This window comes from Cricetulus griseus, chromosome 2 (genome assembly GCF_003668045.3).
Source record: "Cricetulus griseus strain 17A/GY chromosome 2, alternate assembly CriGri-PICRH-1.0, whole genome shotgun sequence".
Lineage (NCBI taxonomy): Eukaryota > Metazoa > Chordata > Mammalia > Rodentia > Cricetidae > Cricetulus > Cricetulus griseus.
The window spans coordinates 236542586-236614674 of NC_048595.1; the positions used below are offsets into that span (position 1 = coordinate 236542586).

Consider the following 72089-nt stretch of genomic DNA (forward strand, 5'->3'; position numbering starts at 1 on the left):
TAGACAGATAGATAGATATAGATGATAAATAGGTGGATAGGGAGATAGATAGATAGATAGATAGATAGATAGATAGATAGATAGATGAAGTGATTTATTCTTCAAATTGGATCATGGGATTATGAAGGTGAAGAAATCCCACAATGAGCTGTATTGAAGCTAGTAGTCCAGGAAAATGTGGTTTACCTGGAATCCAAAATGTATGCACATATACCATATGAATCGTGGTAGAAGCCAGAAAATGGCATCAGATCCCCTCAAACTGAAGTTATACTCAATTGTGACCTGCCCTGTAGATACTAGGAATGAAACTCTGGTATTCTGCAAGATAAGCAAGTTATCTTAACTGCTGAGCCATTTGTCCAGTCATAAGCAATCGAATTTATAATGTGTTCAGGAGTAGGCCAAGTAATTCTGAAATCAGAAGTGAAACAAGCAAACAACAAAAGAACAAAACAAAATAAAAACAACTGAAGATTGGTTGAAAATTTAATTCTAGTGTTTCCTTCTCCAGAAAAGTGACTGACTATTGCATATACCAATCACTTCATCCCTCATGCATAACAGAAAAACACAGGAATACTTTTGGAGAAATGATCCTCTGAGTAATGAATTCATGTTGTGACAAAATAAAAGTGTACAATTGAATAATGAGACACACTCCACTAGTTCCTATATCACCAACCCTCTAATCCAGCTTGTGTTTATCACAGTCGATTTCCTGAAGTTTGAATAATAGTGTTGTCCACACAAGATTTTTGAAGGCTTGCTTATGGCAGAGTTTTCTAGCTGTTTCCAACTATCCATTCTTTCTTCTTTTATCACAATAGTTGTATTATGTATATGACTACATGTGCACTATGTTTTTAAAAAAATAACATTTATCAACCTCCATTATAGCTGTTGGGATTATTTTAAGTGTGAGATTTAAATCTCTTCCAATTGACCAGAATTTAGACAGGGTTGAAACACTCTGTGGATGTTAGACCAACAAGAGAAAGAATATGTGGGTCCTAGTGCTCCAGAGAACAGCACAAATTTACATTTGCATTAAATAAAAATCAACATTTTCTTTCCTTTTTAAAAGGATGTTATTTATTTTACATGTCCCTCCATCCTCTCCTCCAAGTCCCTCTCCCAATAGACCTCCCTATGGAGAGCAACAAACATGGCATGCTAAATTGCAGTAAGACTAAGCACCTCCCTTGTATTAAGAGTGGGAAAGGCAACCCAATATGAGGAAAAGGGTTCCAAAAGCCAGCAAAATAGTCAGAGTCAGTCCCTACTCCCACTGTTAGGAGTTCCACAAGAACAAGCTACACGAGTGTCACATATATGCAAAGGGCCTAAGTCAGTCCCTAGCAGACAAGCTCCCTAGTTGTATGTCCATTATCTGTGAGCCCCTATGAAGCCATAGATAGATGGATGAAGTGATTTATTGTTGAAATTGGATCACAATGAGCTGTACATGGTTTACCTAGAATCCAAAATGTATGCATATATACCATATGAATTGTGGTAGAAGCCAGAAAAGGGCATCAGATCCCCTCAAACTGAAGTTACGCTCAATTGTGACCTGTCCTGTAGATATTAGGAATGAAACTCTGGTATTCTGCAAGATAAGCAAGTTCTCTTAACTGCTGAGCCATCTTGTGACTTGGATGGAAGACCCATCTGACTCTTACGATCCTTCCTCCCTCTATTCAGCAGGATTCCCCATGCTTGGCCTAATGTTTGGCTCTTAGTCTTTGCATCTGTTTCCACCTGGATGATTCCATTCTGATGACTGTTGGGGTAGCCATTAATCTAAGAGTATAGCTGAATATCATTACTCATCATTACACTGACATTCTTTTCAGTCGAGAGTGGTTATATGCCACAAAAGTGACCCCTGACACTGCCTGGAACACCAGGACTCAGAGGCTGGATTACAAACAGAAATAGGATAGAAATAAACATTTTCTTTATATAAGCTCTTCTTTAATCGTTATATTATATAACTTTCCATACACAGTTACTCAAAATTTGAGATATGTAGGGAGCCGTCCCTGCATTCTCCATTACAATGATGGTGCCTGCAGGCACTGAATGTAAATTATTTCGCAGGCGCTGGGTAATTTTCCATTTCTTTGATCTCTGCCTATCCCGTGGCTCATATGGCCTGAGGAGCTGAAGCCATTCATAGGGTGACACGTCCCAGGCGGGGCTGCCAGCCTTTATTAGGGGACGGGATTCTTGGCTTGGGGTCTCCGCTCTGGTAAGCTTATGCTCTCCTCTCTCAAGACGCATTAAAGCTTTCCTGCAGAAGGATCCGAATGTCCTGTATGATTCTTGCCGGCGAGAATATCGCGCGGGACAGAGATATGTATGTCCCTAAATGCAGTGAAAAACATTGTTGAAAGCCCATGTCTAAGAACACATTTAGATTTCCACTCTTAGAATCCATGAAGTCGCTAAAAATTGCTCATTTCTAAGGTATTAGAAAAGACAAAGTCAACAATAATGATAAAACAGCAGTGTAGAGGCAATTAAAAATCTTAATTTTTTCACGTAGTTTTTAAATCTAATAATTGTTAGATCATTGGATAAATAAAAATATCATCTATAGAACATTGAAATGAATCCATAAGAATGTAACAAAGACTGGGGCTAGAGTAATGATTCAGTGGTTAAAAGCACTGCTGGCTCTTCCAGAGTATCAAGGTTCAATTCCCTGTACCCACAATCGTCTGTGACTCCAGTTCCAGGGGATCTGTGACCATCACACAGATATATATGATGACAAAAAACATCAATGCATATAAAATAAAGTACTTGTGAAAATAAATGAAGCATTATTAGAACAAAGACAACTATGGATTTTTAAAGCTAAAACTATAATTACAAGTTTTAACTAAAATTTCAGTGAGGACTAGAAGATAAAATTGAAACAAATTTCACAGAAAACAAAGAAAAAGTCAAAGCTTAAACACATGAAATATTTTTATTTCAAAAATTCCAACATGCAAATGACACAAGTTACAGAAAGAGAATGGGCACAAACAAGTGAGTAAAGCCTCATAAATCAGTGGGAAAAAGCCCTCTAGGGTTGGTACATAAATTGTCAGCTTGTAAAAGAGCATTGTATGTTCAACAGAAGTAATAAAAACAAACAATAATCGATACCACTGAGAAGATGTAGAACATAAAAGAAAGAACAATATTATAAAACCTAGTGAGGGGATTGAAATGATAGATAAGTTTCAGAAAAGTATCACTGAAAGCAGAGGTAATACAGTTCTGTCTCTGTTATGATGTTCCTGCCTGGTTCCGCAGCTGCCTCAGAGCCCCCAAATAACACAGGAGACAATATATTAATTATAATGCTGTTGGCCAATGTCTAGGGTTTCTTATTGGCTAGCTCTGACTTAATTTCTAACCCATTTCTATTAAGGTAAGTATTTCCATGTGACATTATCTTACCAGAGAAAAGGTCGGGGCCTCTTACTCCATTGTGGTTTACATCACATCTCTCTCTGCCTACATTTCCCAGAATCCTCCTCAACTCCTAGACCCACCTTTCATGATGCCCTATTGGCCACACTGTTTTTCATCAACCAATAAGATAAAAATATGGAGAAGACCATACCTCATCATGTCTTTAAAGTTTTCATGCAAAAATATAATCAATATAGAATTCTGTACCAGAAAGGACTATTAACAACATGTAAAAATAGGAAAATATTTAACCATTTAAGAACTAAAAAATTATCTTGCCTGAAATTATAGAAAGATCTCTTATTAAAGAAAATAGACCATGATGGAGAACCATACACTCCAGAAGACAGCTAGTTGACTTGAGAGAAGATGAGAAGAAAATCCTTACAAGAGTGGGTATCTTGGATCAGGTTCTTTAGGATCAGAACCTAAAGCAAGATTCCAAGAGTTTCTTAATTATTGAATGAATTTTCAACAGAGAGTGAGAAACATGTAGATAAGGGAAAGGTAATGAAAAATATATTGGGTTTTCAGCATTATCACAGTGTTATATTCTAGGGCATAAACTTTCCTAAGAAATGATCCCATGTAGAGACAAGGAGATTAGCATTCTATATTGTGTGGCAATCCAAATTGACAGAGGAGAAGTTTTCATGGGAAAGTTGTATCTTTCTGGTTGACCCATTTGACTGAGGGTGATGTGAAGAAGAAGAAGGAGGAGAAATAGGAGGAGGAGAAGGAGGAGGGGGAGGAGAAGAAGAAGAAGAAGAAGAAGAAGAAGAAGAAGAAGAAGAAGAAGAAGAAAAGAAAGAATGAAAGAGAGAGAGAGAGAGAGAGAGAGAGAGAGAGAAAGTAATTGGTAAGCATTAACTTTCATAGTAGCCAGAATAAGTGTACTAGTCTTATGAGGATATCTGGGATGGGTACCAACAGTGACCATTATATTGATGAGAAGTCTTAAAGAAGATAAAAATCATATAACACTCAAGGTGATTGAAAAGATTGACAGGAGGCCTACACAAATTGGAGGTCACAGATGAATTAGTGATAGGTACATAGAGAACTTTGCAAACATCAAGAAGATGTACAGAATTTTAAAATGTACAGAATAAAAAATTAATGAAATTTCATTGATGAAAACATTTCAGATTGTCATAATAAATGAACAACTGAATGCTGATTTAATAAAAAATACAAAAAAATCTAGCATTATATTGAGGGATGACAGATAAAAGGCAACAGATAAAAGGTTAATAAGATTGGCCATTAGGGAACCCAGCAATGAACAAACTGGGAACAGCTCTACCCCACCCCAGAATTTACCAAAGACCCACTTGTTCATGTATTCAGGAATCTCATAAAATCACTAATCTAGAATCTATAATACATGCACAGATGATCTGGTACAGACCAAAAATAGAAAACTTGTAAAGACAGAATGCTGTACACAGCATTTACCAAACTTGTCTATAGCATTTTTGTGAGTACACACTTGTGTATGTGCTGAATGAATATTTATGAGCATGCATGTATATTGTGCATGCATATATTTATGTACATGTGTGTATTGCGTGTGCTCAAAGATGATACATAGTCCATAAGCCTAAGATTTCTTTATTCAGATAAACACCAGCCCAAACGCAAGCCAGAGCGTGCCCAGAGGCGGCAAGCTAACATGGCCAGATAGAAGGGGCATCCACGTGTGTGTGGCCTCTTAAGAATTCTCTCCATGTCATCTACGACCTCCCCTGACCACGCCTTCACGGGCGTGGCCAGGCACACCTGTAGGGGCTACTAGGAGGTGGTGCTACAGTGTGTGTTATGAGTGTATATTTGTATATTGCATATGTATGATTGATTGTTGTTTCTCTGCCTTGATTGCTATCTGCTTTATATGTTAATACAGAGTCTCTGGCTTAACTAACAAACTAGATTGTATGAGCATTCCCTATCTCTACTTCCCACATGCTAGGGTTACATATGGGCTGCCAAGTCCAGTTGCTCATACATGGGTGCTTGTCCTGTCCCACAGGACAATAATCTGGGGCAAGAGAGTCAGGCATAGGGAATGGGGACAAGAGACACAGAAAGAACAACCACAAGACAAGATTCTGATCAAGTGGCAAACTTTGTTTTTCTCAGGCTAGTTTATATAGTCAGTAGAGCAGGATACAGGGAGGGGTAGAAAGAGTTGTTTGTGTACCAGGTATTAGGAAACCACAAAGAGGATGTTTGGCAGGGTAAAGAGTTCATGAGTAAGAGGTCCAGGAAGGGTTGCCTAGGTGACTGAGTCTATGGGTGGAAGACTGGGTCAAGTTGTTTCTTTTCTTGAGCTGAGGTTCTAAGGAGCTGCTATGTAAAGGTTAATATGCAACTATGTGGCCAGCCAAGAAAGGCCTAGGATCTCATGCCAAGCTCCCAACAAGTGCTGAGGATCCAAACCCTGGTGTTCATTCTTGGATGCTAAGTCCTTTACCCCTGAGACACCTCCACAGAATTCTCAACATCTTCCTAAATTTTAGCATTTCTAAAGAGTGGGTTTTCTGCATCTACAGTGCATAACAGTGAGAATATGAAATGTAGCAAGGTCTACAAAGCAGACATTTTTCTGCTTCTTAGTGAATGATTGTTCTGATATTGGGTTTGTTTGGGGTTTTTTTGGTTTTTGTTTTGAATTGTTTATGATTTACTTGGATTCTCTTCTATGCCACACAACACATTCATTTAAGAATTCAGTGGATGTCTACCAACTACTTCTGAGAGAAAGCATAAGAGATTCATATGGCCCATCTCTGATCTCATTGGGAATGATTTCACAGTACTCAAGTAAAAAAGAAGTGGGTAAACGTCTCCAATCCCATGTCACGAATCACTTTGCATCTCTTTTCTGAAGCCTGTTTCTTCTATTTGTTAACAAGCGCTTAACCCTGGATTGTCAGCTGCTGTGTGGTTTGCTACCACTATGCTCAGCTACACTAGATTAGAGCCAAGCCCCATTCTCTTAATTCAAGAGTGTACCTTCATGGAGGGAAAGCTTAGGGGATAAAAGCACTAGCTGCTCTTCCAGAAAATCCAGGTTCATTTGCCAGTACTCATATGGTACACAGGACATACATGTAGGCAATATACCTATATACACAATACACATAGAATAAAAATTAAAGTAAAAACTTTAAAAGAATATCAATTCATATTGCTGTCCAAGGATGCAGATGGGAGGGGCACCTCTGCATCTTAATCTAGCTTCTCCTGTTTAGGCCTCTGAAGCATAATCCACACTAGCAAAACTACTTTCCAACAAAGAGAAACAAACATCATAAATTAAATGCTCAAGGATTGGTCAAATTCACTCTTGACCAAATTCACCCTTTACTTCTTGAATACTGAAAAATCTCCCGAGTAGGATCAGGGACGAGCCATAGAGCTCTGGTACAGAACTCACACAGGTAGGAAGATAGCTGAACTTCAGCTTTTCAAACAGACCTGGGAGTCAACTATCTGAAAAATGCTGTGTCCAGGTGTTGTTTTCCTCAAATTTTGGATATAGCACAATAAAAGCTCAAGACATAAATTCTTATTGTACACTGAAGCCATAAATATAAGAACCTCAAAACATTTTCTTTTATAAAGTTTAATCACATATTTTTATGTACAAATTATATTTGTATATTTTATAACATGTTTAAATTCTAGTGGTTACTAATTTTGAAAATATAGCCATAGTTCTTTATGCCCCCAAAACCATACTGGTGCATTTTCTTATCAGATTTAAAAAAAAACTTTTCTCATACGTTTTCCTTAATTTCTAAAAAGCAAATAGAAAAGTGACCTGCTGGGACATATTTGGGCTGCTTTTCCAGTGTTTCAGAGCACAGTGGTGCTCCTCACACAGAACATCACTCTTAGGAGGTGCTGACACTTTGAGCACAACTTTAGGAATCTTCCTTTAGGAACTGAGTAGTCTCAGAGGGAAGATCAAAGCAGATATGAGGTCTGATGCTCAACCACAGAAGACATATACTGTTCTCAAATGGTGTACCTCAGCTGTTTGCTTTGCTGCACAAACATTAAAGGCAGACGTGCTCAGGGTACCAGCTGCCTACATGATGGGGGATGGGAGTAGAGCTATATAGATTTCTCAGCTAGGGGGCACTAGGCACCCTTCCTATTCTTCAAGAAAAGGACATTTATCAAGGAAACATGCTGAGAATCATGCCTTACAGTATAGTTCTTTGGATTTTCTCCTTTGTTTTAGGCTCCTAACATGCTTTTCACTGTATTGATTTTTCAGTTTTATCATTCTTATTAGTCAATATACAGATTAAGAATATTTATTACTTGAGTTAATTTTGTTTAGTTGGCTATAAATAGCTAAGCAATTTTTTAAATTAAATAAGAGTGATGTTTTGAGAATTCTTTTTTCTGCATTACACATTTGAAATCATTATAAGTCATTTTTGAGGAATTGTGCAGTAGACCTGCAAACGAATGCCTCTGTGTAATAAAATTTAGTACTATGGTCATCAAAGTACATCCTAAATTACATAAAGCCTACAGACATATAATCCAACTAATGCTGCTAGATTACAATGCAGCCACAATTTGAATATTCACATTAGCACCATGCTTAAATATAAGAGTGACTTCCATCAATAGAATATAAAACAATTGATAGATACCTTTGCATTACAGGCCAAGTTCCTAAATAGGTGTCTACATTCCATATATCTATTTGGCTCCACAGATTGGGGAGCCCAGATGGCTGTGTCTCCAGTGAAGCCAGAGACAATATAGCAATCAGTTAAACAATGCCACTATTGCAACTACAGAGATCCCCAGCAGACTTCTGCTTTTCTGCCATCCTGGTAAGTAGGCTCTTTCCACAGGTGTGCTGGAAAAGAACCATGGTTGAACTGAGAACATTTCTAAGGAGAGTTTCCAGATAAAGTATAAGTTATCACAATATCTTAGGGAACAATTATATACTAAAAATTTATTATTGCTTATCTGAAATCTAAATGTAACTATGTGTCCTGCATTTTCCTTTGCTAATTCTGACACTTTTATTTCTGTGAAAGAAAATATTTTTTTGTGGATACAAACCCCTCTACTTTATTTTTTGCTAATTTTGGGAAAACATGAAGGAATACAAAAAAATGTGCTCCTGTGTTTTAGATGTTTGCATTGTTTGAATTGAAATCTATTTGAAATCCCTTTTATGTAGAAATATTTTCTCTCAACATGCTGCAGTACTTAAAAGATCACTACCTAGTTTGGGGAGGTGCTTTGCCAGCATGAGTGACCAAAGCCTGATCCTCAGGACCCACTTAATAAGTTGTCTACAGGTGGTCCACACCTGTAATCCCAGCCCAGACCACGTGTAGCCAGGTGGATTCTTCAGGCTTGCTGGTCAGCCAGCCTGCCTACTTGGCAGTTTCCTGGTTGGTGAGAGAGACTCTGTCTTGAAATAACAATGTGGACAACTTCTGAGTATCTGAGGAATACCTAAGGTTGTCCTTAGCCTTCACATGCATGCGCACACATATGAGAGACAGACAGACAGACAGACAGACAGACAGACAGACAGACAGACAGAGGTACGACACAAGATGTGGTAGCAAAAAATAATAAAATATCGATAGGAAGTAAAAATTGTACCCAAGGGGGCTGGAAACTTGGCTCAGCAGTTAAGAGTACGTACTGCTCTTTTAGATGAGCTGAGTGCAGTTCCCTGCATTAATGTCATGTTGCACACACCCACTTATAATTCCAGCCCTATAGAGATCTGACACTTAATAGCCTCAGAGTACCTGTACTCATGTGCACATAATCCTCCCCAACATATAACTAAAAACAATAATAATAAATTTAAAAAATCATAGCCAAGAGAAATGTATGCCCAGTATGTCCCTGACTCATGTTATACTTCTTACTTTCAAATGTGTCCCATGATAAGTTATCCATTTTTATTCAACTTCTCTTGTTCTTGCCTAGTAGGATCCATTCACTCCTGGCAGGACTGTGGCCCAAGGTAAATTGCCAAACTAGTTCAAGTAGAATTGTAGGTTTCAAGAATTTTTCTAATTTGTCATTGATTCTTCTGGGTGACCTTGAGCAAACCATTTAATTTCTCTAGACCACAGGTTCAGAATTGTAAAATTCCAGAATGCCATTAGCTGATCAGTCTTAATAAAAAAGGCGAGAAGAAATTTTGAAATCTTGTCATTTATTATATGAAACATATATTTTCCCCATCATGGCTCTGATCCTTAATAGTTATATGTTCTTGGGCATATGTTCTGTAAGCAAGAAAATAAAACAGGCTAATGGAATATGATGTGATAATCAAGAGAGTCAAAACATAAAATGTATATCATAGAAGAACTTAGTAAGGTGTTTGGCACACAATAAATGCTGGATGCATTTTAGTTATTATCATAGCAACTGTTATTCCTTATACAAATCACATACTCTTATAATGAAAACTATATCTCTGTCCACATTCCTGATGTATTACAACTCTGGAGTTAATTATGGCTAGTGTTTAATGAAGCCAGTTATGAGTTACATTTATTTCCAATTAGGAGTATTCTTTAGAAACTTAGGAAAATAAAACAAAGATATTATCAACACCAAATGCACAGAATTCAAAATGAATGAAGAGTTTCTTTACATATAATGAATTTAAGAAACCAGAAAAAATGTTTTGACTTAATTCTCCTTCCAAATGATCCTGTGTTTTGATCCTAGCCATAAAATAGTTCTGTAAAATATTAAGCAAATAACCTGTCTTCACAGAATTTGTTCTTAAACTAAGTATTTTAATTGTTGCATCAAAATTTTTATCTTCTTAAACTGACTTTTGATTCAAACAAAACATGCAATTTCTACCAAAGTGAATTATAGCAATCTATAATCTAGAATATTTCAACCAATCTTCTGTCTCTTTTTTAATCCATAAATTCCTCCTTCCCTCCCTCCCTCCTTCCTGCATATCTGCCTTCTGTTTTCTTCTAATGTTATTCTGCTACATTATTCCTAGTATAGTTCCTGAATTTAAATAATTTCTATTATCCAAAGTTTGTCCACAAGTATAAGAACTACTCTTTTTTTTAATTTAAATTACTAATAAGCTTGTTCTATATATCAATCCCAATTCCCTCTTCCTCCCCTCCTCTCTCCCCTACCACTCCCTCAACTAAAACTCTACCTATCACGTACCCTTTCTGTGCCCCAGGGAGGTGAGGACTTCCATGGGGGATCTTCCAATGATCTGTCACATCATTTGGAGCAGGGCCTAGGCCCTTCCCCCATGTGTCTAGTCTGAGAGTATCCCTCTATGTGGAGTGGGCTCCTAAAGTCCATTAGTATACTAGGGATAAATACTAATCTGCTACCAGAGGCCCCATGGGTTGCCCAGGCCTCCTAACTGACACCCACATTCAGGGGGTCTGGGATGGTCCTATACTGGTTTTCCAACTGTAAGAGATGTTCTTATAGGAACTTATGAGACAAATGCAGTAACTCAGCTGCATGTTCTCATTTTTGTTGTATTCACATGTTTTGCTATCTTTTTTTCTTTTCTTTTCGACTGTAGAAAATATTAGTTCTGGAAATTATTAAGATAATTAAAGTGCACTAGGAAGACAACCCACCACAATTCAACAGTATTCACAGAGTGACTGCTAACACACACAAGATGTAGGCCAGGTCTCTGGATCAGGACTTTAGAATACTAACCAGCAATGAATGGATAAAATAAATCAAATGGGATAATAATGAAAATGCTTCACGCTTACCATTGAGCAAGCCAGCTTTTAAAATTATTTTTAAAAAAATGGCCTGACTGCCCTCAACTACCATTTTTTAGTTACAACAACTTTCTAAAAATGTAAACATAAAAGGGGACAATGCTGGATGAAAGAAAGTAGGCTGCCTCCTCTGTTTGAGTCTCCGAGACCGGTTATTAGGAAGTCAAGCTGCTGTGTGTCATCTGCTTCATGCTGGAGGGCTGAGATCAACGAGAATCAGTGTACACCTGCGCTTATTTGTAAAGACTTAACAGTAAGTTTTTAATGATTAATTTATCTGTCACATAACACTTAATAGATCATGGAATCATCAAGGGAGGAATGTGGTTCTGCATCTCTAAAGCAGAATGATATTAGGCATAGAAAGCATCATTAGTCTTGTTAGGGGCTGGTTCCTAGAGCAATCTCTTTGCATTACCTTTTATAGGGAAGGTCAAGGAAGCCACCCCCTGGGACTCCCCTGCAGGACACAACTAACACAAGTATAAACTGTATGGAAATGCCTAAATTATCTTTACTGAGACCTTGGTCTTTCACATCAATCAAGTACTTCTGAACTAGTAAAACAGATAAGCACCCTGCTGACAGAAGTGTTACTCTCCTTATGCTTGTCATGACTGGCACTACAAATTTAACAATAAGCAGGCTATTATTTTTCTTTCCTCTTTAAAAAACAAAATGTACCAGAAGTCCTACTGCTGCAAGGACAGTTCCTTTTTTAATTGGGAGCCCACCTAAGAATAAGTGCTAAGTGGATTTTAGGTCACTGTTTCTTTCAGTCACTCCCCAAAAACCCTTTGTCCAGGAGAACATGGGTAAGGTGATCTGACAAGTCAAAACAAGGCAAACAGGCACCCAGGCTGCCCTATGAAAGGGGTTGAGCAAATTTATCCACTCTTGTGTCCCAGTCTGCTGAGAGGGAAGCCCAAGTTGCCTAATTCAGGAGGGAATTATACATCACCAATAGCAATGACTGCAAAACACTTTGTAAATAAAAAGGGCTTAGAAGTTCCAATTAACAGCCGAAAGTAACTCTTTGGGGTATGCCAAGAGAAATAAATAAGCACTGCTTAATTTGGGTTCATTTGGTATTTCAGTACCATTAAAAATGAACCTCTTTCCCATCTCTAACTCAAAGATGCAACTGTGATTTCTTTTCTGATGTACACTACAGTGTGTGGTGCTTCTGAGTAGAAGAGTTGAGGGAAAATAACACTGAGTGGAACATTCCTTGCTATTTTACATGAGTACTCACAACAAGCATGGGCCCCAGCCCCCTCCATGCAAAACAATAAGTAGGAGTAGAAAAAAACAATTGCATGCTACTACATCTATGAAATGAAGATAGATCATAATGAGAGATCCAAGTGGCTCCTCTCAGTGTATTTAAGACTTTCACAAATACCAATAAACTGTAAATATAAAGTAGATGCTGCCTTTCAGCCTGTAGTATGCTCCAAGCACTGGACTTGCCACTTTCAACAGTTTTCATTTATACCTCACTTTCCCCTGTGAACAGAGGCTTGGGAAATTATTGGATATTGCCAAAAAAAGATTAATAGTTTGCCAGGTAGTGGTGGCACATGCCTTTAATCCCAGCACTCAGGAGGCAGGGGCAGGCAGATCTCTGTGAGTTTGAGACCAGCCTGGTCTACAAGAGCTAGTTCCACAACAGTCTCCAAAGTCACAGAGAAACCTTGTCTTGTAAAATCAAAAAGGAAGAAAGAGAGAGAGAGAAAGAGAGAAGGAGAGAAAGAGAAAGAGAGGAAGGAAGCAAGATTAATAGCAATTCAAACTATTTGCTGAGCATTATTCTAAATGTAATTCTCAGACTAATCCCATAAACAAGGTACAATTATTTATACTGTAAGGTTGGGGAAATTCAAGTTCAGAGAAGCTAACTGAGTGGCCAAGTCTTCAGAGAATGGAGAGTTGAACTTTGGCAGTTAGAGTCCAGACATTCTAATTCACATTTTTTTCCTGGGAAAAAAGCCCAAACTCCACACACCTACCATCTAGGGTTTCTACCTGATGTTAGAAAGTAAATAAGATAAGACAGATCAGTTCTGTCTGTCCTCCACCACTAGTCTGAGTCCTGATAGACAGGCAAACAACTCTGAGGTAATAGGAGTCACAGGAATGTGAAAAACAGCTGTGAATTGTAAATAAAGCAGAATTCCTTCAGATAAGACTTTCAGAGAAGCCTCTAGAAATCAATCGTGCATTATGGTTTTCATTTCCTTATGTAGTCCTATGTACTTGAGTTTGGGTGCAGTTTTTCTTATCATCCTTTGAGTCAAGATGTATAGCATGTCTACAGAGAATAATTTCAAACATAGAGTGAGACAAAATTAGCACCACTTTCAGCTTTTATAAAGGTGACTCCAAGATCTTGATCTATAACATCAAAACCTGGCCTTCTTGAGCTTTAAAGGTGGCTGAGGCCCTGATAAGTGGAAGAACTGACTACAATGCCTTTTGTGACTGAGCCATCTTATAGAGACCATGTCTCAGGAAAGCATCACCTCCAAATCAATGCTACCAACAAACAGAAATATTCCACTCTCCAGAAAAGCAAGGCAGTGAGAGATCGCCTTGGAAAAGGTGAATTGGGAAATGGGGAATGACAAAGAAAAGTACAAATCTAGGCAAGGATCCTCAGCTTCTGTGTAGCCCTTGATTTTTTCCTGCCAAGAAGGAGAATCAGGGTAGATGTGATAAAATTCTCAGAAATAAAGGAAAAAGATATGGCAATAAAAGTTGAAAGAATAATGTTGATTTTTTTTTACAATATGATTTCTCTAATGTGCACAGTGAGTTTCCCACAAATTGAAGGAGTTGAACCTTTTCTTCAAAATTACTCATGGAATCCTTTTTTCCAAACTGTCACATGGATCAGTGACAGGTGAACTACATTACTGTGATGTCTCATTTAAAAAATAAGACCTCTAAACATATGTACTGAGCCCTTCAGATAATTTAAAAATCATACAGAAAATTTAAATTTATTGTTTCACCAACAACATACTTTAATTTTAAAATCTGTGGTTCTGGTTTTAGCTTTGCATTCCAGTCTGGCTTAACACAAGTACCAAGAACAGCATTGGTGGATAGTGTCTGCTTCTCAAACAGACCACTGAGAGCACTGACAAATAAACAGGATCCAACCACAAAAGAATGAAACCTACACTTGTCACTGTCATTCTTTTGTATAAAAACAACTTATAAATTTATACACCACACAATCTTATTTATGTTCACATATGGAAATTGCCAGAAAATCTTCATTCTTCTTTTTCCTTTTTAAAGAGAGCAATTGCAATTCATCAGAGACAGATAGAAAATCTATTTCCATGTATTAAAGCTTCTTGAAATGCAGACCTTAGTGAGTTAGGAAATATGACCCCCACCCTAACATGTCCTTGAAATGCAGATGCAAATTGGCTGGCAACAACTGCAAACTGCCCACCCCCATCCCTCACAGTGTTGTCTTGTATCCTCTCTCTCCCCAGGCTAAGGCAGACTTGGCCTGTGAGGCGATGATACATTCTTTCGAGTTTCCACAGAAAAGTCCCCAAGACATTCATTGTCTACTGATGCTTAGAACAAGGATTTAAGCAGTTCAGGCAATCCATCATAAGTGTCCTTGTGTATGTGTACATCAGCAGAAGCCAGATGAACCATACCTTGCAGTTGGTATGGTTGGGGGCAAGATGCCCCCTGCCACCTTTTTCCCCTCCCTCTCCATGTCTCTCAGAAGTACAATTTTATTTCACACAGAAATAAGCTGATTAGTATGGAGAAAAGCAGCAGTCCCTTGACTTCCACAAATGTATTTTGATTTTCTTTCTGGGTTTCAAGTCCTTCCTGAATATATTTAGCCAGAGACCACCCCCTCCCAAGATAGGTACTCGGTCCAGGGGGCTGGAAATACTTTTCTTTAAAATCTTGCTTACATTTGCATGTGAAAAGAGAGAACTCTTTTTGAGTGATTAGTCATCTGAAATTCTGCACCATGAGGGAGGGGAAAAGGTGCATTTGGATAGTTACAAAGAGAAAAATCTATAAGAACAATGAATGCCAGATTGATGAGTTTGAAGAAAGGAGTGGGGTTTTAGCACATTATTGTGAATATCGTCTAAACAACAATGAAATTATTACTTCCACATATGAATAATAGCTAATTGGAACATTGCACAAAGCTTGTTTTCTTTTCACTATTTTGATTTTTTATAGTCATTATATGATCTTACAAAGCCCTTTCTTTTGACCTGATATTTTCAAACCATATTGAAGAAACTCATGATCAATATGTATTGATTTGATCACTAATTACATTAATTTTGTTTTAGAAATTAGAGATGCTCTAATGAGAATGTGAAGTCACTTCAAGACAGTACATTACGGGAAGGCTAATTTAGCTGGACTCTGTGCATCAGCTTATTTCATTATGAGCCATCAATTATCATACAAATGAATGAGATAAATAGCCTTTTCTGAGTAGATTTACATTTTTGAATTCATCTATAAATTTCAAGAGCTTAAGTTAATTTATGCCATAACATCATATTTAGTACACAAACAGTTCAGTCATGAATGCATTAAATATATAAATCATTTCTCCAATCCTTCATGTTACGATTTGAACACCAGAAACAATCCACATTTTTTAAATATTTGCACTTGCTGTATTAACTCCTTTAAAGGAAAATTGGAAATAATTTGGTTTTTTGCTAAAAGAAATCTTTTGTCTTAATGCTTTAGCAATTGGTACAATGAAACAAAAGGTGAGCAGATATACCATTTAAGGTACACAAATGGTAAAAGTATGACGGTCAGTCTGATTTTGAACTTGAGTGTAGATAAAGTAACACCTCAAAATTCTGTTTATTTCTGCTGCTCACAAACTTAATGTACAACTGAACTAAATATCCCAGAAGCAAGATTTTTACTGCAATATTTGTTTTCATTTGATCTTTGGGAACTGGGAATGGAGTGTAGCCAAAATGTAAAAATGGAGAGATTTAAAGTGGGCATCTAGAATTCTGCACTATATTGAGAAAATGAATACATCAAAACAAAACCCAAGAAGAGTTTGCAAATAATTATTGGAAAGTTCATTCTAGTTCCCCAAACAGATTTATATAAATGAAAGAAAATGATCCTAATAGTATTTCACATAACCCTTCAAAGTTCTGGGTTGGTAGTGACAGTGAAAATGCTTCCTCAAGCCCTTACTCTTTAGTATTCCATGATAACATAATAAACATACCATCTAAGCATCTAATACCTACAGTTATATTTACTGTACATGTGTGAGCTTTCAAATGTTATAAAATAGCTCAACAGCTGAATTTATACTCTCACCCGTTACAAAAGTAACCCTGGACTGATCTTAGGACACGACCTATTGTAAAACTTATTTCACAGGCAAAGGTCTAAAGAGAGAGACAACAACAGAGTTGTGGGCCCACCAGAAACCAGATATCTCCTTGTCAATTACTGTATACTTTATATACTCCTGGGAAGACTTCCGGCTCACTTCAAACATCCACCATCCAAATTTGAGATTGAAATGATGTTCAGAAGATTCATATGCACATTAGAGTTAGAGAAACATTGGACTAGTTTTCCTTGCCTTCAAAGGAGCACAATTTAAGTGAATACTTAAGGATGTTATTCAGGGTGGCAAAAGTTAACTCTCATGTGTCTGTAACACTATGGTAGTGAAAGTAGGACTTTAGATACCAGTACTAGATCAGATCTACAGAGTCACGGATCATTCTGTGACTGGATGGATATTGCCTGAACTCCCAGCCAGCTTTGGGAACTGCTTGCTGTAGTTATAAAGGTAATAAGTTCAAGAATTTTTGGTGTACATGTCTACAGCTGAGTACGTACAAGGCAAGTAAATAGTCGCCCCAATATAGATAGAGCTGAGAGCGCTTAATTAGTTACAATCACAACATTGTTCAAAGCTGCCTGCAACATTCCTCTTTCCCTTTGGATAAACTCATTTAAGTAAACATAATGTCAAAAAATGGACAAGCCCTTTGACTTGCTAGAGAGCCATGAACATGATATATTCTTCTGTCAAATAGATGTGCATCTTTTAATTGGCACTATTAAGGAATACTTAACGTCACATGTACTAATAAAAATTCATGCAGCAATATTTACATTTTTATATTAGCTATTTGACACTAAATATACAACAAATAGTCTTTTTCTCTTAAGAATTTACAATCATCACACACCAAGCTTACACTAAGAGTTTTCCAGGGAATACCTGGAAATATATTTGGAATAGTTGACAAGTCCATGGATATGTAGTATTTTTATAGGAACAATTTGGAAGTTTCATTAATACTTAGGTTAAATATTCAAGAATAGTTTTTTATCTAGAAGATTGACCTCAGTGCATGTCAATCACTGAATAAAATCATTTTTGAAGCTTTTTTGAGACTATGAATTTGAGAAGGATTGGTGATAGAGAATACACAGGAGGAACTGGAAGAAGTAGGGGAAGAAAGAAATGATTTAAATAGAATACTCCCTGAAACTCTCAACAAATAAAAGTTTGCAATTTTTGTATTCTGCTACTAATGAAGGCTAGGAGAATGAAAATATTATTATTCACTAACCAAGAAATGATTTTGTAATTTTATTTTATATCTTCATAGCTCACAATCTGGGGTTCCTAACAGCAGAAAATCAGTGCTTACGTTCCATTCTTTCCTAGTGGTACCTCAGTAATTCTGTCTGTCATTCAGAAGAAGTATGCATGTTCATTTTTTTCCCATTGCAGAGTCAAGGCCATAGTGGAGAATGCACTGATGTCCTCACATGCCCTTCTGCAGGACATTTAAACTAATAGATTGTGAGGGACTAACCTACCCTAGTCCTGACCACAGTATTCTAGCTGATTTGATTAACTAGTCACAACCAGGTCAAAAAAATCCTGAAGTTCCACAGCATGCCTTTAAATAGACATTTCTCTTTAGTAGTGTGACTTCCTGGAAACAAAATATCTAGTTACATGTTACAGCACTTTATCACTCTACCCTGAAACTCTTCTAAACTGCACATAAATCCCAGGTGTGGAGGCTGCTGAGTAGAATTACTAGGAGTTTGGTGAAGCCAATTTTTATTTTGCAAGCATAGGCTACCTCTTCCTCACGGTGTCCCTCTAATGTGATCATTCTGCTCCTTCCCTTCTATGTGAAGACACTTGGGAGCAACCTCAGATGGTATTAGGTGTTGTTTTTTCTAAACTTGTGTATTCTATACATTACTAATCAATCCCTTGCCATTCTGACTCGTAATGATTCAGTCATTAGAGATGTGAGTCCTGATCATCCCTGCAACAGCACCTGTCAACAGGACATTTTTATTAAACCAGTGAATGCTTAGTTAAAGACTCTTCAATGTCTCCCTAGACATTTGAACCCTTGCAAAAACAAAACTATCCTTTCCCTAATCACTATTATGGTTGTGAAGATTTGACAGTGGAAACTGAGGAAACAGCTCCCTGGATAAAGAACTTAACCTTGAAACATAAGCACCAAATTTTATTCTGAAAAACCCATGTGAAAGTTGTGTGTGGCTAGCAAAAGCAAAGAGGATACCTAGTGTAAGATAATCAAGATTTGTTGAGCTCTGGGGTCAGTGAGAGACACTGTTTCAATAAGTAAGGTAGAACACAATCAGGGAAGAAACCTAATTTCAACTTCTTTCTTCATACATGGGCCTCTGCAGGTATATGTATATGTGTATGCATTCACATACACAAATATGCAAACATGCATACAAATAGGCATGCCATCACGTGTGCATGCCTCATCCCCAATGACAATGTTTATACTTAACATTTTTCCTGGTTTCCATGAGAATTCCTACCCTGTACCTGTCCTCAGTTACATGTAGACACATCTTTGATATTTGGGTCCTCTGGAAAGGAGTCTTAGAGTTTTAGGGTAATAAAATGAGACCCCAATTTCCCATTATCAGTGTTCCATATGACCAAGGAATTTCAGAAAACAATAATTAAAGACAATATAAGTTATTTAGGGTAGAGTTCTTGGGCAATTAGGGAATAATTTAATTGCTTAAGATGTATTTTTCTCATGTGTGAAATTAAGAGCAGAAAAGATATGTGACAGATAAGGTTTTAGTAGGGGGGTGGGTAGGGGAGGATGGGTGGGAGAAGGAAATGGGATTGTCATGTAAAAAATCCTGTTTCTAATTCAAATAAAAAAGTTGGAAAAAATAAATAAATAAATAAATAAATAATTGAAAAAAGATAGGATCTTATTTCATTGGGCTGTATAAAATAAGATAATATTTGTAAAGTTTAATGCAGACCCAACCCATTATAAATATTTAGTAAATACAGCAGTTATAATTATTAATGTCATTATTATTAATAAAAAGAAGTCCAGATTTTTATATGCCTTGGGAAGAGCTTAAATGAATATCTCCTTCAATATTTTCACTCAAAAAATATGTATTCAGAACCCTCGTACTTAAAACCTTGGTTACTGAAAAGATAGAACTATATTCTACATACAATAAGACACAGTCTTAGCCCCCAAGTTTTCTTGGAAAGAGCAGGGAGAAGAATGTGTGCAAAACTGCCAGATGAGGAAAAAACAATATAAACTTTGGTCCTGAAAAGGGAGATGGGGCTTTTCTTTTTGTCTTGACTGTCTGGTCCCAAATAATCACACAAAAGACTGTATTAATAGCAAAATGCTTGGCCTATAGCTTAGGCTTATTACTAACTAGCTCTTACATGTTAAATGAACCCATTTCTATTAATCTACCTTTTTTACCATGTGGCTTTGGGGTTTTACCTGTTCTCTAGCACATCTTGTTCCTTTGGCAGCTGGCTTGCATCTCTCTGACTCTTCCCTTCTTCCTCTCTATATTTTCAGTTTGGCTTTACCCCTTAGCCTTATTCTGCCATGCTGTAGGCCAATTTAGCTTTGTTATTAACCAAGGAGAGGAATACATATTCACGGCATAAAGGATTATCCCACAGCACGGTCCTGTAGCTGGCAGGAGAGACAAGGATGAGGGTTTCCCTTTGCTCCATTCTTCATGAACTCCTGCTGAGTCTGGGCATCATGTCCCACATCACGTGAAGGGCAGAAGAAAGAAGCAGAAGCTCCTCTACCTCCCTCCTGTATCACTTCTGCAAAAGCAAACAGAGCCACAAATAAGCACACACCTAACATGTGGGGGTCTTATCTATGTTGCTTTTCTGGGAAGCGTGGTTTGTATCAAACAGATTTGGTTTCTCTGGGGTGTTAGTCACTGAATGTGAACAAGGAGGAAATGCTGGACCTGAGCAAACAGTAAGGGTGTTGCTGGATTGTTTCCTCAAGCTACTGCCAAGTTTCTTTTGTGTGACTTGGCATAGGACCCCAAATGACTCCAGCACATAAAACACATGAAGCAAGTGCTGTGAGGGAATGAATTTCCAAAGCCTGACAGAGGAAAGACATTAGAAACCAATCGAGGCCTTAGGATTCAGTAAATCGAGTTCTGTACAATTAAGCTACATTTTTAAAGACGAAGGTTTTAAAATCATTTTAGAGTAATAGTCACTTCTGAGCCTGAATCATAACAACCACAAGCTAGAATTAGCCTTGCTTTTTATTGAGAACAGTTTTTTTTTTCATAGGATATATTCTGATAATTTCTCCTCTACCAATCCTCCCAGCTCTTTTTGGCTCCCCATCCACCCAAATCCAGAGCCTTTCTCTTTTTTTCCTTTAGGATAGAAACAGGCACAACAACAACAACAACAAAAACAACAACAACAACAACAACAATAATAATAAAATAACAGAATAGGATCAAATAAACAAAATTTAAAAGAGCCAAAGGAGAGCAAGAATTTGCTCTTGTGCTATACTATTAAGAAATAGACATCTAACTTTTAAGATTTTGAAATGAAATTTTCTTGGGAGCCCTATCCTTAAACTTGCAAGAAGTTTACAAAAGAGTGCTGGGGGTTTTACTGTCATTGATAGCTCAAGCTCTCTATGCAGGGCAGATTCCTCTTTATAAAGTGCAGTGGCAGCATTTCATCCAGTCACATTTGAGAGACTTCTGGTCCTGTTGCTGTTCTAAGGTATATAGAAATCTAGAGCTAAGGCAGACCCAGAACCTCTGCCTACTCATCTGCTACAGCCCCCTGAAAAGAACAGGGAGAAAGTTTACAGATAGTTGCAGGGAAAAAAGAAAAGGCAAAGTGACAAAACAAACAATCTTTGGTCCTGTAGCCAACACCATGAACAACTCCATCATGGTCAGGTGAGAGACTGGTGCTGCTTTTCAGGTGTGAGCTTAATAGCCATAGATAGCTTCCTTAGCCATGTTTCTGTTCCAGCTGAAGCCACAGCAGATTCACAAAGTATAGAGTTTTCAATCTTTATAACCAGCAGAGGGAGTGGAAGTGCAGAGAAAGAGGACTTTAATAAAGTATAGAATATTTTTTAAGATTCTGTCTCAGCATAATAAATCTGCTACATGTGTCTGGGTGAACAAATGTGCCATTCACAGTATATGTGGGTGCTGCTTTGAACACTTGTCTAGGCAAGGTAAAAACCACAAAACCATGGAAAGTCAACAGCAGTTCATTTTAGATCCTTGAGTAGATTTTAGCTATCATGATGAAAAATGTTAAGTATGTGAGATACGCATCTACATACCAGTTTGATTTAGTAGATCTGTATGTATTTTAAAACACATTGTGCATGATATGTTGTATTTCTGTTAAGTAAAAGTTATTTTAAAATGTAAAAGCACAAGAGGAAAGGAATGAAGCCTATCCACGGTGGCACTAAGATGAAGGAGGAACCAAGGGGTCCCTGGGGCCTCTCAGCGTGACCCTTCACCTCCTGGCCTCCTCTTCCCACCATTCCACTGGGCTGCTCACCTTTTCTGACACTCATTGGGAAATAATTCACATTGAACTTGCATGCACCTTGATTAGACATTTTAAACTGCTGTTTGTCTCCCCAACCTAGATACTTTGAAGTCTTATTTTGATCACGGGTTATCCCCTGTCCACATTCCTCTATGCCAATTTTTCTGAACCTGACCTACTATTCTATGTATACCAGACTGTTTGTTTTCTTCAGGAATCTGGGAATTTCTGTAATATTTTCTGCTATTGAAGGAATGAATGAATGAATGAGTGAATAATTTTCAACTTAATTACAAATGTAGTACTGGAAAGAAAGAAAACCAAGTTTCTTTTAATGAGAGGAATATTATAGTCACTTTACTTTTATATCTTTGCTGAAAATGTTTTTAACAGATTTAAGATTGCTGTATTTACTGCTTATTGGTTCCCAGGACAAAGACGTCCATATTTTTTTGTCTTACTACAGATATCAAGTCCTACGGTATCCTATTTCTACCCTAATGCAATTGCCTCTCTCAAGGGTCACACATTCCATTGCAAAAAGCCAACATTAGCTGATATATAGTACTCATTCAGTCTTTGGATGTTTGGTATGTGTGACCAAATGCCCTTTAATGTGTTTCATACCAATATTACACAAATATTAGTGAATCTTCTAACATTGATTTGTGTGGTGCCTCTTAAATAAATATGTATTTAGTTGGTTATTTTTCACAATTATTTAGGATGTTTGCATTTGCTAACTTCCCATGTATCATTTACTTGGTGGGAATATTTGGCTTCATCCTTCTGTTTTCCATTTAGATAAAGCCACATATGTTTCAAAGTTTGTGTGGCATTCTCCATCCAACTGTTCTGGTATCTGGCATATTTATTATTTTTCAGGTGAGAACTAGAGGAGGCATATATTTAATCACTTGATTTTGTTTCTTTCATTTTGGATTTTCTTCATTAAAGAAAAGAATGTTTGGGGAAAAGATAAACTAGAGTGTGGAGCTGAGGGTGAGTTCTACCAAGTAAATTGTACCAGATATTTCCAAAGGGAAAGTGGTCAAAATAAACAAAACTAATTGATTTCCTACAAGTTTTGTTTATTTTTCTTCAGAAATCTCTTGTATACTGCAACCTAATTTCATAATCTATATCATTTCATTCTCAATTTTAATCTAAGAAAGTAAAATAAATATGTGTTTGCTTTCCATTTCCACATATAAAAAATCTGTTTTGTTTTGTGTCTCAGGAGCTAAGACTGGAAACAAGTTAGAAATCAATGGGGTAGATGGATAATTTTGTTACATTTTCGCATTCAATCAACCTCTCATGGGAGTGTAGAAATAATTCTATTTATTTGTCTTATGGAGGCTAACGTAGTCGATCTACCACAGGCCATTACATTCAACTAGTTTGCTGGTTTGTTTGCAGACTATTTGATTATGTTCTTAATTTTTTTCATTAAAATCTTTATGAAGGCTAAGTGGCAATTTCACATTGGAGAAATAAAGCAGCGGAAATCACCGTCTAGTATCTATCATTGAATCACAATATTCGGGGCTGTTCTCTAATATCATAACCAGTACTTCTAAGTATACAGACATATCTACCTAGGCACTTCAGGCAGGGCTTTCTTTACAGTATTTGGACTAAACAAAGCATGAGAGTGCTGTCAAAACAGCACATACTTATTATATCTGTTTGGAATGCAGCAAAACTTATTAGTGAGAATTTCTCTTTTTATAGAGACACTAAGGATTTTTAAAACTTTTATTTTGAAATACCTACAGGCTCAGAAGAGATGCTAAGATTGTACAGAGGAGTCCCATGTGTACTGTACTCAGCTTCTTTGTATATATATGGATTTTTTAAAGTTGGTTTTAAAGGACTTTGAGGATTGTGCAAAATTAGAGGTGAGTACTCTCTTTTGCTTACACATACCTAATCATCACATACCTATATCATCACAACAGAGAGACATAGTAATTATACTAAATGAGCCTAATGGACATAGAATAATCATCCAGTATTCATGGTCTCAGAAGGATTCAGTTTTAGTGTTGAGCACACTAAGGGTGTACACAAATGTGTAGCAGCATTATGATATACAACAATATATGAATCTAGTTTATGTGACATGATTTCACTGCTCTCCAAATCCTCCTGTGTTTTCTTTGCTAGTCCCTTTTCATGAAACAGAAGTTCTTGTCAACCACCAATGCTCTCTAGTTTTTCCTTTTCCAAGATGATTTTCAAAGTGTAGAAACTATTGCATCTGTCTCTTGTGAGACAGTCTACTTACAAAAAGCAGAAACATATAAGCTCCACTGTGTATCTTTCAGAACCATAAATGAAGTAGCATGTAATTACCTGGACAACACTGACAGTTCATCTGTATTAACTATGCATTTCTACTTGTTTTCTTAAATGAATTCAGCCTATAATGTTTGGTGGCAATTTATATAGTAATTAACTTGGTTAGGATAATTATTACACAACATATATTTACATAAAATCATCCTGTTTTCCACCTCGGTTGCATTCACATTATATTTGTTATTCTTTAGTCTCCTTAAATTGTATCTTTCAACTGTGTAAGTATTTCCATGATACCACCTTACTTTTCTTTAATGTTCTTTTTCTTCCCATTTAATTTTATTTCGAAGATGTTTTCCTTTGTTTTTAGTCAAACATCACAAGTTTAAGTCTTTACATTCTTGGATGGTAGAATGAGGTACAAAACAGTCTGGTTTGTGAAAAACTTCCAGTGCTACTTGCTTAGAAGTATCATGTTCTTTAACTTTTGTACAAATTCTGTGTCTTTTCCCTGAGACTTTGGCAGCAATAGCAGTTTAGCGTCATCCCTGTAATCACTCAATACTTCTTCTGTGAGCACCTCTGGGTTTTAGGCAGCATTAGAGCCACTGAGGACACAGGAGTGACAAAAGAATTAATAAAAGCAGCCTACAAAGTAGATGGGAGAAATTATAAACACATCAGTGTTTGAAAAATAAGCAGAATGTTATCTCAAAAAAATAATGAAGAAAAACAGTCAAGAGTGATTCCAAAGGACATTTGGGGCAGGAAACTAAAGATGGTTTTTAACAAATTTGGGGATTTGTAATTTTTTAAATTTGTCATGTCAACAACCACTCAGGTAACTTATATGGGGAGTATGTTGTTACTAAACTAAATTTTAATATTTCTAGATAAAAAGTAATTGTTTGCTTAATGATCTTCAAAATTTAGGCCTTACTGATTATTCTGTTTTGTGTTTGAGACTAGAACATGGCTACATGAAAGTTTCAAGAATTTCCCATTTTTCATGTAAAAATACTTCTATTATCACTGGCTATAGAAAATTAGATTTTAAATTCCCATTTAATTAGGATTAGGAAAAGCAGAGAAACTGTATTTTTCAGGGAATTCCTGTCTGATACAGTGAACTAGGATGAGAAAAGAAGTGAGAGGTGACTGATAGTCTCAAGCCCAATGAGACGGAAGAAAAAGTTAAAGAGTTATGACAGACAGAGGGAGGACAGCCACTGGCAAGCCTTCTGACCTTGTTTATTACATGGGCAGAAGGGTTATCCAGTGCCTGGACAAAGAAAATATCCTCCCTTGGTGACAAGGTATAAAGATCAAGTCTTGCATGTCCTGTAATAACCACAGCAGTCACTGGAGAGAGACACCAAAGTGAAAGGGGGAAAGGCATACTCACACAGAAATGACACATATTTGGCAGAACATAGAAAGCCTTCATTATATTTCCAGCTTTTTTAGTTGAACCCATGCCTGTTCCAGACTAGGAATGCCTTTACATCATATCCCTTGAATTGTTGTGGGGTATTCACCAGAGAAGACTTCTCAAACATAGGCTTAAGACAATTGAAAGTCTTTCGTTAGCTGAGTGGTGACTACAGTGGGTTTTAAGGATTCCAGTGCAAACCCAAAACTTTCTTAGGATGAGTTTTTAAGGAGAAAAACATTGTTTTAGGTTGACATACTTCCTTTAACACAAACAGCGAGAAGCAGAAGTTCAGAAGCCTAAAAAGCAAGGTTAGTACATGTAGAGACTTTCCAATAACTATGGACTTTGATGGATTAGGCCTTTGTTTTAGCTTTGGCCGGGGAGGGAGGGTTGCGAAGATTTACAGCCTGAGTGCCACTTCCATCATGGAGTCATCTATGCTAAGATCTTTGGGACCTTAGTCCGGGACCCTGTCAAAAGGTCAATGCAAAAATTAGGAACTATCCATATGGTTTTTCTTTTCTTTTCTTTTTTATTTTTTTTTATTAGTTCAAATTAGGAACAAGCTTGTTTCACATATCAATCCCTTCTCCCTCTCCCTTCCCTCAACCCCACCCCTCCTCCTCCACCCCCGACCTATGCCCAACCCCATCCACCCTTCACTCCCCAGACATGTTAGGGCCCTCAAAAGGGTCTCCCCAAAGTCCACCACATCATCCTAGGCTGGGCCTAGGCCCTTCCCCATGTGTCCAGGCCAAGAGTGTATCCCTTCGTGTCGAATGGGTTCTCAAAGACCCTTCTTACACCAGGGAAAAATACTAATGCACTACCAAGGGCCCCCTAGAGTGCAGAGGCCTCCTCATTGACATCCAGGTTCAGGGGTCTAGATCAGTCCTGTACTGGCCTCCCAGACAGCAGTCTGGGTTCGATGTATTCTCCCTTCTTCAGGCCAGCTGTTTGTGTGGGTTTCACCACTGGTACCATCCCCTTCAATCTTCATTCTTCCATTCCTGCAAATAAGTTCCAGAGTTCAGTTCAGTGTATATCTGTGGATGTCTGCCTCTGTTTCCATCAGCCATTGGATGAGGGCTCTAGGATGGCATAAAAAGTAGTCATCAATCTCATTTGAGGGGAAGGGCATTTAGGTTATCGTCTCCACCATTGCCTGATTTGTCAGTTCATGTCATCTTTGTAGATCTCTGGAAATCTCTCTAGTGCCAGATGTCTCCTTGGACCTATAATGGCTCCCTCTAGTATGGTATCTCCCATCCTTCTGTCCTCTATTCTTCCCCAACTCATTATTTTTGCTCCCCCATTTCCTCCTCTCCTCTCCTCTCCTCCTCCTCTCATTCTGTCTGCTCCCTCTCCCCAACCCTTATGCTCCCAATTCGCTCAGGAGTTCCTGCCCCATGCCATTTCTGGGATCTATGCATTTTCCCCTTAGAGTCCTTCATGTTTCCTAGTTTTTTTGGTGAAGAGGGTTGTAGGTAATCCTTTGCTCTATGTCTAAATTTCATATGTGAGTGAGTACATACCATGTTTGTCTTTTTGTGTCTGGGTTACCTCACTCAGGATGGTTTCTTCTAATTCCATCGACTTGCCTGCGAATTTCAAGGTTCCATTGCATTTTTCTGCTGAGTAGTAATCCATTGTATAAATGTAGCACATCTTCTCTATCTAATCTTTAGTTGAGGGGCATCTAGGTTGCTTCCAGGTTCTGGCTATTACAAACAATGCTGTTATGAATATGGTTGAACATATGTCCTTGTTGTATGAACATGCATTATTTGGGTATATGCCCGAGAGAGGAATTGCTTGATCTTGAGGTAGACTGATTCTCATTTTTCTGAGCAACTACCATACTGATTTCAACGTGGTCTTACAAGTTCGCACTCCCATCAGGAATGGAGGAGTGTTCCTTTTTCGCCACATCTTCGACAGCATAGATTGTCATTGGTGTTTTTTATTTTAGCCATTCTGACAGGTGTGAGGAGGTATTTCAGAGATGTTTTTAGTTGCATTTCTCTGATGACCAAGGATTTTGAACACTTTCTTAAGTGTCTTTCAGCCATTTCAGATTCCTCTGTTGAGAATTCTCTATTTAGTTCTGCACCACACTTTTTAAATTCATTGTTTGGTGTTTTGGTGGCTAGCTTCTTGAGTTCATTGTATATTTTGGAGATAAATCCTCTGTCAGATGTGGGGTTGGTGAAGATCTTTTCCCATTCTGTAGGCTGTCGCTTTGTCTCACCGACTGTGTCCTTTGCTTTACAGAAGCTTCTCAGTTTCAGGAGGTCCCATTTATTAATTGAAGATATCAATGTCTGTGCTACTGGTGTAATGTTCAGGAATCAGTCTCCTGTGCCACTTCATTCAAGGGTATCTCCCACTTTCTCTTCTAAAAGATTCAGTGTGGCTTGATTTATGTTGAGAACATTGATCCATTTGTACTGAAGTTTTGTACATGGTGACAGATATGGATGTATCTGCAATCTTCTGCATGTCTAAATCCAGTTGTGCCAGCACCATTTGTTGAAGATGCTATCTTTCTTCCATTGTATGGATTTAGCATCTTTGTCAAAAATATGGTATTCATAGGTGTGTGGATTAATATTAGGATTTTCAATTCAATTCCATTGGTCTATCTTTCTACTTTTGTGCCAATACCAAGCTGTTTTCAGAACTATGGCTCTAAAGTAGAGCTTGAAGTCAGGGATGGTGATGCCTCCAGAAGATCATTTATTGTACATCATTTTTTTGGCTATCCTGGGTTTTTTGTTTTTCCATATTGAGTATTATTCTTTCAAAGTCTGTAAAGAACTGAGTTGGGATTTTAATGGGGATTGTGTTGACTCTGTAGATTACTTTTGGCAAGATTGCCATTTTTACTGTTTTGATTCTTCCTATCCAAGATCATGGGAGAGCTTCCCATTTTCTGGTATCTTATTTAATTTCTTTCTTTAAAGACTCAAAGTTCTTACTGTACAGGTCTTTCACATTTTTGGTTAGCTTTACCCCAAGATATTTTATGTTGCTGGTGGATATTGTGAAGGGTAATGTTTCTCTGATTTCCTTTTCATTGGATTTACCATCTGTATATAGTATGGCTACTGAATTTTTTTTAGTTAATTTTGTATCTGGCTACTTTGCTAAAAGTGTTTATCAGCTGTAGGAGTTCCCTGGTAGAGTTTTTTGGGTAACTTATTTAGACTAACATATCATCTGCAAATAGTGAAAGTTTGACTTCTTCCTTTCCAATTTGTATCCCTTTGATGTGTGTTTCTTTTCTTATTGCTCTAGCTAAAACTTCAATACAATATTGAAGAGATATGGAGAGAGTGGACAACCTTGTCGTGTTCCTGATTTTAGAGGAATCGCTTTGAGTTTCTCTCTATTTAGTTTGATGTTGGCAGTTCCTTTGTTGTATATTGCTTTTATCATGTTTAGATATGTTCTTGTTATTCCCATTCTCTCCAAGATCTTTATCATGAAGGGATCTTCAACACCCTGCTTTCACCCCTAGACAGGAGCTCCAGACAGGAACTCAACAAAGAAACAAAATATCTAATGGAAGTTATGACCCAACTGGGTTTAACAGATATCTATAGAACATTCCATCCAAACACAAGAGAATATACCTTTTTCTCAGTACCACATGGCACTTTCTCTAAAATCAACCACATAGTTGGCAACAAAGCTAACCTCCACAGTTACAAAAGTATTGAAATAACCCCCTGTATCTTATCAGATCACCATGCTTTAAAGCTGTAATTCAACAGCAATACAAATTGCAGAAACCTACAAACTCATGGAAATTGAATAACACCCAATTGGACCATTCCTGGGTTGAGAAAGAAATAAAAGAGAAATTAAGTACTTCCTAGAATTTAATGAGAATGTACACACAACATATCCAAACTTGTGGGACACTTTGAGGAAAGCACTAAGTGCCCACTTGAAGAAACTGGGGAATAGTCACACTACGGAATTGACAGAACAACTGAAAGCTTTAGAGAAAAAAGAAGCAAACTCACCATGGAGGAGTAGATGCCAAGAAATTATCAAACTTAGGGCTGAAATCAATAAAGTAGAAACTAGGAAATCATTACAAAGAATCAATGAAACAAAGAGTTGGTTCTTTGAGAAGATCAACATGATAGACAAACCTTTATCCAAACTAACCAAAAGGCAGAGAGAGAACATGCTAATTAACAAAATCAGAAAGGAAAAGGGGGATATAACAAGGGACACTGAGGAAATCCAGGGAATCATCAGGTCATACTTTGAAAACCTTTACTCCACAAAATTGGGAAATCTAAGGGAAATGGACAGTTTCCTGGATAGATATCATTTACCAAAATTAAACCAAGAACAGATAAGCAGTTTAAATCTACTTATAACTCCTAGTGAAATAGAAGCATTCATCAAAAGCCTTCCAACCAAAAAAAGCCCAGGGCCATATGGCTTCACTGCAGAATTCTACCAGAATTTTAAACAAGAGCTAATACCAGTACTCCTCAAATTGTTCCACACAATAGAAGCAGAAGGGACATAGCAAACTCTTTTTAAGAGGCTACAATCACTTTGATACCCAAGCCACACAAAGATACAACTAAAAAAGAGAACTACAGACCAATATCCCTCATGAAAATCGATGCAAAACTACTCAACAAAATATTGGTGAATCGAATCAAAGAACACATCAGAAAAATCATCCCCCACGATCAAGTAGGCTTCATCCCAGGGATGCAAGGATGGTTCAACATAGGAAAATCCATCAATGTAATCCACCATATAAACAAACTAAAAAAAAAAAACCACATCATTATCTCACTAGATGCTGAAAAAGCCTTTGACAAAATCCATGTGGTTTTTCTTAAGGATCTTTGTATTGAGGTTGGAAAGTACCTTTGTAGAGGTAGACATATGTATTAAAAAGACAAGGGAAGGAGTGGGGCTTATGTAGAGATTATTGGCATAAAACACATTATTTTTTTCTGAGCAAAAACCTCCTGCAGAAGTTTATTTTCTCTTATTCAAATATAAGGGAAAGACATTTTGACTATTCTTCCATTTTACATTCTTCTTCTTTTGTTTGGTTTTTAGAGACTTGTAATATGAATAATAAAGTCCTAGAGATAGACATTGGGGTTCAATCTTCAAGCTAATGATCAGAGAAGCAAAGAAGACAGCACCTACTCTTCCCTCTACCTCAGACTGGAATGAGTGGCTCCATGAATCCTCAGAGTCCAATGCTCTCCACCAAACCTCACACTGCAATCCTACATTGCTATGCTCTCTTTGATGTGGTTGGAGACTAATTGCCTAAGACTGACTTTGCTTCTTCCTTATATACCTCTCTAGTTCTGGGATTAAAGCTGCTGAAGGCTATGCCTAGTTCCATGATCCTGCTACAGTTTGGGTCTGTGGTGATTTCTATGGCCCATATTACCAGGCTAGGACATGCAAACCATGCATGTTGAAGCCTGAGGGCTGTACTGAGCAGTCCCTGCCTTTCTGTTGGCCCTGGGAGATCTGACTCTGCACCTCCCTGGGAGAGATAGCCCTGCCCTTCATGGGACAGTTGAACCCCCTCCATGTTATGAGCACAGGAGATCTGGCTCTATTATTTGCCTAATGAGGGCAGTACCATCAGAGGGACTAACTGACCAACTCAGCTACCACTCAGACTCACATACAGTGTTGTGAGTTGGCCTACACCAATATATACCACATCTGTGACCTGCTGGAGTTGATGAAGCATCTGGTCTTGTGGAACCATAGTTGCAGGATTCCCCGTGACTCAGGCAACAGCAGGACATCCAAGAAGAGTTTAGATGAGGGTCCAGGACTGAGAGTATATCAGCATCCCACGGTCTTGAATCAGACCAGTACAAAGAACATTTGCAAGGAAAGCTGTTTGAAAAAAGGATATACTTGATGACACATTGCAGCTCCCAGTAACAATAAGAGCAGTGAAGAGGTAAGGAGGTAAGGAGATGTGGGGAAGGTGGAAGAGCAAAGTGGGTTTTTGTTTTGTTTTCTGCTTTTTTTAAAATCAATGTTTTTATTTTTTTATTTTCATTTGGAGGACACTATAATGGTAAAGGACAGTTATGAAGGGACTGGGAAATGAATGGAATGGAATTGGGGTTCATGATATGAGATTCCCAAAGAATAAAATAAAAATTATATGTTTAAAATAAAAAGAAAGAAAAAAAGCAAGCAATCAAGTTGAGCAAGCCAATAAGCAGCACCCTCCATGGCCTCTGCATTAGCTTCTACCTGCAGGCTCCTGCTCTGTTTGAGTACCTGCCCTCACTGCTTTTTGTGCTGAAACCTTATATAGAACTGTGAGTAGAATAAACCCTTTCCTTTCCAAGTTGTTTCCTAGCAGCAAAATTAACGCTAAGATGCTGTGATTATGCTAGTATTAAACATACATGATGAGACTCGCAGATCTGTGGAGGTAGCCCAAAGAGAGCACTTTCCCTTTACACTGATTATGTTGTTAGCTGCTCCCATGAACCTAACAAAGCTGTTAATTATCACCAAGGACTACAGTGGTTAAGGAAGATTTGAACTTCGAACTTCCCCTGATTCGGGCTTGTGCTCTATTGGAACTCTGCCAGCTGTGCTATTTTCTCTAGCATTTGGGAAAATTAAAGAGCAGGTGGGTGGTGAAGTTGGATGGGGAGGTAGCCTACAAAAAGAGACTGGGAAGAGGAGTCTTACTGCAGACCACGATTGTTACCACTGGAGGTTTGTAATGTCCCCTGGCCCCATTCATGTTTCCATAGCCACTACTTCCCACTGCTATTAATTGCCCCCATCATTTCTAATTTCCATTAGTTTGCCAATGAAAAGAAAATGAAGCAGCATGCAAAACAATATCCCAATACTTTACTTTAAACTGATTTTATACTCTATTTCCTTCTATCCCCTAGAAGTTCTCAAATTACACATCATTTGGATTGCTCAAAATAGCATCTTTGCTTCCCTCATTTGCCTTTGTTCTTATATTGGATTCTTTCTGAGATGATACTGGGTTGAAACCTCCTGCCTAGCATTATGCCACAATGTTATCATGCTCTGTGGAAATCAGCACACATGTTTTCCCAGGAATGATCTCAAATGCTCCAATTTTATTTTGTTTGCATTTTTTATTTAAATTAGGAACAAGATTGTTTTATGTGTCAATCCCAGTTCCCTCTCCCTCCCCTCCTACCCTGACCCCACCAACCCCCTATCTAATTCCCTTTCTACTCCCCAGGGAGGGTAAGGCCTTCCAGGGGGGTTCTTCAATGTTTGTCATATTATTTGGAGCAGGGCCTAGGCCCTCCCCCTTGTGTCTAGGCTCACGGAGTTTCCCTCTATGTGGGATGAGCTCCCAAAGTCCATTCCTATGCTAGGGATGAATACTGATAAGTACAAGAGCCCCATAGATTTCTGAGGCCTCCTCACTGACACCATGTTCATGGGGTCTGGATCAGTCCCATGCTGGTTTCCCAGCTATCAGTCTGGGGACCATGAGCTCCCCCATGTTCAGGACAGCTGTTTCTGTGGGTTTTACCAGCCTGCTCTTGACCCCTTTGCTCATCACTCCTCCCTCTCTGCAACTGGAGTCCAGTTCATCTCAATGTTTAGCTGTGGGTATCTGATTCTACTTCCATCAGTTGCTGGATGAAGGCTATAGGATGACATACAAGTTAGTAATCAATCTCATTATCAGGGGAGAGAATTTTAGGTACTTTATCCTCTGTTGTTTAGATTGTTAGTTGGTGTGATCCTTGTAGATCTCTGGAGATTTCCCTAGTGCCTGATTTTTCTTTAAACCTATAATGACTACCTCTATTATGGTATCTCTTATCTTGCTCTCCCCTGACTCATCCTTCCTGCTCCCTAATGTCCTCCTCTGCCCTCCTCTTCTCTGCTTCTCATTCTCCTACCTCCCTCTCCCCTCCCACCATGCTCTCAATTTGTTCAGGAGATTTTGTCCTTTTCCCCTTCTCTGGGGGACCATGTATGTCTCTCTTAGGGTCTGTCCAATTTTAATTTGGTTAAATTGTAACTTTAATAAATTCTTACTGGTTAGTATTAATTTGAACAGAATGAAGAAATGGAAGATCTCATCTTTTACTTATTGTCACCATCTGTAAACATTTTTGTCTGTAACTAGGGCTGGAGAGATGGCTCAGAGGTTAAGAGCACTGACTGCTCTTTCAGAGGTCCTGAGTTCAATTCCCAGCAACCACATGGTGGCTCACAACCATCCAATATAAGATCTAGTGCCCTCTTCTAGTGTGCAGAAGAATGGAAGCAGAATGTTGTATACATAATAAAAATAAAAAATCTTGAAAAAAAACATTTTTGTCTGTAACTAAAACAAAGACAAATGAAATAAATATCATATTAAGTCTGTCAAAAAGAAAAAGAGACAAATAAACATAAAAAGAAACAAAGGCAAAAAGAGAAAAAACATTCAGTATTAATCTGATGATTTTGAAGGGGTAAGAAATGTATTACTTTATTATTAACTTTATTAATCAACAATAGAAAGCTTGAGTGTTATTTTACAAATACATTTAACTCTGTAAATAGAAAATAGAACAAAAGAAAGAACCATAATTCATAAACTCTGAAAAAATAATAATAAATTCAAAGATGACTTTTACAATTGATAGGCATAAGAAATATTATTTTTGATACCTAATTTTAATTATTTTAGTATAAAAGAGGGAAGTGATTCCCATTAAACAGTCAATCAATTTTTAAATGTTTTGAAATGGTGAGAGAATAGACTTTACCATAGAAAACAAGGTATTGGACTTAGAAGAAGGTGTCTATAGGACCCAGAGGGTGTGCATGCTGGGAAGCAACAGTGGGATAATTTTACTTGGAAAATTAAAGTTTGCCAGAATATATCAATGTGGTGAGTACAATTAATAGGTAGTATAAAATACTAATGATTTTAATGTAATAATTTCCATATTTTGGAGCCAATGACAGAAATCTCTACAGCCTCAGATGTCCTGGCTTCTCTTTCTATTTCTGACAAGGTTCCAGTTTGAGGATCACTCGTTATTCACTGTTCACTTCTCAAAGGCTCGTTGTCATTGTATGGATTTCCTGGTCACTGTTCCTTCAACGGAATCCAGGTTATGTTATGTCCTAGTCCCTTTTTCCCTCCCATTAACCCACTAAAGTTCCTAGAGATTAACTAACCTCCATCTCTGATTTGCTTTGATGGGAACCAGCATCTTTTCTCAATTTTCTTCTGATTTAAAGAGAACATGGGTTCTATAGCTCTCAAATACTATAGAAAGTCAAAGAGTAATAGTCCTTTTACAGTAATTCATTCAATATATTGCAGCAGTGAATCCTTTCTAGAAAGTATAAACATTTTCTATAAAAGTTATATATTGGTGATTTATTTATCAATTTATTGCACAATTGCATTTCTTATTTTCACTATCACCAAAATATCTGGGTGACCATTTTAAGGGAGGAAGGCTTTATTTGGGCTTATGGTTCCAAGGGTTCAACCACAGTGGCTCTCTGTACTTGGGTACTTGGGTAGAGTATCGTAGCTGTGTGACTGTGTAAGCAAAGTTTCATCACCTCATGAGCAAAAGAGGAGGAGACTAGGGGAACAGATATCACTTTCAGAAGCATATGTCAGGCTAGCCCCAATTTCTGTAATTTCCAGTATCTCCCAAAATCATGCCACCAACTGGAAATCAAGCATTTAACTCATAAGCCTCCAGACAAAATGTCATATTCAAATTGTAGCAAAAAATATATTCAGAATCCATGATGTGCCAAGTTCTTACATCACTGACTAAGAAGACTCAACTTCTTAAGTTTATTTTCTAATGAGAGGAGCCAGGCAGGAGACAAATGAATCTATTATATTATAATCCAAATAATGATACATTCACTATGAGCATTCAACAATAAAGACATCATAAAGAAACTAGAAGAGATTCTCCAGTAAGTTTATATGCCAGTGCATGAGTGAAGCTAAAGCCACATCTGGGCACATTTCTACCGATGCCATTGTTGTTTATCAGAAAATGTATAAAGAAGGAACTCAAAGAAAATATATGTACATGATCTCTGTGCATTTATATGTATGCATATATCAGACAGTGAATAACTATAAAAATATAATTACAAAATATTACACAAACAGAAAATTTTCATTTCCTTGAGCAATGTACATCAGTATTATTGAAAAGGGCATGCTGATATGTAATTCAGGATGTTCTCCAACCACTAAAACAATGGGTTAATATTTCCACAAAGGAATAAATCACAAAAGACATTTTAAAAATGAAATATGTCACTGGGTACATTTGTCCCATTAACTACATCTCTGCTTATGCATGAATGTCTTAGTATAAACTATTTTTAACTGTTTGCAACAATTGGGAAAGGGGACTAAATTTTGAATTATTATTTTCTACATGATTTCATTACTATTGAGAAAGTCAATAAGTAATAATAAATATTCTGCAGCACTCTAACAGCTTTCCTACAATATTAGACTAATGAGTATTTAGAAAAGGAAATTTAATCCACATGTTCAAGATTGACTTGTAATTAAGCTAATTGTAAGAACCATTTAATGTCAAACAATTATATCACAAAATTTTAAGAAGCTTGATTTCTTTGAGACAAAAGTTATTACTACCAATAGTATACCAAAATTAAAGGTACATCTACTTTAGTAACAACAAAACAAATAAATAAAAAATAAAACAACACAAACACTTCCAAAGCAGGATGGCAGTGTTTCATTCGTGAATATTCTCACTATTTGTAACACCCCCTAAGAAAAAAAACAGATACCTTTCCAGGACCATTTCCAATGTCAGTTCTCTGATCCAGATCTGAATTATTATTACTTATAGTTTAATTATTCTGAAATAATACTGAAAAAATTTGAATATTTATGTAATTTATATTTGCCATTCATAGCAGTGATATAAACCCTTCTCATTTTGCATATGCAAACTTTTATTTCTTAGAGTATCCCAGCATGTGATTTAGACTGCATTTGAAATAAATGATTGACAAATTTATATTCTTAGCTCTATTTTGTACTCTGAGTTTTTCACTGCAGAATCTCCATTGTCTGATACATAGTAAATTTCAAAAAGGTGATCAAATATAAATATTTTTCGCTTAGAGAACAGAGTGACAAAACCATTGAAGTAAAGAAATCATTAATGGTAGCAACTGAATTATGTGGGTTTCCCAAATTGAACTGACACAAAAAGCCTCATATTGTTACTCCCTGGGTTGACACCAGTGCTTGCAGAGGTTCTACTTCATTGGACAAAGACAATCACTGAAAGGTAGAGATAAATAGACATTCTCTGAAGAAAAGGCAAACTGAAATACAATTTAAATTGAAAGGTTTGGGAAACGCAAACAAAAAGTTCAATGGAAAGCCTCAACAATAGACTAGATCAAATGAAAGAGAAATATCATGTTTCAAAGACCAGGTAGAAAAATTGGATCATTCAGTTAAATAAAAATTTAAATCAAAGAAAACACAGGAATAAAACATGCAGGAAACCTGATATTGACCCACGCAATACGAATACCTTATTTTTGACAAAGGTGCTAAATCTATAAAATGGAAAAAAGATAGCATCTTCAACTAAAGGTGCTGGTACAATTGGATTCAGACATGCAGAAAATTGCAGATAGATCCATACCTGTCACCAGGCACAAAACTTAAGTGCAAATGGATCAAAGATCGCAGTATAAATCCAGCCACAGTGAATCTTCTAGAAGAGAAAGTGGGAATTACCCTTGAACAAATTGGCACAAGAGACTGCTTCCTGAACATTATGCCAGAAGCACAGACATTGAGGTCTGCAATTAATAAATGGGACATCCTGAAACTGAGAAGCTTCTGCAAGGCAAAAGAAAGAGTCAGTAGGACAAAACAACCACCGACAGAATGGGAAAAGATCTTCACCGATCCCACATCTGACAGAGGACTGATTTCAAAAATATATAAGGAGCTCAAGAAGCTAGCCACCAAAGCACCAAACAATAGAATTCAAAAGTGTGGTGCAGAACAAAATAGAGAATTCTCAACAGAGGAATCTGAAATGGCTGAAAGACACTTAAGAAAGTGCTCAAAATCCTTGGTCATCAGAGAAATGCAACTCAAAACAACTCTGAGATACCACCTCACACCTGTCAGAATGGCTAAAATAAAAAATACCAATGACAATCTATGCTGGAGAGGATGTGGAGAAAAAGGAACACTCCTCCATTGCTGGTGGGAGTGCGAACTTGTAAGACCACTTTGGAAATCAGTATGGCGGTTGCTCAGAAAAATGGAAATTCAGCCATTCCTCTCTTGGGTATATACCCAAATAGTGCATGTTCATACAACAAGGACTGTAGGAAGCCGGTTCCTGCATTATAATGTTGCCTGAAGACACCAAGGTGTGAATTACTTCACAGGCGCTGGGTAATCTCCATTCCTTTGATCTCTGCCTATCCCGTGGCTCATTTTTGCCTGAGGAGCTGAAGCCATTCATTAGGGTAACACGTCCCAGGCGGCTGGTCAGCCTTTATATAGGGATGGTTTTCTTGGTTCAATGTCTCTGCTCAGTCTCTGTTCAGTCTCCACTCTGGTAAAATGCATTAAAGCTTGTCTGCAGAAGGATCCGAGTGTCCTGCGTGTATTTCTTGCTGGCGAGGAATACAGAGCGGGCGCGGGACATATGGTGCCGAAACCCGGGAAGCTTAACATCTCCAGCACCGCGGAGACCCCTTGGCTACAAGGCGGATTCAGAACTGCAGGATGGTAAATTCGGAGAGGTATGATTTTTCTGGACTTTGGCTTGGGACAATCTTAAAGAAGTCCAGAATTACATATCAGAAACCGAATGTAATGAGAGAAATTCGGAGAGGTATGATTTTTCTGGACTTTGGCTTGGGAATGTTGCTATTGTGGGAGGTTAATATAGAGGCTTCTATGCTTTTACTAGGAGCTATTTTGACTTTTCTCACTGTTGTAACAATCTTAAAGAAGTCCAGAATTACATATCAGAAACCGAATGTGATGAGAGAGGGGGCGCGCCTAACAATAAAATATAAGAAAAAAGGACCTCCCGGGATGTCTAGTGACAAGGGAGTGTATACAGCAACAAATAAGAAAAAAAGACCTCCTGGAATGTCTACTGACAAGGGAGTGTATAAAGCTTTAAATCTTAATAGCTCTGATAACTCTAAAAGCTCAAGAGATAAAGTTTTAAAAGGAACAGCTCAGCTGGATGAGGGAGAGACAGAGAAGGAGGGAGAAAGAATGGGGAATGGCCGGTCACACCCCGGTAAATTTAGGAGAGATGAGGACTCGGAACCTAGCCTCTGCCCTGCAACGAAAATTACAGATGGCTTTCCCAGTCTTTGATAGGGGAAAAGGCCATGCCTGCTATTCAACACTTCTTAAAGGCCTGGAATGCCTGGGGCTTTAAAGCCTCATTAACATTGACGCTCGGGCCAAGCGTCTCACCTCAAAACCTAAAAGGCCAAAAGAAAATGGTAAAATGAAAAGATATCTTAACTGATCTTTGGAAAGGCCCGGATCCTATTCTCATAAGATCCAGGGGAGCGATATTGTGTTTTCTCACAGGATGAAGAAAATCCTCTGTGGATCCCAGAAAGACTCACCCGAAGAGTCCCTTCAGACCTTCCTTCAAAAGTCGGAACTCCACCCTTCCCCCGGGAGTTGAGAGCCGCTATTGTTATCCAGATTAACTCCTGCCCTTGGTGGAGAGATTGTCACTGCTTAAGGGGTGGAGGTGATTGTTTGATGTAGCCGTTTACAGATTGCTGTTATTTTTGGCTTGTCTGTGAGAAAAGGGGTGGGGATGAAATTGTTTGATGCAGCTGCTTACGGATTGCTGTTACTTTTGACTGGCATGTAAGCTCCAGGGCTCAAACCAAGAGATCATCCAAGCGCTTATATTTTGGCTAAGCAATAGGCCGCCGGCCAGACAGCTCTTGCACACCCGGAGCCTAGGTTCATTGCACAGGGTAGAGTGTCTGGTTTGTGCAGCCCCAAAGAGGGATGCTGAGCATAGGCATCGCACAGAGTTGCCTATTATACAGGCTTCTCTGGGAGGTACGTTGACCTGCATAAGGGTTACCTGCCCCGAGTCTCCCTTTCCCAGAAAAACGGCAGAGGACAGGTCAAGAGCGCTTCGGGTCAAGCTAACAGCCTGATGGCGACTCTCGTACACAGTCTTAATGTTTGATTTTGGGAAGGTCAACCTCTACCTCTATCCCTCAACATATGGGTGACCTATTTGCTTGTAATAATATAAAGCCTTATCATTAATTAATAAAAAAAGGGGGATATGTAGGAAGCCGGTTCCTGCATTATAATGTTGCCTGAAGACACCAAGGTGTGAATTACTTCACAGGCGCTGGGTAATCTCCATTCCTTTGATCTCTGCCTATCCCGTGGCTCATTTTTGCCTGAGGAGCTGAAGCCATTCATTAGGGTAACACGTCCCAGGTGGCTGGTCAGCCTTTATATAGGGATGGTTTTCTTGGTTCAATGTCTCTGCTCAGTCTCTGTTCAGTCTCCACTCTGGTAAAATGCATTAAAGCTTGTCTGCAGAAGGATCCGAGTGTCCTGCGTGTATTTCTTGCTGGCGAGGAATACAGAGCGCGCGCGGGACAAAGGACATATGTTCAACCATGTTCATAGCAGCATTGTTTGTAATAGCCAGAACCTAGAAGCAACCAAGATGCCCCTCTACTGAAGAATGGAAAGAGAAAATGTGGTACATTTATACAATGGAGTACTACTCAGCAGACAAAAGCAATGGAATCTTGAAATTCCAGGCAAATGGATGGAACTAGAAGACACCATCCTGAGTGAGGTAACCCAGGCACAAAAAGACAAACATGGTATGTACTCACTCATATATGAATTTTAGACATAGAGCAAAGGATTACCAGCCTATAAACCCCTTCACCAAAGAAACTAGGAAGCATGAAGGACTCTAAGGGATAAATGATTCCCAGGAATGGAAGTGGCATGAACTCCTGAGCTAATTGGGAGCATGAGGTTAGGGGGGAGGGAGCTGCTACAATAAAAGCAAGAAAAGAGGAGTAGAGGAGAGGAAATTAAGGGGCAGAAATACTGAGTTGGGGGAAGAATAGAGGAGAGAGAGCAGGATGAGAGATACCATATCAGAGGGAGCCACTATAGGTCCGAGAAGACATCTGGAACCAGGGAGATCTCCAGAGACCTACAAGGATGACATGATCTGACAATCCAGGCAATTGTAGAGAGGATAACCTAAAAGCCCTTCCCCTAAAATGAGATTGATGACTTCTCTTTATGCTTCCCTGTGGCTGATGGAAGCAGAGACAGACATCCACAGATATACACTGAGCTGAAATCGGGAATTTAGTTGAAGTGAGGGAGGAATGAAGAACGAGAGGGTCTGTACCAGGTTGGAGAAACTGACAGGAACAGTGGCCTGAACAAGGGAGAGCACATGGACCCCAGATGCTGTTGGGGAGGCCAGTACAAGACTGATCCAGACCCCTGAACATGGATGTCAATATGGAGTCCTCTGCACTCCAGGGAGCCTCTGGTGGTGGATTAGTATTTTTCCTTGGTGCAAGAAGGGACTTTGAGAGCCCATCCCACGTGAAGGGTTACACTCTGGCCCTGGACACATGGGGAAGGGCCCAGGACCATCACAGGAAGATTTGATGGACTTTGCAGAGCCCCCATTGAGGGCCCTATCCTGCCTGGGGAGTGGTGGGTGGATGGGGGGGCTGGGGGGAAGGTTGGGGGTGAGGGGAGTGAGAGGGAGAAGGGACTTACATGTGAAACAAGCTTGTTCCCTAACTGGAACTAATAAATAAACTTTAAAAAATGCAGAAACTTAGACACTTGAAGATCAAACTTTCAAAGATATATATATGAGAATATATTTTTTTCTCAGCAACCCATGAAACTACAAAACAAGTTACATATTGGACACAAACAAATCTCAAGAATTTTAGGAAAATTGAAATAGCATCATGTATTCTATTTGAACACAAAGAAATAAAGCTACATATAAAAAAAGAGTAAAATTATAGAAAGTACGGAAACTAAACAAAACACTACTGAAAGAAAACTGGGATAGAGTGGAGCCACCCAGACATGGAGGACCTCCCTGTGTCTGGAAACACCTCACCCTTCCTTCCTCCTCCACTGCCCTGACACCTGAGTTGAGTGAGGACATTACCAGTAGAGGCAAGACCATCCAGAGCTGCAGACATTGATGTCTTGGCCCACACACACCAACAGGTGAAAAGAGGAGATAGAGAGACCCCACCTGCACAAACTAGAAGAAGAGATGGGAAGAAGACAGAATAAGAGCACACTCAACAACAGAAAGAGCAATATGAAACCAAAAGAATCTAGGGACTCCACAACAGCAAGATCTGAAAAGCACAAGGAAGAAGAGACAGACATAAAATCTACTTTATGAAGATGTTTGAGACACTTAAAGAGGAAACAGAAAAAATCTCTTAAAGAAATAGAAGAAAAAACAAACGAAAATCAATAAATAAGTAATTCTCCTGAAGAACCTAAAGAAAGCCAAGAAAAAACAACCAAACAAGTGAAGGGAGCACTCCAAACACTTCAAGGCATAAAAGCTGAAATAGAAACAATAAAGAAAGCACAGAATGAGAGGATGATGGAAATACAAATGCTGGATAAACAATCGGGAATTAAGGATGTGAGTATAACCAATAGATAGAAGAGATGGAAGAGAGAATCTCAGCTGTTGAAGACTCGCTAGAATATATACAGTCATCAACCAAAGAAAATCTCAAGTCTAACAAATGCTTAACACAAAATATCCAGGAAATATGGGACACCAAACCTAAGAAAAATAGGTATAGAAGAAGGTGAAAAATACAGTTCAAAGGTATAGAAAACATATTCAACAAAATTATAGAAGAAAACTTTCCCAACCTCAGAAGGATATGCCCATGAAAGTACAAGAAGCTTATAGGACACCAAATAGACTGGACCACATAAAGATGTCCCCTCGCCACATAATAATTAAAATACCAAACTTACAGAATAAAGAGAAAATGTTAAGAGCAGCAAAGGAAAAAGGCCAAGTAACATATAAAGGCAGACGTGTCAGAATTATACTTGACTTTTCAATGGAAACTTTGGAAGCCTGGATAGCTGTCCTACAAACACTAAGAGAACATGGATATCAACCCAGACTTCTGTACCCAGCAAAGTTTTCAATCAATATAGATGGAGAAAACAAGATATTCCAGGATAAAACCAGATTTAAACTATACATATTCACAAATCCAGCCCTCCAGAAAGTTCTAGAAGGAAAACTCCAACATAAGGAAGATAACTATACTGACAAAATCATAGGAAATAGAAAATCCAACTTTACCAAACATGAAAAGAAACAGGATGGAAAAATCCACACACAATGACACCACCAAAAATAAATCCCAAACAAGAACTAAAAATCAATGGAGATTAATATCCCTCAATTGCAATGGTATTAACCTACCTATAAAAAGATACAGCCTAACAGAATGGAAGAGAATACAGAATCCATCCTTCTGCTGTATACAAGAAACACACCTCAACTTCACAGATAGGCGTTATCTCAGAGTAAAGGGTTGGGAAAAGATTTTTCCAATCAAATAGACCCAAGAATCAAGCTGGTGTAGCAATCCAAATATCTAACAAATTAGACTTCAAACAAAAATCAATCAAAAGAGATTAAGAAGGCCATTTCATACTCATCACAGGAAAAGTCCATCAAGATGAAGTCATAATCCCAAAGATCTATGCCCCAAATACAAAGGCACCCACATTTGTATATGAAATATTACTAAAGCTCAAACCAGACATGAAACCTGCCACACTTATAGTAGGAGACTTCCACAACCCCCTTACACCACTAGACAGGACAACCAGACAGAAATTTAAAAAGAAACAAGGGATGTAACAGAAGTTATGACCCAATTGGGATTTATAGACATCTATAGAACATTCCATCCAAACACAAAAGAATATACCTTCTTCTCAGTGCCACATGGAACCTTCTCAAAAATTGACCACATACTGGACAACATAGCAAACCTCCACAGACACAAAAGAATTGAAATAACCCCCCGTATCTTATCATACCACCATGCTTTAATGTTAGAATTCAACAGCAATACAAATTGCAGAAAAACTACAAACTCAGGGAAATTGAATAACACCCAATTGCACTATTCCTAGGCCAAGGAAGAAATTAAAGACTTCTTAGAATTTAATAAGAATGTGGTCACAATATACCTAAATTTATGGGACACATTGAAAGCAGTGCTAAGAGGAAAGTTCATAGCACTAAGTGCCCACATGAAGAAACTGGAGAACTGTCACACTAGAGAATTGGCAGAACAACTGAAAGCTTTAGAACAAAAAGAAGCAAACACACCATAGAGGAGTAGATACCAGGAAATAATCAAACTGAGGGCTGAAAACAATAAAGTAGAAACTAGGAAACATTACAAAGAATCAATGAAACAAAGAGTTGGTTCTTTGAGAAGATCAACAAGATAGACAAACCTCTAGCCAAACTAAACAAAAGGTAGAAAGAGAGAGCATGCTAATTAACAAAATCAGAAATGAAAGGGGGGATATAACAACGGACACTGAGGAAATCCAGAGAATCTTCAGGTCATACTTTGAAAACCTGTACTCCATAAAATTCAAAAATCTAAAGGAAATGGACAATTTTCTGGATTTTTATCACTTACCAAAATTAAAAGAAGAACAGATATTAGTTTAAATGAACCTATAACCCCTAATGAAATAGAAGCATTCATCAAAAGCCTTCCAACCAAAAAAAGCCCAGGGCCATATGGCTTCACTGCAGATTTCTACCAGAAATTCAAAGAAGAGCTAATATCAGTCAGTACTTCTCAATCTGTTCCACACAATAGAAGCAGAAGGGACATTGCCAAGCTCTTTCCTGAGGATACGATTTCATTAATACCTATGCTGCACAAAGACACAAATAAAACAAAGAGAGAACTACAGACAAATATGCCTCATGAACATCAATGTAAAAAATACTCAACAAATACTCAACACATCAGAAAAATCATCCACCATGATCAACTAGGCTTCATCCCAAGGATGCAAGGCTGGGTCCACTTATAAAAATCCATCAATGTAATCCACCATATAAACAAACTGAAAAAGAAAAACCACATGATCATCTCACTAGATGCTGAAAAAGCTTTTGACAAAAATCCATCATCCCTTCATGGTAAGGATCTTGGAGAGAACAGGAATAACAGGAATATATCTTAACATGACAAAAGCAATATACACCAAACCAACAGCCAACATCAAACTAAAAGGAGAAAAATTCAAACCTATTCCCCTAAAATCAGGAACAAGACAAAGCTGTCCACTCTCTCCATATCTCTTCAATATTGTACTTGAAGTTCTAGCTAGAGCAATAGGACAAGAAAAGGAGATCAAGAGGATACAAGTTGGACAGGAAGAAATCAAACTTTCACTATTTGCAGATGATATGATAGTCTACATTAGTGACCTGAAAAACGCTACCAGGGAACTCCTACAGCTGATAAACACCTTCAGCAATGTAAAAGGATACAAAATTAACTCAAAAAATTCAGTAGCCCTACTATATACAGATGATAAATGTAGTAAGAAAGAAATCAGAGAAACATTACCCTTCACAATATCCACCAGCAACATAAAATATCTTGGTGAAGCACTAACCAAAAAAGTGAAAGACCTGTACAGTAAGAACTTTGAGTCTTTAAAGAAAGAAATTAAAGAAGATACCAGAAATTGGAAAGATCTCCCATGATCCTGGATAGGTAGGATCAACAAAGCAAAAATGGCAATCTTGCCAAAAGCAATCTACAGATTCAATGCAATCCCCCCATCAAAATCACAACACAGTTCTTCACAGACCTTGAAAGAATAATAATCAACATTATATGGAAAAACAAAAAACCCAGGTTAGCCTAAACAACCCTGTACAATAAAGGAAATTGTGGAGGAATCACCATCCATGATTTCAAGCTCTATTATACAGCCATAGTTCTGAAAACAGCTTAGTATTGGCACGAAAATAGGTAATAGACCAATGGAATCAAATTGAAAGTCCTAATATTAACCCACACACCTATGAACATCTGATTTTTGACAAGGAAGCTAAATCTATACAATGGAAAAAAGAAAGCATCTTCAACAAATGGTGCTGGCACAACTGGATTCAGACATGCAGAAGATTGCAGATAGATCCATATCTATCACCATGCACAAAACTTAAGTCCAAATCAATCAAAGATCTCAACATAAATCCAACTGCAATGAAAGTTCTAGAAGAGAAAGTGAATTGGTACAGGAGACCGATTCCTGAACATAACACTAGTAGCACAGACATTGAGATCTCAATTAATAAATGGGACCTCTTCAAACTGAGAATATTTTGTGAGACAAAGGACACAGTCACTAAGACAAAACGACAGATCACATAATGGGAAAAAATCTTCACCAACCCCACATCTGACAGAGGGCTAATTTCCAAAATATACAAAGAACTCAAGAAGCTAGTCTCCAAAACATGAAATAATCCAGTGAAAAAGTGGGGTGCAGAAGTAAATAGAGAATTCTCAACAGATGAATCTAAAATGGCTGAAAGACACTTAAGAAAATGCTCAAAATCATTAACCATCAGAGAAATGCAACTCAAAACAACTCTGAGGTACCTTCTTACACCAGCCAGAATGGCTAAAATAAAAAACACCAATGACAGTTCATGCTGGAGAGGATGTGAAGAAAAAGAACACTCCTTCATTGCTGGTAGAAGTACAAATTTGTAATACTACTTTGGAAGTCAGTATGGTGATTCCTCAGGAAAATTGGAATCAGTCTACCTCAAGATCCAGCAATTCCTCTATTGAGCAAATAATGCACATTCATACAACAAGGACGTATGTTCAACCATGTTTATAGCAGCGTTGTTTGTAACAGCCAGAATCTGGAAGCAAGCTAGATGCCCCTCAACTGAAGAATGGATAGAGAAAATGTGGTACATTTACACAATGGAGTACTACTCAGAGGAAAAAAGCAATGGAATCTTGAAATCTGCAGGCAAATGGATGGAATTAGGAGAAACCATCCTAAGTGAGATATCCCAGTCACAAAAAGATACACATGGTATGTACTCAGTCATATATGGATTTTAGACATGAAGCAGGGGATTGCTAGCCTACAACATTATCCCCAAGGGAACTAGGAAACAAGAAGGACTCTTAGAGAAAAATACATGGACCCCAGATAATGGGAAGGAGCAGGCTCTCCTGAACTAATTGGGAGCATGAGGAGCCCTCATCCAGTGGCTGATGGGAGCAGAGGCAGACACCCACATTGAATTGAACTCTGGAACCCAGTTGAAGAGAGAGAGGAAAGAAGATAAAAGTGGTTGGGACCAGGCCGGTGAAACCCACAGAAACAGCTGACTGAACAAGGTGAGCACATGGACCCCAGACTGCTGTCTGGGAGGCCAGCATGGGACTGATCCAGACCCCTCAACTTGGATGTCAATGAGGAAGCCTCGCCACTCTATGGGGCCCTGGTAGTGGATCAGTATTTTTTCCCTGGTGTAAGAAGGGAGGTTGAGAGCCCATCCCACATGAAGGGATGCTCTCTTGGCCCAGACACATGGGGGAGGGACAAGGCCTGACCCAGGATAATGTGGTGGACTTTGGGGACCCCCCATGGATGGCCTTTCCCTCCCTGGGAAGCAGAGAGGGGATGCAGTGGGGGCTTGTGAGGGGTTGGGAGAGGGGAGGGAGAGGGCGAAGGGATTGACATGTGAAGCAAGTTTGTTGCTAGTTTGAACTAATAAAAAATTAAAATATGATAATCACAACTAGCAATACAGGATTCTTTTCTATATTTAATTGCCAATTTACTAAGCTCAGTACTAAAAATTAAATACCCAAAGATAGAATTTTTTATGAAACTTTTCTAGTCATTGAGTAGATGAGAAATTATTTATAAAATCAAATCAAACTATATGCTGTTTCTCAGGCAGAGAAGATTAATAACTTAAATCATTACAGAGTTTGATCATAGTTTATTTAACAGGATTAAATATAACTACCATGGTATTAGTGTGGAGTGTTAGAAATTATATTTTCTCTTCTCAAAATGCAAGAAATCTGTCAAATAATTAGAGTTTGGACATTTTATAAAAAAAAGAAAGAAAACTCGAATAAGAAAGAATAGAGAACATAAATTTGTAATTACTAACATAGAATTAAAGTTAAAAATACATCATATCAAAATCTGTGGCAGGTAATAAAGGCATTCTTAAGAGCAAAATTTACAGTGCTAAGTGCCTACATAAAAAAGGCTGGACAGACCTCATATTAATAACTTAGAAAAGCATCTGAATGCTTTGAAAAAACAAGAACAAACAACTCCACAAAGGGAAGAAACAAGCAAAAATGGTGAAATAAATGAAACAACAAAAAATTAATAATACAAATAATCAAAAAAGTTAAGAAAATATTGACAAATTTAATCATATTGACCAAAATATTACAAGATATTATAAAATATTACAACTGAGTAAAACCAGAGATGAAAAGGGAAGCATTACAATAGGTGCTAAGGAAATCCAAAGAATAATGAGGGTATACTTTTAAAATCTATATTCCATGAAACTGGATAATATACAAGAAATGCATTGATTTCTAGATAAATATCTGCATAAGTTAAGTCAATGAAACAGATATATTAAACAAACAAATAAATAAATAACAGGTTATGAAATACAAGCAGCAATTTAAAAATCTCCCAACTAAAGAATGCACAGGGCCACATAGAAACTAACAGATCATTTCTAAATTATTTTTGTAAAGTCACTATCACCTTCATACTAAAACCACACAAAGACTCACCCAAAAAGAAAACTATAGACCAATATCCCTTACAATATAGATCTCAATAAGATACTTGCTAAATTCAAGCCCATGTCACGACCAAGTAGATTTCATTTCAGAGATGATACAACATGCCTAATTAATAAATATAATATGCTCCTTAAACAAACTGAAGGACAGAAATCATTGATTATCTTGGATGCAGAAACGACCTATCTTGGTCAGTGTTCTACTGCAGTGAAGAGACATCATGACCACAGAAACTCTTATAAGAAAAGCATTTAATTAAGGCTTGCTTACAGTTTCAGAGTTTTAGTTCACTGTTATTACAGCAGCAAGCATGGTGGCATGCAAGTAGACATGATGCTGAAGAAAAAGCTGGTAGTTCTACATCCAGATCCATAGGTAGCAGGAAGAGGGAGACACTGGGTCAGACTTAAGCTTTTGAATCCCCAAAGCCCACCCCCAGTGATACAATTCTTCCAACATGATAACATGTTCTCCAACAGAACCACACCTCATAATCACTCTCAAGTAACACCACTCCATAAGGACCACACATATAAATATATGTGCAAATGGGTTCCTATTCAAATCACCACAAGGTTATTTACAAAAATCTAACATCCCTTTATGATAAAAAAGTATGCAGTCTTGTGATCTGGGGGATGTATCTTAACATAATTAAGGCAATTTACAACAAACTTAAAGCCAGTTTCATTCCATTGGAGAAACTCTTAAAGCATTTGCCCTAAAATCAGTAATAGGACAAAGATTTTCATTCTCTCCATAACTGTTCAACATAGTGCTTGACATCTTAGCTACAGCATAAGACAAATGAGGATGACCAAATGGATACAAATAGGAGAATGAGCAGAATAAAATCCCTACATAGGCTATTGTAGGCCCTTGACAAGGGCACAGCACCCCATCCTGCCTACTGAAACCCCAGAGACCTAGGGACAGCCCCAAACCATCCAGGACCTCATCTGCCTCATTCTGAACCTTAGCCACACCCCAACTGGGAGAAGTGAGTGCTGGGTCTTTTCCTGTCCCTGCTTGCCCACTTTTTGGAGGCCCTTGGCTGGGGCATATCTCTCTGTCCCACCCCCTGTAATCCCAGAGACCTGGGCCCAGCCCCAAACCATCCAGCACTGTATCTACCATCATTGGAGCATTGACCCTGCACCCACAGGGAGATAAAGCCCAAGGATGTGGGGACACCCTCCTCACACCCAAAACATGCAGCACTGCAGCTCGCACCTTTGGAGGCTTGGACTTACCCCACTGGGAAAGTAAGATTAATGACCTAAGCCACAGTTCCCACCTACACCAATTAGGGGAAAAGAGATCCCCTGAATCACAGGTCCCATCTGCACCCACTGGAGAAGAGAAGGGTAGACCATAGTATAAGAACAAATTCAACAACATAGTGTAATGTGACACCACCATAGAGTAGGGGTTCTAAAGCAGTAAGACCTGAACATGCCAACACATCTGAAGCAAAGAAAATGACCTTAAAAATGATTTTATGAAGATGATAGAGGCCCCTAAGCAGGAAATGAGAAATTCCATTAAAAAAATTGAAGAAAAGACAAAGAAATCAACAAATGTCTTAAAGAAAGCAAGGAAAGTCAAGGAAAAAAAAACAATCAAACAGGTGAAGGAAACAATTCTAACAGTTAAAGACTTGAAAACTGAAAACAAAGACAATAAAAAAACACAAACTGGGGGAATGCTGAAAACAGAAAATCTGAGTAAGCAATCAGGAACTGCAGATGCAAACATCACCAACAGAATACAAGAGATGGAAGACAGAAACTCTAGTATTGAACATACACTAGAGGAACTAGGTACATCAACCAAAGAAAATATTAAGTCCAACAAATGCTTAACACAAAATATCCAGGAAATATGGGACACCAAACCTAAGAATAATAGGTATAGTAGAAAATGAAGAAGTCCAGCTTACAGGTGAAAAAAATATTCAACAAAATCATAGAAGAAAACTTTCCCTATCTAAAGAAGAATGTGCCTGTGAAAGTACAAGAAGCTTACAGGACACAAAACATACAGAAAAAAAGAAAAATATTAAGAGCTGCAAAGGCAAAAGGCCAAGTAATGTATAAAGGCAGACCTATCAGAATTACACCCAACTTTTCAATGGAAACTCTGAAGCCAGGTACCTGGATAGATGCTCTACAATCAATAAGAGACTATGGACACCAACATAGACTACTATATCTAGCAAAGATTTCAATTAATGCAGATGAGGAAAACAAGATATTCCATTACATAGCTAGATTTAAACAATATGTATCCACAAATTCAGCCCTACTGAACACACTGAAAAGAAAACTTCAACCCAGGATAGTTAGTGACACTCACAAAAGCATAAGCAATAGATAATCCAACATTACCAAAGGCAAAGGGGTGGGGACACAGGCACAATGCCACCAACAACACCAAATCCAAAAATATTGGTAATCAACAATGATCATTAATATCTTTTAAATTAATGGCCTTAATTGGGCTATACAAAGACACAGGCTAACAGAGTATATACAAACACAGAAACCATCCTTCAGCTCCATACATGAAACACACCTCAACTACAAAGATACATGTTGCCTCAGAGTAAAGGGCTGGAAAAAGATTTTCCAATCAAATGTACCTAAGAAACAAGTTGGTATAGGTACCATAATATCTAACAAATTAGACTTCAAAGTAAAATTAACCAAAAGAGATGAAGAAGGCCATTTCATATTTGTCACAGGAAAAATCCATTAAGATGATGTCTCAATTCAGAATATCTATGCCCAAATACAAAGGTACCCACATTTGTAAAAGAAACATTACTAAAACTTAAATCACATATAAAATTTCACACACTTATACTAGGAGACTTCAATATCCCACTCTCACCATGGGACAGAACTCCAGACAGAAATAAAGAAACTAACAGAAGTTATGTCTCAATTTGTTTTAACAGACATCTATAGAACATCTCATTCAAACACAAAAGAATACACCTTCTTCTCAGTACCACATGTAACTTTCTCTAAAATCAATCACATACTGACTGGGAACAAAGCGAACTTCAGCAGATACAAAAATTTGGAATAACCCCCTGTATCATATCAGATTACCATGGTTTAAAGATAGAATTCAACAACACAAACTGCAGAAAGCCTAGAAATTTGTGAATATTGTATAATGGTCAATTGCATCACTAATGAGTCAAGGAAGAAATAAAGAAAGTAAGACTTCCTAGAATTCAGTGAAAATGAGGGCACAACATACCCAAACTTATTGGACACTTTGAAAGTAGTGCTAAGAGGAAAGTTCATAGCACTGAGTGCCTACATAAAGAAACTTTAGAATAGTCACACTAAAGAGCAGCACACCTGAAAGGTCTAGAACAAAAAGCAAACTCACCCAGGAGTAGTGGGTATAATAATCAAATAATCAAATTGAGGGTTTAAATCAATAAAGTAGAAACAAAGAAAACAATACAAAGAATCAGTGAAACAAAGAGTTGGTTCTTCAAGAAAATCAACAAGATAGACAAAATTTATCCAAACTAAACAAAAGGCAAATATAGAATATGCAAATTAACAAAATCTGAAATGAAAAGGGGGACACAACAATGAACAATGAGGAAATCCAGAGAATCATCAAGTCAGACTTCAAAAACCCATACTCCACAAAATTGGAAAAAAGGAAATGGACGATTTTCTAAATAGGTATCACTTACCAAAATTAAACCATAACAGGTAAGCAATTTAAATAGACCTATAATCCCTCATGAAATAGAAGCAGTCATCAAAACTCTCCCAATCAAATAATCCTGGGGCTAGATGGTTTCAGTGCAGAATTCTTCCAGAATTCGAAGAAGAGCTAATACCAATTCTCCTTAAAGTGTTCCACACAATAGAAGAAGAAAGGCCATTGCCAAACTCTTTTTACAAGGCTACAACTACCTTGGTACCCAAACCAAACAAAGACACAATTAAAAAAGAGAACTACAGATCAATCTCCCTCTTGAACATTGATGTAAAAATCCTTAATAAAATACTGGAAAATCGAATCCAAGAACACATTAGAAAAATCCATCATGGTCAAGTAGGCTTCATCCCAGAGATTCAGGGATGGTTCAATATATGAAAATCTGTCAATGTATTCCACCATATAAACAAACTGAAAAAGAAAATGCATGATCATCTCAGTAGATGATGAAAATCTTCTTTAACAAAATCCTACACCCCCTTTGTGATAAAGGTCTTGGAGAGATCAGGGATTACAGGAACATACCTAAACATAATAAAGGCAATATACAATATACAGCATAAAATCCACAACTCCAGAGAAGGTGGGAAACAAGGAGGACCCTGAGAAGGACATGATTTCCTGAGTAAATTAGAAGCAGTGGGGAGGGTGACGAAGGTAGGAGAAAGAGAAGGGGATAAGGTGATTGGGGAATAGATTATGAATGATTAGGAAGCTCAAGTTGGGTGAAAACAGAGAAGGAGAGCAAGGAAAGGGATACCTTAATAGAGGGAGCCCTCATGGGCTTACTGAGAAACCTGATACTAGGGAAATCTCCAGGGATCCACAGGATGACCCCACCTAAGAATCTAAGCAGTAGTGGAGAGGCTACCTTAAATGTCCTTCCACTATAATGAGATTGATGACTACCTTAAGTGCCACCATAAAGCTTTCATCCAGTAGCTGATGGATACAGAAGCAAAGATTCACAGTTAAGCACTGAGGGGAACTCCAGGAACTCAGTTTTACAGAGGGAGGAGTGATGAGCAAAGAGGTCAAGACCATGCTGGGGAACCCAGAAACAGCTGACCTAAGCAAGTGGGAGCTCAGGGACACCAGTCAGACAGCTGGGGAACCTACAAAAGACCAAACCAGGCCCCTGAGTGTGGGTGTCAGTTTGGGGGCCTGGGCAATCTATGGGGCCTCTGGCAGTGGAACAAGTATTTATCTCTAATGCACAAATGGGCTTTGGGAGCCTATTTTCTATGGAAGAATACTTTCTCAGCCTACATACAGGGGGAAGGGCCTCAGTCCTGCCCTAAATGATATGACAGTCTTTGATGATCCCCTATGGAAGGCTTCACCATCCCTGAGCATTGAATGAGTGGCAGATTTGGAAGAAGGTGGGGGTACTGGAAGGATGGGAGGGAGAGGGAGCTGGGATTGATTGGTAAAATAAGATTGGTTTTAATTCAAATAATTAATTTAAAAAATAAACTTAAAACGTCTCTGAAGACACCACCATGAAACTTCCACAGCTGATAAATACTTTCAGCAAAGTAGCAGGATTCAAAATTGACACAAAAATCATTAGTCTCCCTATTTATATGCAAACGATGAACATATTGAGAAAGAAATTAGGCAAACAATATCTTTCATAATCATCACAAAAGTTTTGGAATAAATATAACCAACCAAGTGAAGGAGTATATAACAACTCTAAAATTTGAAGAAAGAAATTTTATAAGACATTAATAGACAGATAGACCTACCATGTTTATGGATATGTAGGATTGTGAAATATTGTGAAAATGACACTCCCACCAAAAGTAATTTACAGATTCAAGAAAATCCAAAACACTTATTAAAAGAAATTGAAAATTATGCAAAATTCTGTATGAAAACACAACAAACCAGGATAGCCAAAAACAGTAGTCAATAATAAAAAAAAAAAACTGCTGGAGGTATTGGAATACCCAATTTTAATTTATACTGCAGAGCTATAATAATGAAACAGCATGATAATGGCTTTAAAACAGACACATTTATCAATGCATTAAGGTTAATGAACTAAATATAAAACCACACCATTACAGACACCTGGTTTTTAACGAAAGTTTAGAAAATTCATAGTGGAGTAAGGAGAGTATCTTCAACAAAAAAAGTGCCGATCAAATTAGATATCTGCATACAAAAGAATGAAACTAAAATTTTATCTTTTTCTCTGTGTAAAACAACTCCAAATAGATCAAGGGCTTCGAAAAAAGACATGATTCCATGAACCTGTTTGAGGAGAAAACAGAGAATTCCTTGGAATTTGTAGGCATTGGATAGGCCTTTCTGAATAGGACCCCAATAGGACAGGCATCAAGAGCAAGAATCTGCAAGGTGGATCACAGGAAACTGCAAACTTCTGTGCTGCAAAGTACACCAATCATTAGGGTGAAGAGGCAGCCTACATAATGGAAAAAACTCTATAGCAGCACTATATCACACAGTGAGATAGTAAGCATCACGAAAGCAATTAACTCAATTTTTAAAATATCATGTAAAGCTTAAGAGAAAATTCTCAAAAATAAAATACAAATTATAAACATTTTTACAAATGTTCATCATCCTTAGTTATCACCAAGGAAATGAAAATTAAATCACTTTGATCTCTTATCTTAACATAGCCAAAATGGATTTTTTAATGACAAAATATGCTGATGTGAAAGTACAGAAATTGGAACAATTATTCATTTCTGGTAGGAGTGCAAACTGGTGTTTAGTAAGGGAATCAGTGTATGAGTTCTTCAAAAGCTAGAAATAGATCTACCACATTATCTAGCTATACCACTCTTGGGCATACATTCTATATACTATTACAGAGAAACTTTCTCACCTATGTTCAGTGTTGCACTATTTTTAATAGGCAGAATATAGAAACCACCTAGATGTTCATCAACTAATGCATGGACATTGAAAATCTGGTAGACATAAACAATGAAATATTATTCGGCTATTAAGAAAAACAAAATTATGAAATTTGCAGCCAAGTGGATAGAACTGAAAACAATTATTTTGAGTGAGACACTGAAAGACCAAAATCATGTTTTCTCTCTTTGTGGATGTTAGTTTTGAATCTTCAAATATGCAAGTTCTATTTGAAATGTCCATAGAAGTAAGGAAACTAGCAATGGGCCATGGGAAAGGGGGAAATCTTTAAAGGGAGAATAGATAAAATACAGTGATATAAATGAGGAGAAGGAATAATGAAAGGGGGAAGGTTAAATGGAGTAGGAATTGGAGGGCAGGATAGAGGAAGGACATGGGTAGGATAACTTTGAAAAGCTATATGAAAGCTAGATGGAACCCAAACTAGGCATCATAAGCTTCCTTAGATACATAGATATGCATATACAAAAAAATTAAATGGATACTCTAGAACTGGGGGAAAAAACCAATGAGACACCCCATCCTAACAAAAAGAAAAGAAAAGAAAGGAAAAGAAAAGACCCCAGGACCAGGAGTGAGTTACCTCATCAACTGGGGTCCCATAGGATCTAACACATTACAAGCTATTGTTGCTGCTCTTCATTACTGTGCTGGTTAATTTTTTTTTTTGGTTTTTGTTTGTCTTTTGTTTTGTCAGCTTGACACAAGTCAGGTTATCTTGGAAAAAGAAACTTCAGTTGGGAAAATGTCTTTAGTAAGTTGTCTGTAGGCAAGTCTATGGGGCATTTTTTCTGACTGTTGATTGATGTGGAAGGGCTTAGCCTAATGTAATTGGTATTATCTCTGAGAAGATGTCCTGACATGTATATGGAAGCAGGAAAGAGGAGCAAACAAGAAAGCAGCACTCCTCCATGACCTCTGCTTCAGTCTCCCCTTTAGATTCTGTCCTGAGTTCCTGCCATGACTTCTCAATGATAAATATGATCTCAGAGTTGTAAACTAAAATATACCCTTTTTTCCCCAAGTTGCTTTTAGTCATGATGTTTTGTCATAGCAATAGGAATCCTAACTAAGATGGTTATCACCCAGAAACTTCATGATACTAACCCTTTCGGAACACACCATACTTAAGTCATAATATATGGAGAAATCATATGTACACTGACCTGGAAGCTTCATTCCTATTTTCAGCTTTTATATGTCTGGAAGGTTGAGTGCATGCTGTAAGAGAAGAAAAATCATCATCAATTTTACTAACAGAAAGCTCTATGATATACAATAATGTCCTAGCAAGATATGTCCACTGGTGTGATAATGTCATGAATATTTAAAACTGAATCCACAAGATAGAACCCAAACTAGGCACCATTATCAAGGCAAAATCCTATGTATGTAGATTACAGGTGCCCAGAAAAAGTACTACTATTCTGCTAAGTGGTCATAGAATTAAAATGTCTGTTGATGGGGGATATCCTTCTGTATATGTTTCTCTTATTGGTTGATAAATAAAACACTGTTTGGGCAATGAGGCAGGAAGTTAGGTGGAACTAGAAGACAAGAAGAATTCTGGGAAAAGTAGACAGAGGCAGCCTGGGACAGAGTTGCGATGCTGCCAAAGAAATAACAACATGCCAGGGCATTACTGGGTAAGCCACAGCCTTGTGGCCATGCATAGATTGATAGAAATGGGTTAATATTTAAGAGAAAGCTAGCCAATAAAAAGGCCTAGTCATTGGACAACAATTTCATAATTAATACAGTGTTTGTGTGTTTATTTGCGGCTAAAGCAGTGGGATGACCTGAAAGAACAAAGAAAATCTGACAACTGTCTCTCTCCTAATGACATTGCCATACCCATAGATTAGTGCATCTTTTGACTCTCAAGCTTCTTCATGTATAACACACTTATGCACTTACCATTGATATACACAACTGGCAAATATGCAGATGATAGGAGAGGAGACTTCAAAATGCTCAGCTCTAAATGGGATCTACATCATTCACACCCTCAAGGCTCAGGGATCATCATGGAAGAGAGAGTAGAAGATTGTGAAAGCCAGAGATGGTAGATGACTACAGTAAGTGTTCCCAGATATAACAGGGCATGTGAAATCACAGTGGCTGTGACAACATAGACCACACCTATGCAAACTCAAGCCCAACAAAACCCCAGAATAGAATTGGGAGGTCAGGTACAGAAATCCGGCTCCTATCATATAAGCTATTGCCATTTAATAGCTTCTGGGAGAGAAAGTGTTAGTTTCTTTTAAGAATGTGACCCTTGTCAGGCCCCAAATCTAGGTGTATTTGGCAAAAAAAATTGTACTCAATGGACTTTACAAAGAAAGAGAGACAACATGGAATTGAATAGATAAAAAGTGTGGGTAGATCTGGGAGGAATAGGGGAAAGCAAGTGCATATGATCAAAATACATTGTATAAAATTTTCTAAGATTATAGGATATTGGGTGCATTTAGGGAGGTATGGCTATAGACAAGATCCATATCTATCAACATGCACAAAACTTAAGTCCAAACAGATCAAAGATCTCAACATAAATCCAGCTACACTGAACCTATTAGAAGACAAAGTAGGAAGTACCCCTGAACAAATTGGTACAGGAGACCACATCCTGAACATAACACCAGTAGCACAGACACTGAGATCAACAATTAATAAATGGGACATCCTGAAATTGAGAAGCTTCTGTAAGCCATAGAACACAGTTAACAAGACAAAAAGGCAGCCCACAGAATGTGAAAAGATATTCACCAACCCTACAAAGGGCTGATCCCCAAAATTTATAAAGAACTCAAGAAGCTAATCTGGATAACACCAAATAATCCAATTAAAAAAGCGGGGTACAGAACTAAATAGAGAATTCTCAACAGAGGAGTCTAAAATGGCTGAAAAACACTTAAGAAAGTGCTCAACATCCTTAGCCATCAGGGAAAAGCAAATCAAAACAACTCTGAAATACCATCTTACTCTTTTCAGAATGGCAAAGAAAAAAAAAAAACAGCAATAGCAGTTCATGCTGGAGAGGATGTGGAGAAAGGGGAACACTCCTCTACTGCTGGCGGGAGTACAAACTTTTACAGACACTTTGGAAATCATTATGGCAGTTCCTCAGGAAAATGGGAATCAGTCTGCCAAGAGATCCATCAATTCCACTCTTAGGCACATACCCAAAAAGATGCACAATCATACAAGGACATCTATTCAACCATGTTCATAGCAGCATTATTTGTAATAGCCAGAACCTGAAAACAACCTAGATGACCCTTTACTGAAGAATGGATATAGAAAATCTGATACATTTACACAATGGAGTACTACTCAGCAGACAAAACAACAATGGAATCTTGAAATTCGCAGGCAAATGGATGGCACTAGAAGAAAGCATCCTGAGTAAGGTAACCCATTAACAAAAAGACAAACATGGTATGTACTTACTCATTTATGGATTTTATATATGGATCAGGGGATTGCCAGCCTACAATCCACACCACCAGAGAGACTGGGAATCAGGGGAACACCTTAAGAGAAACATGCATGGTCCCTAGGAGAAGAAGAAGGGGATAGGATCTCCTGAACTGTTTGGGAACATGGAGGGGAGGAGATGAGAGAAGGAGATGTGGAAAAGAGGAAGGGGAAGAGGAAATGGGGGATCAGGAAGGCTGAGTAGAGGGAAGAATAGAGGAAAGCGGGATGTGAGATATAGAAGGAACCATTATAGAACTGAAGAGAGATCTGGCACTAGGGAGACTTCCAGAGATCTACAAGGATCAACTGGCAATGTAAGCAGTAGTGGAGAGGCTACCTTAAATGCCCTTCCATGATAATGAGACTGATGACTACCTTCTGTGCCACCCTAGAACATTCATCTAGTAGCTGACAGAAGCAGCAGACACCCACAGCTAAACACTGAACTTAACTCCTGGAATCCATTTGCAAAGAGGGAGGAGTGAAGAGCAAAGTGGTCAAGACCTAGTTGGTGAAACCCACAGAAACAGCTGACCTGAATAAGGGAGAGCTCATGGACCGCAGACTAATGGCTGGGGGGACAGCATGGGACTGATCCTGAGCCCCTGAATGTGGGTGTCAGTAAACGAGGCCTTGGTAATCTATGGGACCTCTGGTAGTAGACCAGTATTTATCCCTGGCATATGAATGGACTTCGGGAGCCCATTCCAGGTGAAAGGGTGCTCTCTCAGCCTGGACACATGGGAGAGGGCATAGGCCCTGGCCTGAATGATATGACAGACTTTCGCAATCCTCATGGTGGGTCTCACTCTCTCTGGATAGCACAGAAGGGATGTGGTATGGTGGCAGGCAGGGTAGGAGGGGAGGGAGCTGGGGTTGATATGTGAAGAATTATTTTAAATATAATAAAAAAGAAAAGTAAAAAATTAAATAAAATTCTCAAAGAATTAACAGAAATAAAGATTATTTATTTAAAATAGATTATTCTCCTCATGGGAAGACCATCTTTTGTTTATTTTTTGTTTTGTTTTCCAAAGTTTTTTATTTGAATTAAAAACAGGATTGTTTTACATGACAATCCCAGTTCTCTTCTCCCACCCGTCCTCCTCTCCCCCCCCCCAACTAAAACCTTATCTGTCACATATCTTTTCTGTTCCCCCTGGATGATGAGGCCTTCCATAGGGTGTCATCAGTGTCTATCGTATCCTTTGGGATAGGACCTAGGCCCACCCCCATGTGTCTTGGCTCAGGGAGTATTCCTCTATATGGAATGGGCTCCCAAAGTCCACACCTATGCGAAGGATAAATACTGGGGTTCTACAGGAGGTCCCATAGATTTCTGAGGTTTGTTACAGAAACCCATGTTCCTGGGGTCTGGATCAGTATTCCAGCTATCAGGCTGGGGAGCAAGAGTTCCCGGATGTTCAGGTCAGCTGTTTCTGTGTGTTTCACCAGCCTGGTCTGAACTTCTGTGCTCTTCACTGGTCCTTCTCTGCATCTGGGTTCCAGTTCAGTTCGGTGATTAGTTATGGGTGTCTGCTTCTACTTCCACCAGCTGCTATATAAAGCCATATAAGTTAATAATCAATCTCATAATCAGGAGAGGGCATTTAAGGTAGCCTTTCCTCCATTGCTGACACCAGTCATCTTTGTAGATCTCCAGACATTTCTCTAGTGCTTGGTTTCTCTGTAAACCAAAAATGTTTCCCTCTATTATGATATCTCCATTCATGTTATTGTGTATTCTTCCCCTGGCTCATACTTTCTACTCCCTCATGTCCTCAGCATCCCTCTTGTTCTCCCCTTCTCATGCTCCTAGCTCCCTCCCCCTCTTCCCGTGCTCCCAATTTGCTCAGCAGATCTTGAACCTATCCCCTTCTCCAGGGGACCATGTATGGCTCTCTTAGGGACCTCCTTGTTTATTAGCTTCTTTAGCAGAGTGGATTGTAGGCTGGTAATCCTTATTCTATGTCTAAAATCCACATATGAATGAGTACATATCATGTTTGTCTTTTTATGATTGGTTACCTCCCTCAGAATGGTTTCTTCTAGTTCCATCCATTTTCCTGCAAATTTCAAGATTCCATTGTTTTTTTCCGCTGAGTAGTACTCCATTGTGTAAATGTACCACATTTTCTCTATCCATTCTTCTGTTGGGGGGCATTTATGCTGCTTCCAGTTTCTGGCTATTACTAATAGTGCTGCTTTGAACATATGTCCTTGTTGTATGAATGTGCTTCTTTTGGGTATATGCCAAAGAGTGGAATTGCTGGATCTTGTGGTAGACTCATTCCCATTTTCTTGAGGAGTCACCACACTGATTTCCAAAGTGGCTGTACAAGTTGGCACTCCCACCAGCAGTGGAGAAGTGTTCCTCTTTCTCCACATCCTCTCCAACATGAACTGTCATTGGAGTTTTTGATTTTGGTCATTCTGACAGGATTAAGATGGTTACTCACAGTTGTTTTGATTTACATTTCCCTGACGGGTAAGGAAGTTGAATACTTTCTAATGTGTATTTCAGCTACCTTAGATTCCTCTATTGAAAATTGTCTATTTAGTTCTGTGCCCCACTTTTTAATTGGGTTGTTTGGTGTTTGGGGAACTAGCTTCTTCAGTTTTTTGTATATTTTGGAGATCAGCCCTCTGTCAGATGTGGGGTTGGTGAATATCTTTTCCCAGCTGACGTTTTGTCTTGCTGACTGTCTCCTTTGCTTTTCAGAAGCTTCTCAGTTTCAGGAGGTCCCATTTATCAATTTTTGACTTCAGTGTCTGTGCTACTGGTGTAATGTTCAGGAAGCAGTCTCCTGTACTAATTAATTCAAGGTTATTTCCCACTTTTTCTTCTAATAGGTTCAGTGTAGCTGGATTTATGTTGAGATCTTTGATCCATTTTGACTTAAGTTTTGTGCAAGGTTTGGGTCTAACTGCAGTCTACTACATGTCTTCATGTCTACAACCAGTTATGCCAGCACCATTTGTTGAAGATGTTCTCTTTGTTCCATTGTATAAATTTGGATTGTTTGTCAAGAATCAGGTGTTCATAGGTATGTGGGGTAATATCAGGGTTTTCAATTCTATTCCATTGGTCTACCTGTCTATTTTTGTGCCAATACAAAGCTGTTTTCAGGACTATAGCTCTGTAATAGAGCTTGAAGTCAGGGATGGTGATGCGTTCAGAAGTTCCTTTATTGTATAGGGATGTTTTGGCTATCCTGGGTCTTTTGTTTCTCCATATAAAGTTGAGAATTGTTCTTTCAAGGTCTGTGAAGAACTGTGTTGGGATTTTGATAGGGATTGCATTGAATCTGTGGGTTGCTTTTGGAAAGAGTGCCATTTTTACTATGTTGATCCTACCTATCCAAGAGCATGGGAGATCTTTCCATTTTCTGGTGTCTTCTTTAATTTGTTTCTTTAGAGACTCAAATTCTTATGGTACAGGTCTTTCATGTTTTTGGTTAGTGTTACCGCAAGGTATTTTATGTTGTTTGTGGCAATTGTAAAAGGTGATGTTTCACTGATTTCTTTCTCCACCAATGTGTCATTGGTATATAGTAGGACTACAGATTTTTGTGAGTCAATCTTGTATCCTGCCACTTTACTGAAGGTGTTTATCAGCTGTAGGAGTTCCCTGGTAGAGTTTTTCAGGTCACTAATGTAGATGATCATATCGTCTGCAAATAGTGAGAGTTTGACTTCTTCCTTTCCAATTTGTATTTCCTTGATCTCCTTCTTTTTTTTTTGTCATATTGCTAGCTAGGACTTCAAGGACAATATTGAAGAGGTATGGAAAGCGGACAGCCTTGTCTTGTCCCTGATTTTAGAGGAATTGGATCGAGTCTCTCCCCACTTATTTTGATGTTGGCTGGTGGCTTGCTGTATATTGCTTTTATTATGTTGAGGTATGTTCCTGTTATCCCTGATTTCTCCAAGACCTTTATCATGAAGGGGTGTTGGATTTTGTCAAAGGCTTTTTCAGCATCTAGTGAGATGATCATGTGTTTTTTTTTTCTCAGTCTGTTTATATGCTCTATTACATTGATGGATTTTCGTATGTTGAACCATCCTTGCATCCCTGGGATGAAGCCTACTTGATCATGGTTGATGATTTTCCTGATATGAACTTGTATTTGATTTGCCAGGATTTTATTGAGAATTTTTGCATCAATGTTCATGAGGGATATTGGTCTCTTTCTTAGTTGTGTCTTTGTGTGGCTTGGGTATCAAGGTTATTGTAGCCTCGTAAAAAGATTTTGAGAGCCCATCCCACAAGAAGGGATACACCCTGGCCCTGGACACATGTGGAAGGGCCCAAGCCCAGCACAGGAAGATTTGGTGGACTTTGCAGAGCCCCTGTTGAGGGCTCTACCCTGCCTGGGGAGTGGTGGGTGGATGGGGTGGGGGCTAGGTTGTGGGTGGGAGATGAGGGATGAGGGTGAGGGTAAGGAGAGGGAGAAGGGACTTACATGTGAAACAAGCTTGTTCCCTAACTTGAACTAATAAAAAAAAAAGAGTTTGGCAATGTCCCTTCTGCTTTTATTTTGTGGAACAATTTGAGGAGTATTGGTATTAGCACTTCTTTGAATTTCTGGTAGAATTCTGCAGTTAATCCATCTGGCCCCGGGCTATTTTTGGTTGGGAGACTTTTGATGACTGCTTCTATTTCCTTAGAGGTTATAGGTCTGTTTAAGTTGCTTATCTGTTCTTGATTCAATTTTGGTAAGTGATAACTGTCCAGAAAATTGTCCATTTCCTTTAAATTTTCCAATTTTGTGGAGTGCAGGTTTTCAAAGTATGACCTGAAGATTCTCTGGATTTCCTCAGTGTCCATTGTTATGTCCCCCTTTTCATTTGTGATTTTGTTAATTTGCCTGATGTCTCTCTGCCTTTTGCTTAGTTTGGATAGCTGTTTGTCTATCTTGTTGATTTTCTCAAAGAACCAACTCTTTGTTATATTGATTCTTTGAATTGTTTTCTTTGTTTCAACGTTATTGATTTCTGCCCTGAGTTTGATTATTTCCTGGTGTCTGCTCCTCCGGGGTGAATTTGCTTCCATTTTTTCTAGAGCTTTCAGCTGTGATGTCAAATCTCTGGTGTGGCTATTTTCTAGTTTTTTCATGTGAGCACTTAGAGCTATGAACTTTACTCTTAGTAGTGCTTTCAAAGTGTCCCATAAGTTTGGGTGTGTTGTGTCAACATATTCATTGCATTCTAGGAAGTCTTTAATTTCTTTCTTTATTTCTTCCTTGACCCAGGAATGGTGCAATTGCATGTTGTTCAATTTCCATGAATTGGTAGGTATTTTGCACTTTAATTTGTTTTTGATTTCTAACTTTAAAGCATGGTGGTCTGACAAGACACAGGGGATTATTCCAAATTTTTTGTACCTGTTTAGGTTTGCTATGTTGGCAAGAATGTGGTCGATTTTTGAGAAGGTTCCATGTGATGCTGAAAAGAAGGTATATTCTTTTTTTGTTTGGATAGAAAGTTCTATAAATGTCTGTTAATCCCAACTGGGTCATAACTTCTGTTAGTTCCTTTGTCTCTTTGTTAAGTTTCTGTTTGGTGGTCCTGTCCAGTGGTGAGAGTGGGATGTTGAAGTCTCCCACTCTTACTGTGTGAGGCCTTATTTGTGATTTGAATTTTAATAATGTTTCTTTTACAAATGTTGGTGCCTTTGTATTTGGGGCATAGATGTTTAGAATTGAGACTGCTTCCTGATGGATTTTTCCTGTGTTGAATATGATATGAACTTCGTCTCTTTTGATTGATTTTAGTTTGAAGTCTATCTTGTTTGATACAAGGATAGCTACTCCAGTTCATTTCTTGGGTCCATTTGATTGGAGTATCTTATCCCAACCCTTTATTCTGAGGTAATGCCTGTCCTTGAATTTGAGGTATGTTTCTTGAATGCAGCAGAAGGATGGATTCTGTCTTCGTATCCAATCTGTTAGCCTGTGTCTTTTTTTGAGTTAAGACCATTAATTTTGAGGGAAATTAAGGTCCATTGAGTGTTTATTCTTGTTTGTTTTGGGTTTGTTATTGGTACTGGTTTTGTATGTGGATTTACCCTGCCTTTTATTTTGTGCTTTTGTAGAGTGGGATTATCTGTTGCCTATGTTTTTGCAAGTGTAGTTAATTTCCTTAGGTTGGAGTTTTCTTTCCAGTACTTTCTGTAGGGCTGGATTAGTGGTTACATATTGTTTAAATCTGGATTTGTAGTGGAATATCTTGTTTTCTCCATTTATAGTGATTGAAAGCTTTGCTGGGTATAGTAGTCTGGGCTGGCATCCATGTTCTTTCATAGTTGGTAGAATATCTATCCAGGTCCATCTAGCTCTCAGAGTTTCCATGGAGAAGTCTGGTGTAATTCTGACAGGTTTGCCTTTATATGTTACTTGGCCTTTTTTCCTTGCTGCTCTTAATATTTTTTCTTTATTCCGTACATTTGGTGTTTTAATTATTATGTGATGAGGGGACTTTCTTTTGTGGTCCATCTTTTGGTCTGTTTTTTTTTTGTTTTTTGTATATCTAGTAGCACTACCTTCAGCATTGTGTCATCTATACCTACTTCTTATAGGAAACTACAGATTATAGAAATCACTGAAGCATAACAGTTTTCTGAAATCTATTGTCTGAGTAATTCAAGGATTCTATGAATAACTAAGACAGACTATTAATAATCTGAATTCATAAGAATGTGATACATTCAAATGCATTATGCCTTGCATTCCTGTGAGAAAGCATTCTTTCTCAGTCAAATCAGTTAGACTAAGTTCTGCTATGCTACTGATTCAGTTGCGAAGCTCTGCCTCTTAACTAAGCCAGTCACTGCTGGGATGTAGTCTTAAAGAAGAAAATGACTTGTGTTAATGAGTACTCTCATAGGTGTATACAACATTTCTGACTATGTAAATCTGACTGTTAATTCTGACACCATACAAAAAAGACAGAGAATATTTTTTATGAGGACAAAATTTACACCTTGGAAGCACAAGAAAATGAACATTCTATTCCTATCTGCATATATGAATCATATTTAGGTCAAGGTGTAATTTTTAAGGAAATTTTGGACAACCTTACAGGATAAGATTATAATGAATTTTAGTCATAGAAAACACTAATGTAAAAATTCATTCAATATGCTCAAAACACATGGTATATGTGAATAAAATGTCATCTGAAATACATTGTCTTTACAGTTCATAGATACTAATAATTTTTGAAAACCATGAACTCTGTTAATGTCTTTTCTTAGAGATTCAAGTTAAAAGGAAAGCTGAACAAAAAAATGAAAGACCAAAAATCTCCATTAATTTATTCATGATTTTCATAGTGATGTATAAGAACTTGCATGAGATGATGAAGAGAGGAAAATATTAACCACATATATATTTTAAAAGTGGGGACTAGACATTGTTCTCAGCCTCTCCCTGAGCTCGGCCGGCCATGGCGGTGGTGAAGAGCCTAAACCCTAAAGCCAAGGTGGCCCGGGTGCAGGCAGCGTTGGCCGTGAACATCAGCACGGCACGGGGCCTGCAGGATGTACTGAGGACCAACTTGGGGCCTAAGGGCACCATGACGATGCTTGTTTCTGGTGCTGGAGACATCAAGCTTACTAAAGATGGCAATGTGCTGCTTCATGAAATGCGCATTCAAACCCAACAGCTTCTTTAATGGCAAAAGTAGCTACAGCCCAGGATGACATACTGGTGATTGTACTACATCCAATGTCCTTATCATTGAGGAGCTGCTAAAACAGGCAGACCTCTACATTTCTGAGGGTTTTCATCCCAGGAAAATAACTGAAGGTTTTGAAGCTGCAAAGGAAAAGGCACTCCAGTTTTTGGAACAAGTCAAAGTAAGCAGAGAGATGGACAGAGAAACACTCATCGATGTAGCCAGAACATCTCTTCAAACTAAAGTTCATGCTGAACTCGCAGATGTCTTAACAGAGGCTGTAGTGGACTCCGTTTCGGCCATTAAGAAAACAGATGAACCCATTGACCTCTTCATGGTTGAGATCATGGAGATGAAACATAAATCTGAAACTGATACAAGCTTAATCAGGGGGCTTGTTTTGGATCATGGAGCACGGCATCCTGATTATGAAGAAAAGAGTAGAAAATGCCTACATCCTCACGTGCAACGTGTCCTTAGAATATGAGAAAACCGAAGTGAATTCGGTTTTTTTTTTTTTACAAGAGTGCCGAAGAGCGAGAAAAACTAGTAAAGGTTGAAAGAAAATTCACTGAAGATAGAGTTTAAAAGATAATAGAACTGACAAAGAAAGTCTGTGGTGATTCAGATAAAGGATTTGTCGTTATTAACCAAAAGGGGATTGACCCCTTTTCCTTGGATGCACTTGCAAAAGAAGACATCGTTGCTCTGCACAGGACCAAGAGGAGAAACATGGAGAGGCTGACACTTGCTTGTGGCAGTATAGCTCTGAATTCCTTAGATGACCTGAATCCTCACTGTTTGGGATTTGCAGGTCTTGTCTATGAGTATACATTGGGCGAAGAGAAGTTCACCTTTATTGAGAAATGTAACAATCCCCGTTCTGTCTGTCACATTACTGGTTAAAGGACCAAACAAGCACACAATGACTCAAATCCAGGATGCAATAAGAGATGGCTTGAGGGCCGTCAAAAATGCTGTCGATGATGGCTGTGTTATCTATCCCAGGAGCTGGTGCAATAGAAGTGGCAATGGCAGAAGCTCTGATTAAATACAAGCCCAGCGTGAAAGGCAGGGCTTAGCTTGGAGTCCAGGCATTTGCAGATGCCTTGTTCATTATTCTCAAGGTTCTTGCGCAGAACTCTGGTTTTGACCTTCAGGAATCATTAGTTAAAGTTCAAGCTGAACATTCAGAATCGGGTCAACTTATCCGTGTGGACTTGAACACAGGTGAGCCAATGGTGGCAGCATAGATGGGTGTGTGGGATAACTGCTGTGTGAAGAAGCAGCTGCTTCACTCCTATACTGTGATCGCCACCAACATTCTCCTGGCTGATGAGATCATGAGAGGTGGGATGTCCTCTCTGAAAGGCTGAGGAAGTCCCTTGTCACTGCATCTGTAATACTACAGAATGGTGTGGGGAAATGGTCATTTTTGTCCAAGTGATTTGGAAAATAATTTCCTCTTCCCGATTGAAGAAAAGGAACCTATTTGGCACCTATTCAAATTATAATACTGTAAAAAAAGTTTCATTCACTGAGTGTATGCATATGCTCAAAAAGTGGGCCCTTTTTAACCCACTGAACAACATGTTTTAACTACAATGACACAAAAATTACATATTAAGATAAGCCTGTTGTCTACCTTGTTCCTTAAATGTTCTTCAAAAAAATTGTATTGGTTTTTTTTTCACAGCATGGTGGTGCTTGCCTGTAAGCCTAGCACTTTGGAAAGAAGGTTCAGAAGTTCTGCTCCAACTCAGGCTACAGGAGACTCCCCCCCCCCCAGCTCAAAAGAATCATTTTCCCCCTCATGGTTGTATTTTAAATTAGCCAACTAACTCCCTGTTAAACATGTAAGATTCTTGCCAGTGCAAAACACATCTGGGTAATTTATGGTTTTCATAGTGTCTAATAAATACTTAAAAGTAAAAAAAAAAAAAGTGGGGACTAGAGAGATGAGTTTGTGGTTAAACACACTTACAGCTCTCTCATAGGACTAGAATTCAGGTCCTAGCACACACATGCAGTCCCACGTGATTCAATTCCCTCTTCAGGCTTCCAAGGACACACAGAAACATGTACATAGACACACACATAAATAAAATAAAATAATAAAATAAAATATTTTAAAGTAATTGTAGCACTTAAAATAGTGATATGAACAAAATGTTCTGAACCTTTGTGACAAAGGGGTTAATGCTACTGGTCATTCAGAGGCAGGGAAGGTGCCTCTGAAAATCAGAGAGGGAAATTTGAGATATCATGAGTTAATAGTCCAGAATTACATAGTCCAATGGAAGAGTAGAAAATGTTTTCAAGATGACTGCCAAAGTAAAGACCTGGATGGTTTGTGAAAAGATTTTGTTGTTGTTTATGTTTTTCTGTCTGATGATCTTTTGAATAATTTATTCTTTTAAATTTCATTTTACATTCCAACACAGTTCTCCCTCCCACCCCACCTCACCTCCCCCAAGCCCAACCCAGGGCACTCGTCCATGTGGGAAAGGGATCCCATGAGGAGTCAACAAAGTCTGGCACAATAGGTTGGGGCAAGGTCAACACCCTCTCCCACTACAGGGAATGAGCTATAACAAGCTAGCTCATGTACCAGTTTTGCATTGTGGTCCTAGTGCCTGGGAACCCTCAAGTAATCTAAGTTAACAACTGTTTCCCATATACAAAGGGCCTACTTCAGTCCCCTGAAGTCTTTTCAGCTGTCAGTCTAGAATCCATGTGTTTCCACGAGCTTGAGCTTGGTTCATCTGTCTTTATAGATTTCTCTTGACAGCCCTGACCTCCCCCCTGCCTTGCTCATATATTCCCTCCTCCCTCTCTTTGGGATTCCCAGACCTCAGCATGGTGCTTGGTTGTGGATCTCTGCATCTGGTTCTGTCAATTACTGGATGAAGACTCTATGATGATAGTTGGGATAGTCACCAATCTGATTACAGGGGTAAGACAGTTTGGACTTCCTCTCCACAATTGCTAGGAGTCTTAGCTGAGGTTACTCTTGTTGATTCTTGGGAATTACCCTAGCACCAGGTTTCTCCCTAAACCCATAGTGGCTCTCTCTATTAAGATACCTCTTTCTTTGCTCTTCCCACTACATCCCTACCTGTCTCTACCATCCTGTTCCCTCATGTTCTCATTCCTCCTCCACTTCCCTTACCACCTCCATCTCCAGTTTACACAGTAAATATTATCTAATTTCCCTTCAAAGGCTGATCCATGTGCCTCTTTTAGGACCATTCTTGGTACCTAGCTTCTCTGCAGTTGTGAATTATAGTCTGGTCATCCTTGATTTTCATCTAATAACCACTTATAAATGAATACATACTGTGGTTGTCTTTATAAGTCTGGGTTACCTAATTCAAGATGTTTTTTTTTTTTTTTCTATTGCCATCCATTTGCCTGAAAATTTCATGAGGTCATCATTTTTACAGCTGAGTAGTACTCCATTCTTTAGTTGTTTCCAGGTTCTGGCTATTATGAATAATGCTGCTATGAACATTGTTGAGCAAGTGTCCTTGTATTATGATTGAGCATCCTTTGGGTTTATGCCCAAGGTTTGTATCACAGGGTATTAAGGTGGATTGATTCCCAATTTTCTTATAAACAGCCATACTGATTTCCAAAGTACTCTACAAGTTTAAACTCCCACCAACAGTGGCTGAGTGTTCCTCTGACTCCACACCCTCAGAATTTTCTATCTTAGCCATTATGGCAGGTGTAAGATGGTATGCCTGAGTCATTTTGATTTGCATTTCCCTGATGATTAAGGATGTTGAGCCCTTCCTTAAATGTCTTTTGGCATTTTTCAATTGGGTTATTTTGTGTGATGATGTTGTTTGTTTAATTCGTATTCATTTTGGAGATCAGCCCTCTGTCAGATGTAGGGTTGGTGAAGAACTTTTCCCATTCTGTGGGCTGACGTTTTGTCTTGTTGACTGTGTCCTTTGTCTTACTGAAGCTTTTCAGTTTCAGGAGGTCCCATTTATTGATTGTTGATCTCAGTGTCTGTGCTACTGGTGTTATATTTAGAGCCAGTGCTCTCCTGTGCCAGTATGTTCAAGGTTACTTTCCACTTTCTGTGGATAGGGTTCATAAAGTGAGGAAAAAAAAACTTGTGCTGTGCTAGGGAGGGAGAAAAATTTCTCTGAGAGTGGGAACTTCTCAACAGCTGTGGATATGATTTTGTTTTATAAGCACATTATGCCTATAGGAGAACAAAACTAATTGAAAATATGGAGATATTTGATACAAATTATTTCGAGTACTCAGGGGAACAATTCATATATCACCACATTAAAAATCTACACAATCCTCTAAAACTGTGTCCATTACCCACAGGATCTTGTACTGTTGTTGAAGGGGGAAGATAGATGAAATTGCTCTGTGATGCAGTCTTCTAATACTTTTCCTGAGACTTTGTGAATTACCAAGGGAAGGGGGAGAAACAGCCAACTCTGGGCACAAGCAACAAGGGGATGTATTGTAGAGAATTAAAAACAGTGCAAAGGTCACTAGCCACTGTATTCATCTTAACAAGAGAGGCCTCTTTTTGCAGTGAGTAACAGTTAATACAGAGGTGCATAGTAAGTCACAATGCTGAGAATAAGGTTGACTGTTCTACCATAAATGGGACATCCTAGTTACTCCCTCCTAGTTAAAGGGAACATCACAGGAAAGGAGATGGAAAGATTTCAAGTGCTGGAGAATAGGGAGGAGGCCTATGAAGTGTTTTCTTCTAGATAGGACATGGTTGATGTAGTCATATGAACACAACTGCTATGGCTATCTGAAAAAAGCATGCAAGAAAAAAAAGTCATGAAAGTAGGGCAGGTCTAGTTGGGAAGAGAAAAGGGTCTGAAGCAGTGAGAAAGGGATAAGAATGGGATATCTGGTGGTAAATAACAGAAGTATGCAGTACATCATTCACATTTATGAAATTATCAAAAATTAAATTAAAATAACAGTACAGCTAGAAAAAAATTGATCCTGCTTTTCACTACTACCATAAACTAGCATTTTTCCTATCCCTCTTTTTTGAGATTACAATTACATAACTTCCCCCTTTCTTTCCCTCTCTCCAAACCCTCCTTGCTGTCTTTCAAATACATGACCTTCTTCATTGTTTATTATATATATAATGTTTATATATTGTTTATTATATATATATATATATATATATATTCCTAACATAACTTGCTCACTATGTGTAATG

At 38.2% G+C, this 72089-nt stretch overlaps 1 long non-coding RNA gene and 1 pseudogene across 1 annotated transcript; both read left to right on the plus strand.

Annotated features, from left to right (window-relative positions):
* The first annotated feature begins 7848 nt into the window (after positions 1–7848).
* Positions 7849–33210, plus strand: LOC118238350. Its single transcript, XR_004768409.1, has 3 exons — positions 7849–8342; positions 24009–24131; positions 31076–33210. It is a non-coding gene; the product is annotated as an uncharacterized LOC118238350 (long non-coding RNA).
* A 33414-nt stretch (positions 33211–66624) lies between these two features.
* On the plus strand, positions 66625–68283 carry LOC100774514 (annotated as a pseudogene).
* Positions 68284–72089: the final 3806 nt, after the last annotated feature.